The sequence below is a fragment of the Mustela nivalis genome, assembly GCF_964662115.1.
Source record: "Mustela nivalis genome assembly, chromosome: 5".
In the NCBI taxonomy this organism is placed as follows: Eukaryota; Metazoa; Chordata; class Mammalia; order Carnivora; family Mustelidae; genus Mustela; species Mustela nivalis.
In genome coordinates, this window is record NC_139024.1 from 104,618,242 (window position 1) to 104,690,330 (window position 72,089).

The 72,089-nt window shown below is 38.8% G+C and overlaps 1 long non-coding RNA gene across 2 annotated transcripts; it reads right to left on the reverse strand.

Annotated features, from left to right (window-relative positions):
- Positions 1-28,802: 28,802 nt before the first annotated feature.
- On the reverse strand, positions 28,803-46,040 carry LOC309864348. Of its 2 annotated transcripts, XR_014311471.1 has the most exons (7): positions 45,786-46,040; positions 44,913-45,129; positions 43,350-43,467; positions 42,370-42,512; positions 41,754-41,850; positions 31,268-31,346; positions 28,803-31,163 (listed from the first exon to the last, which is right to left on the reverse strand). It is a non-coding gene; the product is annotated as an uncharacterized lncRNA (long non-coding RNA). The 2 variants fall into 2 exon arrangements; XR_014311470.1 differs by lacking the exon at positions 43,350-43,467.
- Positions 46,041-72,089: the final 26,049 nt, after the last annotated feature.

Sequence of the window (72,089 nt, forward strand, 5' to 3'; positions counted from 1 at the left end):
TTCTTATTATCCATCTCTTTTTGGTAGAATATAAGTTCTGCAAGGTCAGGGATTTTGTTTCTTTTGTCCACTAATATTTTTCTCATAAGAATAGTACCTAGCACTTAGAGTATGCAACCAATAAAATGTTTGTTGGTTGTATGAATAAAATTGCCATTAATTATGATGTAAGGTGTAATCCATCCTATTTTCTATACCTGAGAGTTTTGATGTATTTCGAACATCACCACGAGCTTTTCAGGTAATAGAGGGTTTTAAATTAATGTAGGTTGGGGATTTTATTTGATGTAAGAAAATTTCAGTATAGGTGGCTCCTTCAGCTCAGGTCATGATCTCGGGGTCTGGGAATCGAGTCCCGCATTGGGCTCCTTGCTCAGCAGGGAGCCTGATTCTCCCTCATCCTGCATCTCTCGTCCTTGTGCTATCTCTCTCTACAAGTAAATAAAATCTTTTTAAAAAAAAAAATGAAAAAAGAAAATTTCAGTATAGCTGGAGAAAGAGAAGTCCAATAAGAATCACTTTTCTGTTTAATAGTAGTTAGCGATACAGATTTGTTTGTTCATCTTTGGAAATCTTTTTAAAATATTATAGACTCTGTTGTCATTGTGTCTACAGAGAGCAGCCTCTCCTTTTTCATAAATAGTTGTGGAATGGAATATCTGCTAAGTGAGAGGGCTGGCGTGTCTCTACCACAAATAAAGTGCTAACTTTTTTGACATCTGTTGGGACCACTCAGAAGCTTTTTATGTTTATAGGCAGGTTCTCAGCTCCAGGTTTGGTTTGGGGTTGCCAGAAGTCTGACTACTAAAGAAGCAGTGTCACTACAGAGTTTAAAGAGTAGTCTACAAAACAGATTATCTAGGGGCGCCTGGGTGGCACAGTCAGTTGAGCAACAACTCTCGGTTTTGGCTCAGGTCATGATCTCAGGGGCCTGGGATAGAGCCCCACATTGGATTCCACACTTGGAGTGGGGTCTGCTTGAGATTCTCTCTCTCTCTCTCTCTCTGCCTCTTCCACTCATGCTGTCTCTCTCTCTAAAATAGTCTTTTAAAAAAATAGAACATCTAGTTTTGCTACCTTAGTGTGGCTCTATATTCTTAAGATTCATTTGGGATATTAAGAATTTGAGACATATAGATGAACATTCTTGGTAAAACCTCAGGGTTACTATTACTTTGGAAACTAAAAATACTACAAAATAATACTTTTCCTTTCAAAACCCTTTATTTATGTCTCTGACCTTTGGGTGGTCTTAATGGAACACCTTTTTTTAGTTAGTTTGGAGATGCTGACTTCAAGTATTAAAATGCTATAAGGCATATTACCAATAACCAAGTGATGGATAATATTTATCCCTAACTCAAAGTAAGAAATCCAACTAAGTTCCCTAGTAGAATTTAGATGCCATCCTACAAAAAAAACTGAAAAAGCCTAATGAGCTATGCCCATTGAAAATTTTTGGAAGCAAAGGTCATCTGATTCTTATATTTTCCCCCAAAGGTATGTATTTTTCATTAAAATACTATTTTGTATAGCTGTACCTCATAATATTATAATATTTCATCACAGAATGAGGTGCTCTTAAATTGAGAACAAAACAATCTCTGCTTCAAGTTATAAAGTACTTGGCAAATTTTCAGGATAAAAGGCACTGTGCAAATGTAGAACATTACTATCTCACTATGCTATTTCACAATGTCCTAACTACTTTTTTGTTGTATTAAGAAAAAAAATAAATAAAATTTAGAAAAGAAACACAAGTATAAAGAGGAGATTTGGACACACTAAATTCCTTTATCAAAGAATCAGTAATTTGGATTTGTTTGAAAAACTAAAAACTAGCAAATACCTAAATCTCCCATGACTTCACTTTACATTCTGAGTGTTCTATGGAAGACTAAATATATTTATGCTTGAGTCAAAAAACAACTTCCTGAGGTATTTCAAGCTAAATCTGTGGAAAGTTAACAACTTTGCTTCAGTTACATACAGAACCCTTATTTCCATCTTCACCTTTGCCCCAAGTACCTATACAACAACAGTTACAAAATTTTAAGTGAATAAACCCACAGGGACAGCTGTAAACTGGATACCCAAAGTAAGACAAGTGGGAAGGGAGAAAATAGAAGGATAAAGAGAGAGAGAGATGGGGAAGAACCATCAGTATAACAGCAAATAGAAATCCCAAGACTAAAGTTGTTCGAATTTCCCAAAGAGCAACCAAGTCAAAATGGGATCAAGGAGACAAAAGAAAAGGTATCATCCAGGCAAAAAAGAATATATGATGTGTGAGCTACTCAGAAGAGATATACTTTTAAGTTCATAGCAAGAATTTGGGGTTGAATCCTAGTAAGCAACAGAAACAAAACACTAACTCGGAACAGTACCACCTCCAGGAAATACAAAAAGTTGAACAAGAGGTGTAAGCATAGTACACTATGTGGCTTAACCACAAATAATAGTAATATAATAATCTAAACACAGATTATTTATTGAGCTAAAAAAAAAGCAATACTACATTTTTGAGGGCTATGACACATGAAGAAACATGTATCTGAATGTGTGTGTGAAAGAGAGAACAAAATTCTCATCTTCTTTAGTAGAAACGCCATAGGTGATGTCTAAAAATAAAAAATAAAAACCTTAAGAAGCATGTTATCTGCAAACATGAAGGGAAATACAGAAATAAGCAGCTAAAGTATTTGAAAGTGATTGTTTCAGGAAAGCAAAAACCAAAAGTGAAAAAGAAAAAAAAAAAAAAGGGACAGAGGACTGCCTTTTCTGTATGAGTTTGGTAATACCGTTTGAAAAAGTATTCAGTGGGGCACCTGGACGGCTCAGTGGGTTAAAGCCTCTGCCTTCGGCTCAGGTCGTGATCTCAGGGTCCTGGGATCGAGCCCTGCATCAAGCCCCGCATCGAGCCCCTCACTGAGCCCCACATCAGGCGCTCTGCTCAGTGGGGAGCCTGCTTCCCTCTCTCTCTCTGTCTGCCCCTCTGCCTACTTATGATCCCTCCGTCAAATAAATTTTTTAAAAAGTATTCATTAATTGAAATAAATTGAAAATTTTTTTTAAAGAGCTAAGTGAAAAGCACAACATACAATGAAATACATATGCATGGATTTTATGCATGTACTGAAATGATGATATGATTTTTAGTACATTGATAACTTTTATTACATTGATTGATTTTCACATTTTAAGCTAAACTTGAATTCCTGGGATAAGCCCATTTGGTGATAATGTCTTATGTTTTAAATATCACTGAATTCAATTTCTAAGACTTTGTCAAGTATTTTTGTATTGCTTCTATGTTTGTGAGTGATAGTGTTTAGGTTTTTTTAAATGTCTTTATTAAAGTAATGCTGCATCATAAAATAAGTTGAAAACTCATCATAAATGAGTTTTATTTTCTGGAAGAGCTTGTGTAGAATTGGTATTGCTCCATCCTTAAATCAACTAATTAGTAGAATTCACCAGTGAAGCAGCCTGATCCTGGGGTTTCCTTCAGAGCAGTTTTCCACTGTAACTTCTATAGTTTGTAACAGATATAAAACTGGGGCACCTGGATGGCTCAGTGGGTTAAGCCTCTTCCTTTGGCTCAGGTCATGGTCTCAGGGTCCTGGGTTTGATCCCCACATTGGGCTCTCTGCTCAGCGGGGAGTCTGCTTCCCTCCCCCTCTGCCTGCCTCTCTGCCTACTTGTGATCTCTGTCCGTCAAATAAATAAATAAAATCTTTAAAAAAATAGATATAGAATGATTGTGTTTCCTATTTCTTCTTACATGAACTTTGGTAGTTTCTGATTTCAAGAGAATTGGCCTAGCTCATCTAACTTTCTAAATTTATTAGCATAAAATTAGTCATTATATTTCTTTATTAGTCCTTTTAAAGTATCCGTAATCTCTTATTTCATTCCTAATATTGGTACATAATCTTTTCTCTCTCTCCTTTGCTTTTTTCTCCCCCTCTGTCAGTCTGGCTGCCCATTTATCAGTTTTATTGACCTTTGTAAACAAGTGTTACATTCCATTGACTTTTCTTTGTATTTTTCTGCTTTCTATTACACTAATACCTTCATTTTATTATTTCCTTATGCTTACTTTGGGCTTAATTTGATTTCTTTCTTCTTCTTCTTTTTTTTTTTTTTTGAGTTTCTTAAGATTGAAGCTTCTATCAATTTGAGATCTGTCTCATTTATAACATAAGAATTTTATGCTGAAATTTTCTGACCAAGTACTGTTTAGATTGCACCCACAAATCCTGATGTGTAATAGTTTCGTTTAATTCAGTCTGAATTATTTTGTAAACTCAACTGTGATACTTATTTGACCCATGTTTTATTTAGAGTACGTTGTTTAATTCTCAAATATTTCAAGAATTTCCATATATTTCTGTTATTAATTTCCATTTTAATTTCTTTATAGCCAGAGAACATAATTTGTACTATTTTATCTCAATCCAGTTAAATTAATTAAGATCTGTGTTATGGCCTAGAATATCGTCTGTCTTGGTGAATGTTATACCTGTACTTCGAAAAAAGTATGTATTCTGCTGCTGATGCATGGCATTTTCCATAAATAATGAATAGGTCAAATTGGTTGACCATGTTGTTGAAGTCTTTTATATCTTACCTGATTTTCTGTCTATTTGTTCGATTAATACTAAGAGAGAAGGTTAAAATCTCCAATTAGGATTGTGAATTTATATATCTCTCATTTCTGTTCTATCAATGTTTTGTGTCAAGTATTTTAAAGCTCTGTTTTGTTTTTTTTTTTTAAGATTTTATTTCTTTATTTGCAGACAGAGATCACAATTAGGCAGAGAGGCAGGCAGAGAGAGAGAGGGAGGCAGACTCCCCGCCGAGCAGAGAGCCGGCTGTGGTCCATACCAGGACCCTGAGACCACGACCTGAGCCGAAGGCAGCGGCTCAACCCACTGAGCCACCCAGGCGCCCCTAAAGCTCTGTTTTTATTTAGGTGCATATACATTTAGAGTTGTTAGGTCTTCTTAATGATTTAACCCTTTTATCACATAATAGCTTTCTTTGTCCCTGGTAATATTCTTTATCGTAACATCTGGTTTACCTGTTCTTAAATAACCACCCCAGCGTTCTTTCTTTCTTTTTTTACTTTGTTTTGTTTTGTGTTTGCTTGTATACTGTTTTCGATCCTTTTATTTTTAATCAACATATGTCATTATATTGAATATCCAAAACAACTCTATGAACTAGGTACTATTGTCATTCTCATGTGAGAAAATTAAGATAGAGCATTCAACACTACCCTGCACCACCTCTCCTCCACTCAGCCTGTTTCCAAAGCACCTAGCTGTCTTCCCCCATGTGACTTCTCAGATATGTTTAGATCATAATAGTTTTGCTTACATTTTGATATAAATAAAATATGCGCATGTACTTTCTCTTACCATCATCATGGAACCCAGTAAGGTTATTACCATTTGCACAAGGAAAATAAAAACATGGTTTAAAACATTTTTATTTCCCTGAATTGGTTCTGAGCAAAAATAAATAAATAAATAATAAAAATGATAAGTTTTCCTTACTGCAACTAATTTCTATTTCACTTAACTAATAATTTGTTTATTGATAGATAATAAATTTAGGGCCCAGATCTAAACTAGAATTTTTTACAGTTATTTTATTTGAGGAACTAAACCAAAGCATCTGCACTATTAGCACCATGTGGATCTCAGTTATTAGTTTCAGTCTCAGAAGAGAGCAACACCACAGAATACTGTGAGTACGTGCCTCCCTCCCCACCAGCTCAGCGCAACCTTCTCATCCTGCAGCAACGCCTTGGAACTTGGCCTCCAGTGGGTCACCCCACATCCCCTCTGCTCCTAAGAAACTGAAAATATGACGATCAGCTGAAGAACAGGGTTTGGAAACTGAAACACAGAAGCTCATTTATCAAGCAGAGAAGGGAAGAAAAGGTTACTTTGCCCCGAGGTCAGGCTTTAGCGTATTGCTGTCCAGTCAGATTTAACTAACACCTTTATATGCAGACCCTATGCTAGGCACTAGGTTGGGAAACTTTACCTCATAGTAGTAAAATATCAAGCCGCCATTCTCACAATTCCTTCTACAGAGGCCATTACTTAATTTTATTAAGTGACCACCTATAATCGCATTGGAAATAAATGCCAGTGCCTACAATCTCTGAATTTCTTCACTTCAACTTCTACAACTATGACAGTGCTGTTATATTTCCACACCTTCTTTCAGAACAAAAGGTGAACAGCAATTCTCCTTAGTGTTTTAGGAAGAGCCCTGAGCTGGGAGCATGAAGATCTTGCTCCTAGAGCCACCTGAGGTTGGGTGGAGGACTCTGTGAAAGTCACTTCCACATTCTTGGTCTCATTTTTAACACCTGTGACATTAAAAAATTAGACTGGGTGTTCACCAGGGACCTAAGAGTCTAAATATCCTTCAGAAAAGAATGTACTTTGGAAACAACCAACCAGGTATATGTTTTTTTGTTTTTTGAAGTGTTAATGATTGATAGGTTGAGACACTGAAATCAGTAAAACACGAATCAAATATTTACACATACCTCCCATGCAGTGTATTTTCCATTATGGGAAAGTATTGGGCAATGGAAAATTTCTCAAATACTTTTACTGGAAGAGACTAATTAAGCTTGGGTTTTTGGTTACTATTACATAAAGTTCGTACTAGAGCAATAATGATATGGGAAGCCCTCTGTTTTTTCAGACTAAAATATCACATTGAGAATTATTTAGTAAGTTGCTCTCAGACTAAGAGGTTTATGATTTGCCTAAGAATAGAGTGCTTTAGTTATACAAGACAGCGATTTTTACCTTTAAAAAAAATCTCTTGTTAATATTGTTAATGATTGCAATTCAAAGTATCAACAATGTTCTGGTGAATTATAGGCACCATTTGCTAACTTGACCTAAAATGGAGGTCTGATATCAGGGTTTACATTTTTAACGCAGCCACTGCCTAATGAGACCATAAAATGTGGAATCACTTCAATTCTCTCAAAAGATGGAAAAAATACCATTCAACCAAGTACCCCAATTCCATCTGTGGACAGGTAGAGGCCATATTAATTATTCCCCATGAGTTAATGAAAGCTTTGAAAAACACCCAAGCTGCCCAAAAGTTTAGTTTGTTACAAATTGATGATCTTGCTCTTCCAAATTGGAAATTTGATATTTACGTTTTCAACCTGTTCAGGATGAATTCCATATGTATATTATGCATTTTTGAGGTAGATCTTCCTTTATTTGTCCTAAATTAACTTTTTTGAAGCTTTAATGATTACCTAATAATGCTGGGATTGAAGAATTTGATGACTGAGTCCACACTCTCCCCATCCACACCCTTTATTGTACAACTTTTATTCTATCACCTTCTGGGCCTTTTCCACACCAGTCTCCAGTCTTTTAAATCTGCTTCTATCTGGAAGTTTTCCATTCTCTAATTTTCATTACCTTTTACCACTGACCTTTATTTATTTATAGTTCTATTGTCTTCCTTGAATACGTTGCCTAAAACACACCGTGTTTTTTTGAGTAAAAGAAAACTATGCTTTCTTTTATCATGATAATAACTTTCCTAATAATATCCAATATTTCACTTGTATTAAAATAACACATTGAGTGATTAAATGAAAATATACCCTTGAATTTGAATTGACATCTTAGAATCCTTTACCTTGAAATCACACTTTCTATCTTTCTATTATTCGTTACTGGATGCTGACCATCACCTTTGCCTGTACTGAATATTATTTGTCACTTTCTTGTCCATTTCTATTATTAGGAGAAATTTCCTTAGTTCCTTCCCTTCCACTATTACTTAAGTGGAAACTCTGTTTCCCAGAACACACCAGCCCAAGGGGAAAAAATAATCACAATGGTAATCAGGCATCAAGATTTTTCTGGTTCTGTCCTAGCATGCTCTGTGGAAAACTGAGCCAACCACCCAAAAAATTAAGAATGTGTGCTTCTGAAAATACTATTTTCTGTACTCTTCCACTATAGCTTCCTGATGTGATGTCTCCTGTAGCCCTTGACATCCAGTGCAGTAGCCAGAATGTTTACTGAAGAGATCTCTATTGTTTCACACAAAACCATGCACACTGCTGCAGCCACTGAAGTCTACACCTGGGAATGAGGGGGCCACGTGTGCCCTGAGAGAGCTTTAACTTCCGTAGCAACCAGCACCACTGCCGTGGCCATCATGAACTGTAGATAGCTCTGCTCTTTTGATTTCCACTTTTTCTCCATTCGTACTCCCTTATCCTGAGATTTAGACCTGAATTCAAGGAGCCTAAACTTTCATTTTAACCTTTATGACCACCCCCTCAATAGGCGGTGTCACTAGTTTTACACATGAAAAAAACAAAGGCATCAAGAAATTAATTACCCCACATCACATACTTGACAAGAGATAGAACCTGGAATTAGGAGCGCCTGGATGGCTCAGTCGTTAATGGTCTGTCTTCGGCTCAGGTCTTGATCCAGGGTCCTGGGATTGAGCCCCATATAGGGCTACCTGTTCAGCAGGAAGCCTGCTTCTCCCTCTTCCACTCCCCCTGTTTGTGTGGCATTTCTTGTTGTGTCTCCCTCTGACAAATAAATAAATAAAATCTTTTAAAAAAACAAAAACACAATTAAATCTGATCTCCCGACCCAGAACCCTGAAGTGAATTTACAGACTTCTCTACTTTCTAGTTAGCTGTATTCCAAACATGCTCTTTCCTAAACATCATATTATACTGCTTCAATGTCAGGGGATCCTGGTGGCTTCACATCACTTCTTCCTAAGACGTGCCCTGACGTGATCAAATCCTGAAGCTAACACATTCTAGCTCCAACTCCAATTCTTACGTGTAAAAATCAAGGGAATTTGAGCTGTGGAGATAGAGGGAGTAAGCATGCCCACATATTCTGCACATACGGCATAGATTCCGCAGCATCCGTTTTTCTCCTCCATGCAATTGGCTAATAATTATTTCCCAGGATTGAAAAGAGCCTGGCACTGGTAGGCTTCTCCCTTCCTTCTCTTCTGCAAGCTTCAAAGTCTTTTTCTCTCAACCAGATTTTTTTCTAGAAGTCATAAATAAACTCCTTCCAATTCTCCAAGACAGAACACGAACACTCCTTACCATGTAAACTTACTGTCATTTGCAGATTTCTCTCAAATTCCATGTCACATTGCTTTAAAATATCAACAGATCTGTCTTGCCCAGTAGGCTTTGAGATACTTGAGAACAAGGATTGTTATACAGGGTGTATCCCGCATGTCAGGAAATAATAAGGACTCCTGAGAAACCCCATGACTAATCCCCACTGTTTACAGATATGTATCCCCAGATTTTGTTTTGTTTTCTAAGCCTCAGTCCCTAAGCAGTTGATTTCACACTTCTCACCTACGTGTCTCTGACATCAGGACAGTGTGTCCAGAAGGTTTAACTCTACACAACATACTTGCCATGAGTTCAAATTTTGACATCTTGATTATCTGTTTGTTTCAGTTTTGCTGCAATCTACTCCATAATCCAATGTGTCCACAATCATGATAGATGAGATCATCTGGAATGAAATACAGATAAATATGTGGTTGACCCTTGAACACACCGGTTTGAACTGTGTGGGCCCACTTATACGCAACTATTTTATAGTACTGAAAATATAACTTGTGACTTTCTCAATAACATTTTATTTTCTCTAGCTTATTTTATTGTAAGAATACAGTATATCATACATAGACCATACAAAATATGTGTTAACTTACTGGTTATGCTATCATAAGGCTTCTGGCCCACAGCAGCATATTAGTAAAGTTTTGCAGAAGTCCAAAGTGATATACAGATTTTCAGTTGCATGGAGGCTGGTGCCCCTAACCCTCGCCTCATTCAAGAGTCACCTGCGTTTCTTTTTATTTTAGTAAATACGAATTTATTTTCAAGTGTGTCTTAGAACAAAACATGAACCTCTGACCAATCTGTTGATTTCATGGATATTTTTTTATAAATAAGAATTATAAAGGGAGTAGTTGAAAACCTAGATGTTTGGAAGACATTGCTATATTGGTTCCTTTTTCTTTTCTTTTCTTTTCTTTTTTGTTTTGTTTGTTTGTTTACCCAAAGTTATTAATTTAGTAAACCACAGCATAGGACCTGTCACCCAAATCTTCTGACTTAAGTCCAATAATTGTTCTTTTAAACCACAGGATGTTACTACCACAAATACCCTAAACCTGGCATCAATCCAGAAAAATATGAAATGTTCCATGGATCTGAGAGTCATCTTTATGCAGAAGCCATATTAGTCTTCTTTGTATCACTCCAGTTTTTTGTGTATGTGCTGCCAACGCAAGCAGTCCTTATTCTTCTCACGGGACAGATAGCACAGTAACAGAAGCACAGACTCTTAAACCAGACACCTAGGTCAAAATCATGGCTTCCCCACGATGAACTGTGTGATACTGGCAAATTTCTTAACCTCTATGTCCCTCTGTTTGCCCATCTTCCAGATGCAGATAATAATTGCACCTACCTCACAGAGTTGTGAGGATTAAATGACTTGATACAAGTTAAGCATTTAGAACAGTGCCTGATACATATTAAAAACTATGTAAGTGTACACTGATATGATTGTTACTATTCTCCAAAAGAATGCTTTGTATTATTTATGATGGAGTACAACCGATGATCCACGAAAACACGTCACGGGGATCTTGTCCTCTCACCTTATTCCCTGCTCCACCCTTAGACAGTGTTACATACATCTAGAAATACTCAGACTCCTATTTGGGAAGCAAGTTGTAGTAGTCGTAATAGTTGTAAATATTTATGATGCTCATGGCGCCTGGGTGGCTCAGTCGGTGAAGCGTCTGCCTTTGGTCCTGATCCCAGGTTCCTGGAATGGAGTCCCACATCAGGCTCCCTGCTCAGCAGAGTCTGTTTCTCCCTCTCTCTATGACCTTCCTCCTTGCTGGTGCTCCTTCTCTCTCTCTCTCTCTGTCTCAAATCAAAAAAAAAAAAAAAAAAAAAAAACAAATTTTAAAAATTTATAACACTCAACAGCTCCTCTTTCCTACAATATAAAAGTAATACTTTATTGTTTTCTCTTAAGGCTTTACAGTCTTGCAAGGACTTATACATTTCATGTAACTGCTGACTCGCTATAAGAACTCTGGCATATTTATGAGGCATAATGTTATTTGGGAAAGCACGTTGCTGGGAAAAAACAGGTTATGCTTGTCTGTACTCAGCCAACCTGGGCTTTGATGTAAAGCCTTTAACTATGTCAACAGTACAATGTGGGTAATGACATATGAGTTGAAAACCCAACCTTTATATAATGTTTTGTAGTTTAACAAATTGTTTTGAATATACTGTTTTCATTAATAATCAAAAAAATCTGAGTATCCATTTTGAAGACAGGAAAAACTCATTTCAGAAAAATTAAATAACACCCACAAATACCAGGCCAAAAATGGATAATACCAAATTTCCAACCAGAATGTGGTTTAGTATTTATCTCTTAGAGATAAACATTAAAATACTAGTAGTATTAAACCACGGCTTCTTGGACTACTATTTTGATCACTAGTTGTTTGCTTTTTCCATACCAAGCTAATACCTATTTTGAACAAAATATAATATACGCATCCATTCTTTCAATAAATAGGCACCTAAAGCACGTACAAGACATATTCTACGCACTAGGGATACCGAGATGAAAAAATAAGCAAATTATCGGGGCACCTGGGTGGCTCAGTGGGTTAAAGCCTCTGCCTTCAGCTCAGGTGGTGATCTTAGGGTCCTGAGATCAGGCCCCACCTCGGGCTCCCTGATCAGAGGGGAGCCTGCTTCCTCCCTCTCTGACTGTCTCTTTGCCTACTTGTGATCTCTGTCTGTCAAATAAATAAGAAAGCTTAACAAAAAAAAAATAATAATAATAAGCAAATCACCTAGTTTTACTTCACCTAAATTCCAATTGCAAGAAAAAAAAAAGTGTGTGTGTGTGTTTGTGTGTCTTCAATGCTAGTGGAGAAAAATACAGCAGGATAAGGGGGGATGAAGAGTGACTAGAAGGGATAGCCATCTGATACAGGACAATAAGCAAAATGGCCAATGCTATACCAGACCCTACTCTTGCCGGCTCACAAAAACAAACAGATGGCCAGGAATTCTGTAAGCCCATTGAAAAACAGTCATCACTAAAAATTAAATTCTATCAACTTAAAATTAAATAAGCTTTATAAAAACAAAGGTAATAAGTGTTTAAAATGAATCACTTCCTAACTATTTTGCTACAATTGACTCTTTTCTACATTTTTGAGGTTATTCAAGTCTATCACATCTGTACAGTGGAAATGCTATGTAAGGGAGTGCTACTATGGCTTGTCTGTTCCCCACGCCGCCTTAAATAACAGAACTGTGGGAGCCTGAAACTGGCCATGGTGGGAATATTTAGACCACAAAATTTGATGAATGCACCAAATCAGGGCTTGGTTTATTATTTGTCGATGGTCCCCCTAAGCTTCAGAAAGTGATGAATAAAATGTCAACAATGCAGATGAAACTTTAAAAGTCACATTCTGATGTGAATACAAACATACATTTTTACTCAGAGCACACTACAGCGTAAGCTTCTTGAATAAAGTGATATTTTATTAATAAAGCGATAAAGAGACTTGAAGATGAGGGTGAAGCAGCAACAAGTGCAGGCCAGCAGGGCTATAACCGGGGGAGTCAGGGGAAAACACTTGATGTCCGAGGGGTAAGTAAAACTAGCCCTTTGGTCACCTTGTAGATCCTTTTAAGGACTGCCTTTTCATCCGGAAGAGATGGAAAACCATCTCTTTCCAGGGGGAAGTTTTTGAGCAGTGAAGTAACCTGATCTGACTTACATTTTAATAGGATGCTCTAGCTGCTGTGGAGAAAACCAGAGGGAAGCACAGAAGCAGAAAGATTGTCAGAAGGCAAGGTGTGGCGGCTTTTACTTTGGTAGCAAAGGAGGCATTAAAAATGGTCAACGTTTAGATGAGGTTTTGTTGGAAAGGCCAACAGGACTTGCTGTAAGATGGGAAACTGGAGATGAAAGAAAGGAAAGTCAAGGGGGACTCCAAGGTTTTAGGCCTAGGCAACTGAAAGTATGGAGTTGGTGCTTACTGAGGTGGAGAAGGCCAAGATGGTTTATCAACACCACCAGAAGGGGTGGGAAAAAATTGGAGTTCGGCTTGGCTTTGGACAAATTAAATATGAGATGCCTGGTAGATGTCCAAGTGAAGAAATTGGATATTTGTGTGAGGGGTTCAGGGGAAAAGTTTAAGCTAAATGTATATAATGCTGATGTTTCAAGGAATGAGACTGACCGAGATCCAGCAGGGAGCCAGTTTGTTCAGGACAAAGTTAAGTCTGAGCCCTGCAGCACTCCCACATTAAAGGGTCTAGAAAATGAATAGGGACCAGCACAACACACTGAGAAGGTAAGCCTGTGAAACAGGATGAAAACCTATAAACACAAAGAATTCATTTAAAATTGTTATTTATTTCTTTGTACCCTGGTTCTTTCCTACAAAGACTTTGAGGCGGGAAACAATGAAAACAAATAATAAGCTAATAAATTTTAAATAGAAAAAGTCTGTGTCACAAAAAAGAAAGACTCAAAACATGTGAACCATGAGAAATAACAGTATGGTTTCCATAAACTTCACATTTGGCTCTGAGTTTTTTAGAATTCATAGCAAAAATGGGAACACAATTCATGTGTGAGTTGGCCAGAGCTGCCTTAATAAAATACCACAACTTGAGTGCCTTCAACAAGAGGAATAAGTTTTCTCACAGTTCTGGAGGCTGGAAGTCCAAGATCAAGGTGTCAGCAGGTTTGATTTCTCCTGAGTCCTTCTGCTTCGGCTTGCAGAGTGCGGCCACCCTCTCTCCATGTCCTCAAATGCCTTCTCTGTGCCTGAGCAACCCTACTGCCTCTCCCCCTTCTTATAAGGACAGCACTCCCGTTGGATTAGGGCCCTACCCTTATGATCTCATGAACCCTTTACCTTTTTTAAGATGCCACTTTCAAATACAGTCACATCAGAGGTTAGGAATTCAACGCATGAATTTGAGGGTGGTGGAGGCGGGGGACTAGAGTTCAGTCCAAAAAGATCAGTGACACTATTGACAAAATTTTTTTAAAATCCTCAAGTAGGACTGTATCCTATAAATGTTATATTTATCTTCTTTACATCAGTGTTATTACAGAATGTTTGGTTGGCCCTAATATTAATTTTTAATGATTTTGTTGAATGTGCATGAGAGAAAATGTCCAGAAGGAATGTTCCTGAGCTGAGCGGAAGAGCCGGAAGAGCCAGGAACTTGGTATGCACCAGTGTGCTGTCTTCAGAAGTGCAAATGTCCTCTCCAAGAAATAAAGGCTGCCGCTATTCTGCTTTGATTGCATCTTTAGGCTTTGATACTGAGAAGAGGGGTAATCAGGAAGGAAAAAATTCTACATAATCCTCCCTAAAAGCCAAGCCAGATGCTGGGAGGTAATGCTGCAAGCATCACTGTGAAAATAAAAGTGAAAAATCAAAGACCCAGAAAAAGCCTGTGGAGCAGGACCACTACCATTTAAGATATTATGGGGAGTCACAAGATGTATTAAGAAAATTACCTGCTGAAAACACGACTGCTTTATTCTTTAGGATATGTATAAATACATATTTTTATTTTAACCAGAAAAAAAAAAATGTGTAAAGATGCTAGAAACTTGTGACTTCCCCGTGCTTTACCAGGGCATTTTTATTTCCATTTGTTTCCTTGCTCTGATAAGCAGTAAACCTTAAAAATGAAAAGGAGTTTGTCTGTTAATAATTTTCATTTGCATACTTATTGTTCTGAAAAGCACTTTAGTTAAAAAATTTTAAAGCCTTTAAATTTGTTTCAAGGGTCCAATCTACTTAACCAAGGAACACTTTTTTTCAATGAATAAAAAATACCACTTCTGAAGATGGCACTCAATAGTTGAAGTAGGCACGGACTGATGCAATGATGCAATGATTATACAGGCTATACCAAAAGTTTCCTTCTTTGTCCTTTAAAGTCACCCATGGGACCATGCACTTCCTGCCCACTGGAACAAGCCCAGACCACTCTTTGATGTTCTTCCCCATTGCTTCTCAGATTTTCTTGCCCAAGTGTCCTTTATAATAGCAAAGGAGAAAGATGTGCATAGCTGATGGCTTGAGCACACCTCAAAGCAGCCCGCACAAGGGTAAATTGTCTTTGAAGTCTTAGGATTTATCTTAAAAATTCATGCAAAACTTGCGTTTGACTCTGTAATGTAGGAAGTAAAGTCATGTAAATGATCAGTAAACACAACCGACTTTCCAAGAAAGTGTCCCAGAAAGGCTTTGCGGCAGATTTTTCCTGCGGTGCCCACTGACAGATTTTGTCACTCTCTTCTAAGCAATTGATCAGAATCACTCTTATTCTTCCACCTAATCACCCCTAACTGGATCCAGGATTACTTCTGTTTCTCCATTTGTAATCCTCAAATTCTAACTTCCTGTCACTGCAGCCACAGATTTAGCAATCTTCCTAATTTACCTCTTCTTCATGTTCTTTTATGGTTTTGGGTCTTATCAATTCTTGAGTCCAATAAGAAGCCATATTCTAGTTTCCTGTCCAAAGAAACCCATCCCAAACTCCAGCCCATTGATCCACACTTGACTCAATCAAGTTTGGCCCCTTCTTGGCTGAGAATTTATTCAAAAATAGAAATGGGAGATGGGGAGTGAGTAGAGAAATGAATCAAGTTTCCAAAGTCCCTCAGGACAAAATGACCTGGATTTCAGTGATGCCTGAACTACTTCAACATCGGGTGCTTAACAGAAGCACTCAAAACTAGCACTTTCATGTATCAACAGAGTCTCTTACCTCTGTCAGGTCCCCAGACAGTTTCAAGGATCAATGTACAGAATACTTATAGATACTCAAGCAAGACTACAGCCCACAATTTTGAGAGAAGCCTCTTAGTCTACCAAGCAGCAAAGGCAAAAAGGCAGCTGTCCTTGAAAATCATGTTCAATTCCAGGCTGTCCTGTCAAAGCGCTGGCATGTCTACCACTCAGGTTGTGGTCAAAGAGAGGATCTTCCACTTTGGCCAAGTCTACCAAATGGCTGTGCTCCAGAAAAGGAAATAAGACACACTGTCCTGGACCCAGTTCAAAGAAAGCCACATTAGACCTTCCATTAGAGGGTCTCTAGCTGATACACTCCCAGCTCCAGTTCATGCTTAAGTTCCGCCCCTGACCAGCATCTCAGCGGCACAAGCTCTTCTCCCCTGCCCCTTCCACACACATGCTACACACATCATTGTCTGGGGGAAATCGATCACAGCAGATTTTATATCAATTTTTAGTTCCTTATGGAACAGGTGAAAAGACCTTTGGCCAATGTGAATGAGAGGAGTCTCTGTGGTCTCCGAGCCTGGGGCCCAGGTCCTTCTCCTTTCGTTTATTCCTTTGCACATGCCACATGGATTTGTTTCACATGAGCCCTTGGGATGTCTTCCCTATTTGAGTCTCATTCTGTCTCTAGAAAATTGTCCTTGGTTATAACTGCTCAGTGTTAGCTGAAAATAACAATATGTATCATAATTATGCAGAAAATCCAGGAACTAAAATTCTATCTCATAACCTTCCAGATTCAGATATAAGTACATGCTCTAAACCAAGATCCTCGAGCCAGATATTGCCGGCACTGTGCTTTCTTTGACCCACACATTTGTTTATAAATTGACTTGGTAGCCCATACTTGGAAATCAGAAGATTTTTATTCAAATGTCCAACTCTTCATGAAAAATCAGAAGATCTGGCAAAGCTTGGCCCATCTTCTGACATTCCCACGTGACACATCTGGAGCAGAGTGGTAATGTGTCCTTTAGATGCTGCTTCGTTTCTCCGATTCAATCCACTAATCACCACTTTCTGTTTTCTCTCTAACACACAAACCAAGTGTGAACTGCCATTTATCATTTATCCTTGCACTGCTGATTTTCTTGGAACACAGAAATATATCTTTGCATTCATGCCTACATCAAAAGTGGAAAAATGAAATATAGACTTCCTCATAGATTTTCCCCCCAAAGTGAGAGAAGAGTATATTCTTTGGTGGAAGCAAAAAATTTCTTACAAGTTTAATATAAAGCCTAACTTAAGGTGAAGGCATTCAACTCACTATAAGAACTACAAGGAAAAACAAGTGTGATGTAATAAAAATAAATAACAATAAAAGGAACTGAGATGTCCGTGCTTGGGAATGTGATAATGCTGCTAGGAAAGGCAGTTACCAAGCTGGCTGCCTTCACACAAGTACCTCATCACACAACATCCTACACCTTAACCTCCCAAATTTATCCGCCTTCCTATCCCACTAACTTTTGAGTTTGCAAACTTCTGCTCTAAAAAAATAAATCTACTCAGCTGATTCCTATTAACTCCCATGAACCCAGCATACCTCCCGTCCAAGGATATCATAACAATATGGTATTTTTCTGGTTAATAATGATCGCAAATCAGAGAGAAATGATATGGGTATACTTTAAGATGCCTCCGAAAACCCAGTAACTTCAAAGTGAAACAAAATCTGAGGCTTTTATACAACTGGGTATTTCAAATAGATTAGTGGTGAATTTTATCTCCTGTCCTAGAACCAGTGTGGAGCTATATGGAAATAAAGATTGGAATATGCTCCAAGCTTGATATAGAGGATTTCAGACTTGATACAGAGTACAGACAAAGGCTGGTTGATGTGGCAGGAAGGTATTTCTAACATTTGGACTAATGATAGTTAAATAAATCCTGTAAGCACTGATGAGGCAATGCGGAGGAGGAGGAAGGGTCAGTGACAGCGTAGGCGGCCTGGAAGAAAGTCAGAAAACATTGTGAGTAGATCAGCCTGTAGTCACACACAGTGTTGTGATGCCAGCAGGTCATGCTCAGGACAGTCTGCCCTGGAATCAGCTAGGAGCAAGGGCTGCCCAAACCCTGGCAGGCCCAGGGAGAGCTGTAATCAAAGGCAGATCTTCCCAATAGAGGAAGAGAACAGGTGGTCTGGAGCAAAGTTCAAGTCCGTAGAGCACTTACTCTTTCCCTCTAACATCATTCAGATAAAGAACAGAATGAAGATAGAGGGCATTATTATGTAGGGGAGGGGGGTTCTTCTGGTGCCTTTTTTTTTTTTTTTTCCACTGTTAGGTATAATGAAGACCTAAGACATAACAGCTTAAGGAGATATTTCATCTAGCAATAAAACCGTTAAAATTCACTTTGGTGTTAGAGTACTATCTTGTAATCATATGACTTGTTTGTTGCAAGTTTTCAAACTGAGCTCTGCTATTCTTGGAAATCCAAGAACCTCCTGATGTAAATAAAGCCTGGTGTGACAGAAGTTGCTAGAGCAGTCTAACAAAACCAGGACAGTTCTGGTGAACTCTTGTGGCATAATAAATTACCTCCCAAATTTAGCAGCTCAAAACAACCACTTTTTGTTTTCTGTGTTAGGTGTCAGGAATTCCAGAAGGGCTCAGTTGAGTAGTTCTCCTTAGAGACCCTTAGACGGTTACAGTCTAGATACTGGCTGGACTGCAATAATTTGAAACCTACCCTGAATGGGATGCCCAAGACAGCCAGCAGTTCCTTGTGGCTATCAGCAGAGAACTCAGCTGGAGCTGTTAATTCAAGCACCTACATCCTGTCTCTCAGTGGGGAGACTTCTCACTGCCTAGCACTAGTTTTGAAGAGGCAGTATCTGAAGAGGAAGAGTCTGAAGAACGCAGAGAGCAAGCATTCCAAGAGACCATGGAAGAAGCTGCACGACTTCTGACTGAGGGGCGCCTGGGTGGCTTGGTGGGTTAAAGTCTCTGCCTTCGGCTCCAGTCATGATCCCAGGGTCCTGGGATTGAGCCCTGTGTCAGGCTCTCTGCTTGGTGGGTAGCCTGCTTCCCCCGCCCCTGCCTCTCTCTCTCTGCCTGCCTCTCCAACTACTTGTGATCTCTGTCAAATAAATAAATAAAAATAAAATCTTAAAAAAAAAAAAAAAAAAGACTTCTGACTTACCCTTGAAAGTCACACAGTTTCATTGGCACTGAACTCTATTGTTCAAGGAAACCATTAAGACTAGCTAGGATTCAATGTATCCCATCATTCTACAAAAGGAGTAGCAAAGAATTTGCCACCATCTTTAATCCACCATACATGCTTTTCCATCATTCTTCTGTATATCTTCCATAATTGTTTTTTCTACCTTTCTTATGTCACTCATTCCCATCTGAATTTGGCAGTTGATAACCTTTACTCTAAAGCTACGGCCTTTAAATGAAACCCTTCTTTGCAATTAAGCCTGCGGGTATGGAAAATACACTATGTTTTGTTTGTTTCTAACACTCAATTTACTGTTTTTACAACATTGAAACCTTTAGAAGCAACATTTCTCATCCCCAGTTTGTGACAGGAATGTTATTTTTGAGTTAGATTTGATGTATAGAATTTCAGCTAATCTCCCTTGAAGAAATAATGCAAAATAAAGTTTCCTAAGCTTGGGAATCAGGAAAGATAGGCGATAGACTTGTCTTTGTTACATGCTGTTCTAGTACAGTTCGTGTTATGTAGTCTGTTCCTAGTTAATCTCAAATTACCTTTATACAATAAAAGCTTATAATATCACTTTTAATCAAATTCTTTGTCTTTTGTTCTCATATAAAAAGATGTTTCTGATCTCTAAAACTCTGAAAAGAGTAAAAAGATGTTCTTATTTTTCCCCATAATGATGAAATTACTGTATCTTCTTTCCTCGTGGCTAATAAAGCACTTAAAATCCACACCCCAAATCAGATGCCTTATTGAAAGGAATTAGAGCTTACTGTGGAAATGGAGGTTTCCTTTCAAACATGCCTTGGGGCCCTTATTCCAGACTGGGAAACTTAAAAAATGTTTTTCATCATGTACTATCTGGTTCTCTTTTTTCATTCCTTTTTGTTTGCAGACTTCGGGTGGTGGGAAATTATTATTATTATTATATATATATATTTTTTAAGAATCAGTCAGTGGCTGTTTCTTCAATATATTTTCTTCTATGATACTGTCACAGTCCTCCTCCTTCACTTCCTCCTCTACTTCCTTCTCACATTTCTTTTCCTTTTTTTTTTTTTTTTTTTAGCATTCTGAACACTTGAATTGCATTTATATTGAAGAGAAATGAAGAAAATAAAAGAGGGAAAAACTTAAACATGACGTTTTGTATATCTTTCACTGTAAGGATTTGTGAGATCAAATCTATGCTTCTTCACTAACCTTCCCTAAATTAGAAGAGTTTCAGCTTCGTAGACAGTCATTTAAGTTAAACAAAAAAACGAGAGCAAAGGCAGAGGACTTTAAAAGGTTAGTAAGGTATTAAGCTAATAGAGATTTAAAATATATAGTAGTCGATAGGCAAACCCAGTGATGGAAAACAGATGAGTGGTTGCCAGGGACTGGGGGAGGGACAATGGGGAATGATTGTTAATAGGTCAGGATTTCTTCCTGTGAAGAAAATGTTCTGGTAATAAATACATATTGTTTTCCCTAGTACTCCTATGGACCCCAGGACTTGCTCGGGTCTGAAGAAATCCTATATTTCCAACATCAATCCTAAATAGCTTGTGTTACACCATCCTGGTGGGTTTGTGAGAGGTAAGCAGGAAGGAATTGTCTGAGGAACAAAGAGCCAAAAATAATCCCAAACTGGAAGTGCCACCTCACCACCCCCAGGTGTGTCTCGTTCCGATCACATGGATGGCCATAGTTCATTCGGCTCTAAAGTCAAGAATTCAAACGTATTCCCTCAAAAGGAATTGCAAAAATCTAACGCAATCTTGAGTAAACAATTAAAGTGTTTATTTGTTAAAGAGCCGGACTCCCTAATACAGACATCAGCAGAAAGAATACTATTAATGCTTTGAAAATCAGAACACATAGTCTGTGGTTTTGTTTAGTCATATAAAATTGAAACGGTGTCTGATTTTCATACAAACCTTTTCTCTATGTCCTATGTAAATAAAGAGAAGACAATTTTGGAATTATTTCCCTTGGTAAAAAAATTGGTTCTTTAACTATCTTCTCCTTGAGCTTGTTTCAAGACATAGTGCTTTATTTTGTCTTGGGTGCTGGGGGTAAGAGGTTGAGGGAGTCCTGCTTGTTTTCTACGGTTAGCATCTGCAATTGCAATACTGCAATCTGCAGTATTTTTGAAGCACTAAAAGATTGGTTAGTGTCCTAGGCTAAATAAAGCTATTTTCTCCCCCTCTGAAAACTCAAATAGGGAAATAGAAAAATAGAGATGTGTGAGATGCTTCTAATCAAAGAGGAGGAGAAGCGGTGGGGAGGAAGAAGAGAATGAGGAGGAGGAGGAGGAAGAAGTTTGTAAAAGGTTGGAATGGACACATGGGATTTGGGCTTGAGAATGGTCCAGTATATCCCTGAGATTGGGGAGAAACCTAATGATTTCTTGGTGGTGGAAACCACAGGCCTCAGAGCCTTAGAAGTCAAAGAATCCTGTTGGATTAACTTTTTTTTTTTTTAAGATTTTATTTATTTATTTCACAGAGAGAGATCACAAGTAGACAGAGAGGCAGGCAGAGAGAGAGGAGGAAGCAGGCTCCCCGCTGAGCAGAGAGCCCGATGCAGGACTTAATCCCAGGACCCTGAGATCATGACCTGAGCGGAAGGCAGCAGCTTAACCCAGTGAGCCACCCAGGCACCCCTGGATTAACATTTTAATTCAAAATCAAAGCCACCTCTATTTCTGTGTCTCCTTTTTACTTCCTCCTCCCCAGGAAGTTTTTGACTACCCTCTGAAAAGAAATTGCTACCTAATCCCTTCTTTGGCCATCTCTGTCCCATCTAGATCCTCCTGGGATGCTCTACAAAGCCAAATAAATTTGTTCTGTCACTTCCTTGTAAGCCATGTCATTACCATATGGGTAATAATGTGATGACCTTTGCACTTACTGTTGCTTCTGCAAGAAAATGTCTTCCTCAGATGACCACATGGATGCCTCCGCATCCCACTGGGTTCTCCAGGAAGCCCTCTCTGAAACAGACTTGGGCACATAGGATGTTTATGAGTGGATATTTTTGGACTCAACAGTGGAAAGGAGGGGAAGGAAGCTATATGGACTCAGCATCCTCCACTGCCCCAGGGGGAGACTCTGAAACTGAAATTGCCCATCAGGTAGATCTTGTTTGGGCTTTTATACCCCACCTTGATTAGTCATTAGATGTGGGCCATTCACAGGAAGGATGTGCCCTTGAGAAAGAGGCTTTTTGAAGCTGAAGCAAACCCGAGAAATTCTGACATTGAAGGCTGTCTGGTGACAGCTCACCAGTAACTGGGGCAGAAATCCTTCCTTGAAGGGAATCTGGGTGACACATCTCTGCATCTACACATCCCCCACTTCATGCAGACACTACATATGGTTTACAGAGAAGCTCTTCCACCATCCTTTGGAAACTATCCCCATTCCTAGCCCCCAAACACAATCCCAGCCTTCCTTCCCCCTTACCCTGCTTTATTTCCACTGAACATATTATATACTTAAGTGTACATTTTCTGCACATTACACACACAGAAACACATGTCACATGTTAAATGAAAGCCTGAACTTTAATTCAAATTGTCAGGTCCCCAGTACTTATACAACAATTCTTGGCACATTGTAGGCAGCCAAAAAACATCTATTGAATAAATAATCAAATCTCGCTGCTACCTAGATCCCTTATTTGAGGGAACTACCCCCTGAGACAATCTAATAATTCTGTGGTTTAAGGCTAGGATTCTTAGGTATTATCCAAAAAGACTTAGTGACTAGAGTAAAACAAGAATATTAACATAACGTGGGTATTAGCCAAGGTTTGACCTACTAAAGATGCCCTCTACCACTGGTAGAAGGAACCCAAGCAAACTTATTCTAATGTATGAGGGACCCACCCTGAGATCCCCTTAAAGAAAATATAATGTATTTAGTTGCTAGGGCTTTTGCAACAAAGCACCACATACTGGTGGCTAAAACAACACAAATGTATTTTCTCAACAGTTGGGAAGCCTAGAAGAAGGGTATACACAATGTGGATGTCTCCTGAGGCCTCTCCTTGGCTTGTAGATGCCTGTCTTCTCTCTGTCTTCACATGGTCTTCTGATACGTCTGTGCCCAAATTTCCTCTTATAAGGACACCAGTCATATTGGATGAGAGCCCATCCTAATGACCTCATTTTAACTTAATTACCTTTTGAAAGACTTTATCTCCAAATACAGTCACATTCTGAGGTACTGGGGGTTGGGGCTTCAACATGAACTTGGAAGGAGTGCAGGAAACAATGCAGTCCATAAGACACAACCAACCGGGTTTCTACAAACCAAGTAAGATTAACAACACAACAGATTCTAAAATTAATTCATGCCTCATACACCTACCCTGAAATAAATGAGCATCAGTCCACATGGAAAATCCCATAAGACTGCTCAGATATGAAAGCTGATGGACAGCATATAAATAAAGGAACTAGAGAGCCTCACAGGAGTGCTTTCAGTTTTCTGGCAAGTGGACAGGCTTAGTTTAGCTTCAAATTGGCACCTTAAACCTGCATTCTATACCAACGCCCATATTAAAAGATGATTTACTATCTAAGACATTGTATTATAGAATGACTTGGACCCAGGTGAGAAACCTCTGGACCCGTTGTATCAGTAATACATGCTATTATTGTTGGAAACAAACAGTGGGCTCTTTACAAAGGAAACACTGAAGTGGTTCAGTATGTTCAAACTGAAGTAGGGGTGAAGGGCTGAGTTATAATGCACCAGCTTATGAGCGCCCTGTTTCTCCCTATCTGCCTTGCCAAACTTTTGGAATTTGAAGGAAGTTGTGGGTTTCATCCACTTTTTCTTTTTATTTATAAAAGAGTATTATTGATATTTTAAAATCTTGTTTCTTTCTAAGATTTCATTTATTTATTGACAGAGAGAAAGAGAGCACAAGCAGTGGGAGCAGCAGGTAGACGGAGAGGGAGAAGCAGGGAGTCCAACATCATGGGACTTCTTCGCGGGACCCTGGGATTATGACCTGAGCCAAAGGCAGATGTTTACCCGACTGAGCCAACCAGGTGCCCCTAAAATGCTGTTTCTTAAAATGTAACCCTTTTCAGCAAGATCAGAATCATCTGAGGTCTTATTATTAGCAAGCATTGTGGTTCTCCCAGACCCACAGAAGGTGGTTCCCTGGGGATGGGACCCAGTCAGTCATCTGCTTTTGTAACAAGTTCTTCAGATGATTCTTATCTGTAATAAAACCAGAAGAGCTTTGGGGCACCTGGGTGGCTCAGTGAGCTCAGCATCTGACTCTTGATCTCAGCGCAGGTTTTGATCTCAGGATTGTGAGTTCAAGCCCCATGCTGGGCTCCACATTAGGCATGGAGCCTTCCTAAAAAAACAAACAAACAAAAACACTTGAGGATTATTGTTTTTAGGAGTTGATCAAGATCTCTTACTGAAAATATTTACTTTGGTGGCTAGAAGGTGGTAGGGGGGCTCCTTGGGATAGCAGGGAAAGAAACATTAACAACAATAGTTTTGTTTTGAACATGGTTGTACCTAGGGCACACATTAGCCCAAATGTCATTCTGAATACTCTTGCTGGTCTATCCCACGACAAGGGCTCTCTTAGAAACAAAAAATCATGGGTCTGAGTGAGAATTTATCTTCCAGGTCAAGAGTCTAAAAAAAAAAAAAAGAAGAAAAAAAAAAGGCAAAGGACCTACCTGTTAAGCAGCCTAGCGGATCGGGGACAGCAGCCGCCACTGCAACTGCTAGGTCCGTTTGCCAAACTTGTGGATTCGGCAGCAAGGAGGCCAGGACCCTACCTGGATTTGTACTGTGTGTTACACCTGGCACAGAGGACAGCGTGAGTGCCGTGCTCACGTTGGTTGCTCTTGCACCCCAAATTCCACGGCTGCCAAGCAGAGGGAGGCTCAGCGAGTGTGTGTCACAGTGAGGACCCCTGGGCTTAGAAAAACCCCAGTCTACGAAAGGAGCTCCATCCACCCGCACTGAGAGAGATGTTATCTTTATTATCCTGATCGGGAAACAAATCTGCTTACTGACTCAGGGAGAGATAGTATCCTTATCACCTGGGACAGTCTGCATGAAGGGTGGGAAACCAGCTTCACGATCCTGCAGAATAAGCAAATCTGCCTTCTGCCTGGAGCAACTTTGCAAATAGGTTTGAACCAAGTTGTCAATGCTCTTTGCTCAGAAACCATCCAGATATGCCGGAATTATCTCTCAACACCACCTCTTGATGGGTTTTGCTTTGATGACTCAAATTTAGCCCGAGTGCTAGAAGAACACAAGCCTATGTTTTCTTTCATTGACTTCAAAAGATAAATCCTGCTGTTTAATACTTTGTATCATCACGAACTCCGGCTTCAAACTTTCTTAGGGGTTGTATCCTAATCTCAGGCAGAATCTTGCATACAGCCTCAATATATAAAACAGATCAAAGCAGAACTGCTCTCTCAGAGGAGACTTGAGCTGATGCTCTCTTGAGCTGGGACTTCTCGGCCCCCTTGCCTTCACCTTCCCTGCATTTGATTCTGGCCCCATTTGGTCTCTGAGCATCCTCAAAACCCTGTACTCCATAAAACAGAAGTGAAAACCATCACTGTACTGAAATGGTGATTGATGTTTTATAATTACTACACCCCCTCAGTAGGTTAGTAGGTTATCAGGCAATGAAAGCAGGAGTCATGCGAGAATGAATAAATAAAAAGCAGTTCTTACTGATATCAGTGGAGACAAGGGAAAGCTGGTAGTTTTAATTAGTCACTAAGGTGTGGAGGCAAATAGTTTCTGGTAACAGCAAACATGTAATAGCCTTAGAGAATCGTACTCACCACCTGCCTCAAATTACCTAATTACTCACTCATTTATTTTATTTAGCAAGAATATTAATATTGATAATCTATTAAATACCAGGTGATATTGTTAGTACACAAAAGTGAATAAAACATGATCTCAAAGGAGGGATAAGTAGAAGCAAGTATTACTTAAGGAAAAATTACATAATTTACACACATGTGCTCTAAGAGGGTGTGATGTGTTTCTATGATGTTTTCTGCTAACTGACTATTTCTGCCTAAGACAGTTGCCAAGAATATGCACAGCAATTCTTTGTGCTGAAGAAATAGAAAGGCTTAAGGGACACATTTTTTTTTTAATCTACTGACTTTGAAGGCACTGAATCTTATAAACTCTAAATACTCTTTCTTGTTGTTATTGTTTTTTTTTTAAGATTTATTTATTTGACAGACAGAGATCTCAAGTAGGCAGAGAGAGAGAGAGAGGAGGAAGCAGTCTCCCAGCTGAGCAGAGAGCTCGATGCAGGGCTGGATCCCAGGACCCCCTGGGATCATGACCTGAGCCAAAGGCAGAGTCTTTAACCCACTGAGCCACCCAGGCACCCCAACTCTAAATACTCTTATCATCCTTAAACTTTCCAATCAGCTAACCCAACTATGCATCAGGAAGGCTTATCCATATTAATAACCTCCGGCTGCTTTTCTAACAAAATAAACTGATAATCATAAATAACCTAAGCAAAAAAATAATTTCCACTTACAGAAGGGTCTAAAAGCTTGCTTTTGATAATATTCACCTTTTATCAAAATTTATAAGATCTACTAGGTGCTCTAGAAATAGTATACCATTTAGCTTAAATTTCATAACTACTTGATGAGTTCAGTACTATCCTCCTGTGGCAAGTAAGAAAACGGAGGTTCAGGGCCGCTGGCTAATTGCCCAACATGCTACAGGAAGTAGGAAGCAGAGTTGAGGTCTGTCCACTTCCATTCCTGGGCTCCTCAAAACTTTGTTCCATGCTTATGGCCATGGTCGCCAAACTGTGGAAAGAACCAAAAATATCCGCCCTTCAACGGACGAATGGATAAGGAAGATATGGTCCACATACACTATGGAATATTATGCCTCCATCAGAAAGGATGAATACCCAACTTTTGTATCAACATGGACAGGACTGGAAGAGATTATGCTGAGTGAAATAAATCAAGCAGAGAGAGTCAATTATCATATGGTTTCACTTATTTGTGGAGCATAACTAATAACATGGAGGACAGGGAAGATGGAGAGGAGAAGGGAGTTGAGGGAAATTGGAGGGGGAGGTGAACCATGAGAGACTACGGACTCTGAAAAACAACCTGAGGGTCCTGAAGGGACGGCGGGTAGGAGGTTGGGGGAACAAGGTGGTGGGTATTAGGGAGGGCACGTATTGCATGGAGCACTGGGTGTGGTGCAAAAAACAATGAATACTGTTAAGCTGAAAAGAAATTAAAAAAAAAAAAAGACTGAGGAAAAAAAACTTTGTTCCATGCTTAATGAGCAAGAGGCCAATTCCAGCATCTCCTTACTCAATCATCCTTTTGGCTTTCACTGTAAAGGGAAATTCATCTCTTTCCAGCTTCTCCAAATAATATGTTCCTTGCATCTTTCTTTTCTCAATAATATCTGAAGAAACATGGGAATATATGTGACAAGGCATGAATTTTCCTTTTTTTTATTCAAAAAATTCTTCTGCAATAAAGAAAGAAAATAAATTGGTAGAAATTCAGAGTATTAAATCTTGACAAAACTTTGAACAGATGAAATAATTTTTATTTTTATGTTAATGACAAAAACTTGTAAAGAAGTCACTTGAAGAGGAATTCTCTTTCGGTTTTGAACTGAAAGAAGATGGCAAATAAATGTTAACAGACAACAGAGTAGGTAAAATTACATTTAAATTTTTGCTAAGAGTCATTAAAATAATGTTAATATACTATGAAACCGAAATGCATGTCTTTGAATCACTTTGAAAATACAGGTTTCCCCAGTATTTTAAAGTAGAGCTTGCCTATGAAAACTTTTGAAAGCTGAAATAACATAAAGTGAAGAAGCAATTGCCATTAATTTATACAGATATTTTTTCCACATGTTTCTAGACATGAAAATAATCCCTTGGGCTTTTCTGATACCTTGGGATACCATCTTGCTAGAGGATGCACACAATAAATGGAGATAAAACACAGATGCTCACAAACACAGTTCAGAGATATGGCAGCTTAATGCTAAGATGCTGGGTATAGTTCTGAGAAAGAAGCTTAGTGGGGCCACTCTCACTGTTAGGGTTCAGGCTGCTTCTATAACCCCTCATTGAAAACAAATGCTAAATGCAATTTTCGCTTTGCACACTTCTTTGTAAAAGTGAAACCCCTCTTGAGATTTCTTTCAGCTAGCAAAAACAGGTACTAATAGAGATCTTTAATGAAAGTGAAGTGGTGTAAGGCAAACTTTTTTAAAAGGCAGGGGGAATACCTGAATAACAAAGTTAGAAAGGAAAATGGATTATAAAATCAATTCATAGGATAGTTTAACATCAATGAATATTCTTGCTCTACAAAATTAATTTTTCATGGAATGCTGTCAATAATTACATTCTGCTAAAAGACATAAGAGCTTTGGAGCACCAGGCTGGCTCAGACAGTGGAGTATGCGATGCTTGATCTCAGGGTTGTGAGTCCGAGACCCACTTTGGATGCAGATTCCTTAAAACTTTAAAAAAAAAAAAAAAAAAGAAAAAAAAAACTTAAAAAAAAGACTTATAATAAGAGCTTTATTTGTCATATTTATACAATTTAAGATTCTGCTATAAGTATGTCTAACTAGCCAGGAATAAGGCTTCTCTTTAATTCAAAAACAAAGTTTATATTTTATTTTTAAAAATATAAAAATTATCAAGAAAACGCCATCTGTTCCTTTTGTTGTTGGACTGACCACTGGGTTTTACTTCAGGGGAAAACCATGGGGAAGCCCTGGGGGCTCAGTAGTTTGAGCATCTGGCACTTGATTTCAGTTCAGGTCATGAACCAAACTGGGATCGCAGGATCAAGCCCTTCCTCAGGCTCCATGCTCAGCGGGGAGGCTGCTTGAGCATTCTCTCTCCCTCTCCCTCTGTTCCTCAACCCACTCACGCATGTTCTCTCTCTCTCTCTCTCTCTCTCTGTCAAATATAAGTCTTTTAAAAAAATGATATGACACTTTCTTGCATACAATCCGTTATATAAGAAAATACTCCGACACGTGCAGAAGTTTTAATCAAAAGTAAAATACTTGGTCTCACTCACGGTTAGACAACAGCTGTACCTTTTTCCCATCTGTTTTCACTAGTCATCTGTAGAAGGCTGAGAGTGGGCGGGCAATTGGAGGAAGGTGGAGGAGGACAGTATCTGAATAAGAATGGATGATACCTACCTCCACCAAAAAACAGACCATTTCCAGTCAAGAAAAGACAAAGGGAAAGAAAATTCTTCCATCCAGTTGTTAAGCCTAACCTTTACCCATACCCCAACCAGAGTTAGGAACTTTGTCACACAGAAGGGTCCTTCTTCTGACCTTAACACAGGTGGAGTGCTCCTGGCTGGAAGCTGAGAGGCGAGTTCTAGCCTGGGGGCATTTCAGGGCTGGGGGACAATGAAGTGAGCCCTCCAGTTCCAGCAATTCTTACTGAAACTGGGAGACATTAGATTTTTTCCCCAAAACACACCGAAGCTGAACTCCAAAAGAGGTCCTAAAGTGATCAGTAAATTCCTTCAGAACCCCCTCCAGCCCTCCACTGAAAAAATGGGAAAACCTTTTCCTCTACTTCAACCGAATCTAAGCCAATTGTCATTAAATCTGAATGAGCAGAAGACATAAAAGAGGAGTTAAAATGGTTTGGTAAATAATGAAGAACTTCCTGAGCATTGTACAAGGATTTCCAATTGCAGTAGACATGTTGGTGATAAATTGCCTTTAAACTGAATTTCTGCAAGGGTCATGCACAAGAGTGGACTCCCCGTGTAATTTATATATGCTCAGTTGCCATCCCATTTCAACTCCAAATTCGTGTCTAAGACTTTGGCATCATCTTCCCTACATTTTCCTCCTTCTACCTTCTACCTCACCTTCTCTCCCCTTAACCAAGTATGCTCAGAATTCTTAAAATACTTATTCAGTGAAGGTGGGCCTGTGGATAGCTTCCCTGCAGCGAGACACACCCGTCTGCATTGAGTATAGAGGCTAATGGGTTCAAAGTAATCTCAATAAATGCATCGCCCTCCAGCCCCTCCTTTCAAACAGCTGTTATATGAGCTTATGCTACACTTAATTTATTAGCCTAAGACAATTTAATTGCATCATTTCTACAAAATAGAACATGTTGTTCGTAGTAACTACATGCTAATTCCTTTGAAAACCTCAGTAATTATACAGTGACTTTGCAGCTCCCAACAATGGTGCGATTAACTGGGGTTCCATGTTTGAAGCTGGGAGCAAGCTCAGCACCAAGGCAGACAGAGTTCTGACAGAGCTTGTGCGTAAAAGGACATTTTACTATCCGAACTTTGTTCCCCCAGAACTTTGCTTCTTTATGAATGCTAGAGGGTTTGCACACAGCCCCGCTGAGGTAGGAGGGGCTGTTGCAGCAGCAGCCTTGACATTTAAGACACCCGCACAGAGGCAGCAAACCTTTCCCAGGCACAGAACAGAGTGTACTCCCCAAAGACAATATCAATGGTTGCCCAGTAAATACACATCTATAAAAAGTTCAGTCAACACACAGGTTTAATGACTTGAGTTTTATGTCTAAATACAACTTTTAAATCACACTTCAGAGCGACTGCTTTGTGAGAAATGATTGCACTTTTAAAGATGTTTGAAGGTATGTGGCCTTGAGGATTCTGTCTCATAAAGCCAGGAAAGAAGTGTCATTTTTGCCTGAAGCTCTGATGTGGCTTTGAACGTCACGTTTTACAGAATATTCTGCTTTAGGTTATGTTTATGAAGTGCTCTTAATTAACATTTCTCCAGTGTCTTACGGGCTTTGCTTTCTTCTCCCCAAACTCCTTTTCAACTTCTCCAGCTTTGATGAGGAAATTGGTATGTTTTATTGTCACATTTTCCCCCAAAAATATCTGCTTTGGTTGGTTCCTTCAACAGAAATGAGTCTTAGGAAAGTGAGGTCACAAGGACTTCCTGTGAGTTTAAAATAAAAAGTGTTTTCATTATAAAACCAAGGGGAAGTAAAGGAAATACAAAATTGTAGAATACAATGATTTTCCAGAATGTAGATTTCTCACCTAGGTTTAATAAACTGCAATCGGCCGTCTGATTCTTCTACAAAGCCTTTCCTCTTCCCCCACCTGTTTTCCCCAACTCCTCAAATTGGATAAGAGAAATATTCATTAGATTTCAATCCTGAGAGTTTGGGGTTGGCACCTCTATAGGACCCTCTTCTGTTTTCAGTCTAATAACTTGGTTTCTGGTATTTAATCCAAGTGTGGAAACGTTCAGACCATCCCCTGTGACACTAAATCATTCTGTACATCCGATCTCAGGTCTCTTTTGAGGAAGGCAACTACCCCCTCTCCTGAGGAGGAGACTCCCCCCTTGCCTCTATGATAACATGGACCCCCCACCCACCCCCAGCCATCTCCTCCTGCCCTCATTTCTTGTAAAGCCAAATCGTGAGCCTGGTGGCCGGGTATGTCTGAGCCCCATGAATGATCATTCCTTCTGATTCAGATATCAGTTCTTTGATGACTCATTTCCAAGTGGCCCCTGGGAATGGTTTCTAAAGTTCTATAAGCCATGGTTTTATAAAACCAAAATTGCCTTTCAGAGGCAGATTGAATTTCCAACAATGGAAAAGGTGAGTCACTGTATTTCGGTCTCCCTTGGAGTAGGGAGAGTGAACGAATCATCACCACGTTTCCTTGGATCCCTGTATTTATCCAAAAGCAGCAGTCTACAGCAATTTATCATTATGTATTCACTAAGTCTCAATGCAAAATAGGAAGAGTAAGCAGAATAGATACACAGAACCAAGAGAGGAGCAAAAGAATCATAGAAATAAAGAGAAATAGTAAAACGTATCAAGAGCATATGTTTCTTGGTTCAAAATTCTGATTTTAATTGTAGATCCATATTTGAAGTTATTGGAGAATTGGCATTCCACCAATTACTGAAAGGCCCATCATCTAATTTCTGAAGAGAAATAGTGTTAGAGAATTTTTGAATCTTCTACTCTACTTCTAAAGAAAAGGTATGTTATAGGCAAAAACTTTAACCTTGCTTTATCCTTTGAAATTCTATGAAGTCTGGTAAGCTGGTTTAGTATTTCATACAGAGTCTACTAACCACCTGACATTCCATTGTATTTGTTAATATCAGTAGAGGAATGCTCTGAGGCAAGATACATGCGGGAAGAACATTAGCTACTGGTTTCAATATTAATAATTCCTATGTTTAGAAGTTTGTCTTATTTTAGTAAATGTTAAAATATGCATTTTAAGCTTCTGAAGGTCAAAGTAGAGAGTCTTCATAGTTGATAACCTTTTTTTTTTTAAGATTTTATTTATTTATTTGACAGAGATCACAAGTAAGCAGAGAGGCAGGCAGAGAGAGAGAGGTGGAAGCAGGCTCCCTGCAGAGCACAGAGCCCGACGTGGGGCTCGATCCCAGGACCCTGGGATCACGACCTGAGCCGAAGGCAGAGGCTTTAACCCACTGAGCCACTCAGGTGCCCCAGTTGATAACCTTTTTAATAACAAAGTTATTTCATTGTCTACTATTTACAAAGCACTGTACTAGACACCTTGAGAAATATATTGAATTTTCACTTATCACAAGTTCTATAAAAACCAATTATGATGATGGCTTGTGTTTATTGAGCACATACAAATGCCAGGATTTGCATTAAGAATTCACAGGGATTATATCATTCAATTTTCACATTAACCCAAAAAAGCACTAATTTATCCCCATTTTGTAGAGAGGCGATGACATTCAAGAAGCTGGGCAACTTTCCGAACATCTCAAGTTAGCAAGTAGCAGAGCAGAGATTTTTCTGCTCCCCAGAGCCCATGCACTGACGACACTGTTATAGATGCGCTCCCTCTTGTCAAAGGTACTTCAGTCTACTGAGAGGATTAGTATAAGGATCAAAGGGAAAATCTAATAAATACTGCACACACCTGAAAAATACGATACAAATTATTAAATCAGTAAAGGATTGCATGTATGTGTGCAAAGTGGGAAACTCACAGGTAATGTCATGTGACTGCTTTTGTACTAATTTTATAGTTATTTAACCCATATTGTTGTTTGGCATGTTACGTGCAGATGAATCCTTCAGCTAGTTTCTAACCTTACCAGGGAAGGACTGTGTTTTCTATTTTAGGAATCCGCCATAACACTTAGTACAATGACATGCACATAGTAGGTCCTTTACAAATATTTGTGGAATGAAGGAGGGTCGGAATTATAGGCAAGAAAGATAATTTTGCATCTGGCTGTGTGGAGTGACAATACGCAAGGGTTAACAGTTGCTTAAGTGAGATGGCAAATGCCTGGAGCAGAAACATGAGAAAGAATGGGTAGAGTCAGGAAGTGGGTTATAAAATAAGCAACATTAATGGAGCACTTGTGTTTGAAGTGCTTTAGAGGTATTAAGCCATTTACTCTTTAAAATCATCCTGTAAGGTAGGTACTTACGCTTATTCCCACTTTATAGATGAAACACATAGAGATAACTAACTTAACATCACCCAGGCAGGAAGTGGTTGCCTCAAGAACTCATGTCATTTTGTCCTGTCCTTGCCCCCAAATAGAGGATCTGAGAACATTGGAGCATCCACATGGGTGCTAAGACTAAAGGTGATCAATGACGCCAAGGTTACAGCAGAGACTTTTGACTGGAATGTCAGAAAGTTCTACCACTAGCTAACAGAGAGAAAGTTGGAATGGAAAAAGCAAAGAGGGAAAATGAGCAGTTGTGCTATTTTCCCACAGTCACCTTAGGCAGTCTTCAGAATGTTCCCAGAAAGGCATCTTGGGAAAGGAGCCTGACCTGGAGGAAGGGGGGTGAGTGGGGAGTCTAATAACGATAAAAAGAATTACTACAACAGACCTTTGTATAGGCCTTCATATTTTGTGGGAATTGTGTTTAGTGAGGTAATTGACATACATTCTAAATTCAGTGACTGAATAGGGTCTCTACCCATATACCAAGTTATCTGATAAATTGTTTCACTATTCTTCACAGTTTTATAAAAGCTGTTATGTTCCTTGTTTTGGAGAGGAAAAAACTGAGACTCAGAGTTTTAGGGACTTGCCAGTGGTTTCTTCCCTAAAGAGATGTCCAAGCTGGGGCACGTGGGTGGCTCAGTGGGTTAAGCCTCTGCCTTCGGCTCATGGAGGTCATGATCTCAAGGTCCTGAGATTGAGCCCTGCATTGGGAGCTCTGCTCAGTGCAGCTTCCCCGCCATTTCCCCATCCAAGCCTGCCTCTCTGCCTACTTATGATCTCTGTCTGTCAAATAAGTAAAATCTTCGGGAAAAAAAAAAGAGAGAGAGAGAGAGATGTCCAGCAGAGGCAAAGCCTGGTCTGGCTCATCATGTAGATTTCAGTTTAAAGGAAACCCAGTGAGAGCAGCCTTCCCTACCTGGCAAAACAAACCTAAGTCACCCGCACTCCAACCTCATCACTCTTCATCTCATCTTTTATTGTCTTTGACAACAGAATGTTCACCCCTCTTATGGCTTATCTCTACATTGTGTCTATTTTCTATTTGCTCCCCCTGGAATATAAGCTCTATGACATTAGGTCTGGAGTCAGTCTCCGTCTCTAATCATTACCTATATGATGTCTGGCAAGCAGTAGACATTCACTTGGGGGTTCGTCACGGAAATGAACGAAATCCAAATCCCCAAAGCCTGTAGTCTCATCACTGACAGAGGACATGTTGGTTGAAAAAGCGCAGGACAGTGGAGCAATGCATTCCTGTGGTTCCTCCCCCTCCCACTGTTCTGGCTCTGAGATAACTGCTAATTTACAAGAGTTAATGTGGGCAGGGAATGAAAGAAAACGGGAATTAATTGGGGGACTTTATGGGAAACTCTTCCCAACAGTGAAAAGTGGTTTTGGATTGAGTAATGCCGGGAACATTGTAGGGTAACTGAGATGTAGACAGCAAATGGGATAGCAGCAGTATACCAAAAGGTCATTTGGTGCTTATCTGAGTTTACACTGAGTTTCCATTAATAAGTTAAATAAACTATTATCAGCTCCTACCTAAAACAAGTGCTTTATCAAAAAATTCCCATTAAATATAACATCCTTAGAGTTTTTGCCCACATCCTCTCTATTCTTTTAGGATTTTTTTTTAAATGTTTAAAAGTCAAGTGACTCTACTTGGTGCACATATTGTTTCTGGAATTTTTCCTACCACATCCAAAGATAAATCAGTTCTGGTTTGCTGGCTAAGTTAATGATCTCTCCATGTCTTGTATATATCCACAATGCATGGAATTTTCCTTTAAACATTTAAATCATAATAATTTTCACATGCATAATTTTTCTCTCATTGGAAAAGAACATTGGGAACTTACATAAAAGCCAAAAAGAAGGCAAGAAAAAAATAGAACATGGTCAGTGGGTTCTGTACCAGTTCTCCTAGTTCTAGCACTTAGCAGCTGTGTTATGTCAGACAAGAAATCCTATACAGGAGTCTATAAAATGGAGAGAAGAGTAATCCCTAATTTACAGAATTGTGAGAATTAAATAAACCATGTCTAGCAAATAGTAATAGCTCAAAATTTAGCTACCTTATCACGTAACATAAGATCCCTAAAATGCTATCCAGCTGCTATGAATAGAGTTTAAGGGCCTTTCAAGCCCTCCTATCCCTTTAAGTAGAGTCTTTGGATTATAGAGAAGCAGCCCTCTCTTTTCATGGCATTGGAACAAAAGAGATTTCTCTACTGCTTCAAGTACATCAAAAATCTCCATCACTGCTGCTAAAATGTCCAGTTCAGCATTTCCTCCAGATACTGGCTCTCTCTGTACCGCCTGTGAGACATTTAGTCATGTCTTTTATGTAGTTTAAAGCCTTCCACCACTGGGGCACCGAGGTGGCTCAGTCCATTAAGCATCTGCCTTTGGCTCAGGTCATGATCTCAGGGTCCTGGGATCGAGGTGCACATTAGGCTCCCTACAAAACAGGGACTCTGCTTCTCCGTCTCTCAGCTCATGCTCTAACTCTCTCAAATAAATAAATAAAGTCTTTAAAAGTAAAAAAATTAAGCCTCCCACTACTAAGACACCTTCAGGCTCTGTGCAACCTGACCAGTCCAACCCACCTCATCATGGTGGCCAAGAGGTAGACAGAGTAGAAAGGAGGATTATATTTGGATCTAGCAGCAAGAAGAAATTTGGTTATCTTCATATGTCTAATTTATGTTGAGTCTGGGAACTAGAAACCATATGTCAGAGACTCACGCAACCAGATGTCCAAGTTCTTGGTCTTCTGAGTAGATACTTACAAACCTAGGTAATGATAATTTAAGCTTCCATATAATTCTACACTTTTGCAAGGGTACATCCCTTCTTTAAATTCTTGGGGATCCAGGAATTGGATCCCTCAGAGCTGAGGAGCCATCTCTGAAGAAGACATATTCCTCAAATCCACTCTTCTGGTTTTCCCTCATTGCTTCAGACAACCATTCCGCTCCCCAACACTGCAGGTCACTTTCATAAGCCAGTGTGACCCAAATTTTCCTGTTATTTGTTAACAGAGGCCTGCAAAGCACAGCTAAAATCAAGCAGTAGCATTCAATGAAACTTACTGAAGATTTGAAGATATAAAGGGAAATTTTAATAAAAAAAAAAGAGAGAATATGATCTACAAAGCAACCATTTCTGATCCAAAGGAGGCAGTGGCTGAGAGATATTGTTGAAAGCATGGGCTCAAGAAATAGCCTGGGCTAAGGAATGAGCCGTGAGAACTTATTTAAAATCTAGGTGTCTCCGAGGGCAACCACCACACAAAAATACCTTGAAAACTGAGTCATTCTTAGTATTACTTAGACTTCTTCCTGATGTTTAGTAGACACTCGATAAGTGTTTACTATTATTATTGCTGTTGTTATTATCATTACTGTTTGTGACTCTCTAGTGCTCAGCCTGTCAACATACTCTAAGGACTAACCTACTTCCTGTGATACCCCAATGTCACTTCTCTTCCCCAAATCCAAATCTCCGATGTTGTCTGAGATTCAAAGATTGAAGAAAAATCATTTTTTCCCCTCAATCTGTCCTATGCCCAGAAGAAAGGCAACTGTATTATTACATAGATCAGTCAAGATCTGTATTAGGTCCTCCAGTAATGGCATAAGATTTATTTTCTTTTATTTATGTAATTATTTATTTATTTTTGCAAGAGAGAACCATACACACACTGGAGAGGGTGGGGATGGGGAGAGAGAGATTCAAGCAGACTTCCTGCTGAGCATGAAGCCTGACCTGGGGCTCGATCTCACAACCCTGAGATCATGACCTGAGCCAAAACCAGAAGTAGGATAACTAACTTGACTCTGTCACCCAGGCACCCATGGAATAGGATATATTTTGTCCTGCAAACCATGGTTCCATTAAAGTGCTTTCTCACCAAAGGGGTATCATCCCTGGTGTAACTGGAGTCAATAAAATTTTAAAATTACAATAAAATTTAAAAATGCATAATTACTAATTAAGAGGAATGCTCTGGGCAAAAATAGTCAAGGGACCTACTTCAGATTATTGGTTTAGGAAAGGGCTTTTTGAAGAGAGGCATTTAGAGAGACCTAAAGAGTGAGAAGGAACCAGATGGGCAAAGGGTGGAAAGTATATCATTGCCTGCAGAACAACATTCACCCTTTCTTCTTTCCAATTTTGTGTTTTGATAATCATCACACATACCTTTAGGGAATGTTGATTGCCCCGGAGTCACTTTCCTTCTACTGATGACCTGAGTAAGAGTTGGTTTTAACCAATCATGGTAATGCTATGCTCCTTCACCAGTGATCGGTTTTAGGGTGGATGTGAGACTATGTTCTGGCAAATGAATATGATAGAGGGCTTCTGTAAGAGCACTACTTCTTTTTAGAAGGAGAAGACTAGAGAGGAGAACTCACTGTCACCACCCCTTCACTCTTCCTGCCTTCAATGTAGAAGTGATGCACGGAGCTTTGGCAGCTATTTTAAGAATACGAAGCAACAAGCAAATATGCTATGTGTGCTGAGTAAAAAAGTACAAGCAAGATGTATCCTTGATGAACTTATTGAGTCATTGGACAGCCCTGAAGTCTGCTCCCAGACTTTTCTAATATGAGAAAAGTAGAGGGCTCTTCTTTTAAGTAGTTGTTATATTTTTCTATTACTTGCCCTGATAGAGTAAAGCAGTGGCACGATCAAATTTCAAAGAAGATCATTCTTAAGGAAGATCCTGCTCTTTGAGGGACCTTTTATTTTATTTTTTTTTAAGATTTTATTTATTTATTTGACAGACAGAGATCACAAGCAGGCAGAGAGGCAGGCAGAGAGAGAGAGGAGGAAGCAGGCTCCCTGCCGAGCAGAGAGCCCGATGCGGGACTCGATCCCAGGACCCCGAGATCATGACCTGAGCCGAAGGCAGCGGCTTAACCCACTGAGCCACCCAGGCGCCCCTTTGAGGGACCTTTTAAGAAGATTTTAGCGCTATATGGAAAATTAGACCACTAACTAAACATTGCTACGAGGCATGCCTGGGTGGTACAGTTGGTTAAAGCGCCTGACCCTTGGTTTCAGCTCGGGTTGTGATCTCAGGGTGGTGAGCTCAAGCCCGGCATCCCTCTCCACTCTACACACCAGGTCTGCTTAAATCTCCTTCTTCACACTGCCTGTCCGTGCACCCCGCCCCCCACGCTCCTGAGCTCGCTTGCTCTCTCTCTCTCTCACACACACACATAAATAAATAAATAAATACACATTACTGTAAATATTCTATGCTGAGTACAGTTTATGTCACAAATTCATAATGACACAGACTTATCAGATAAAGGGAGACTTACCACCTTAAAATGAGAGCAAATTTTCTCCTTCAATAGAGGTATTTTTGCACCAGTGTTAGCTTTTCTAGGAGAAAGCTGAGGGAAGTCTTGGTGAAATTGTCCCATTAGACTCCATTCAATCTTTTCTTTATGCTAACTGGTTACCTATTAGGGCAATAATTCTCAAAGTCCATTTGTAATAAAAAGATTAAGATATTTGATATTCTATGGCTCAGTCTATTTTACATAATTTCTGTGAGAACGAAATTCAGACATAGGATACAAATAAGCTTTCATTTCCATTGCCAAATAAAAAAGCACATGGAAAACAAAGAAAGGTAATAAAATACAGTAAGTCTGTTGATAAAGAGGATTATACCTGATGGCCCTTAATAATAATGATACAGATGGAATGTGACAAGCAATCAGGCCTGCACTTTTTTTTTAAATTTGATATAGCAAGACATTCTTCCCACACAAGTCATGAGTGTTGCTGAGCCTTCAAAGAGAAAAATAAATAAATCCTGAACTTTGGATCCTATTAAGTCCCATCTGACTAAACTCACTATTCAATTCTCACTTCTAGGAGGATTTGAGTCAAATCAAGTTCCATATCCCTGAAATTTTATGCCTCTATTCCTAATAATACAGCCCTAGCAAGAAAATGTCTGTGGGATTTAAATAATGAGGAAAAGTGGAGCCTGGGTGGCTCAGTGGGTTAAGCCTCTGCCTTTGGCTCAGGTCATGATCTCGGGGTCCTGGAATGGAGCCCCACATTGGGCTCTCTGCTCAGCAGGGAGGCTGCTTCCTCCTCTCTCTCTGTGTGCCTCTCTGCCTACTTGTGATCTCTGTCTGTCAAATAAATAAATAAAATCTTAAAAAAAAAAAATACTGAGGAAAAAGTGGTAATCAGGAAATACCTCCAGCTAGAATAAGACATTCAGTCTTATCTGTCAATGGCAATCAATGAATCAATCAATGTCAGACATTTTTAAAAACATGTTGTCATCTATTTCATATTTTTACCATGAGGTAATTATCAAAAATATATTTCCTAGTGGTTTTTTTTTGTTCAACATTGCATATTTTTTCCAGTCTGTTTTTTTTCTCTATAAAATCATTGTATTTATCGTTAATAAATATTTTCTAAAGGCTTTTTAAAAAAATTTTGTTTAAATAATTAAGTATGGCATTACTTTGGCTATGGTCCCATACCACTTATCTTAGAGCAATAAATTCAACTTTTCTTTAACCTGCCTGATTGCTAAGGTACACTTTCTGAATGAGTCAGAGTTCTATAGATGCAAACAACAGAAATAGCCTCCAGTTAATTTATACAAAGAAAACTGATTGAAAGAGATCAGGCCTCATTATCCTTAGTAAGGCTAAAGAACCATACTAGGAAATGTGCAGAGCCAAGCTATCCCCACCGGTGCAGGATCTGGGGATGACAGGAATAGTGTCTTGGTGGCAGAAATCTAGCTCCTTCCTCCTGCATTAGATGAATTCCTACCATTTTCTCTGCCTTTAATCTCCTAACCAGGATTTAAATTCCAGGGGGTAAGTGTTTGATTGACCTAATTTTAATCATGTATTCAAATTTGGTTAAGAAAGGTATAGCATTCTGGAGTACAATACCACCATACTAAGGTAATAATAATAGTATAATAATAATACAATTATTAGACATGTGGTGTTAAGAAGGGGAAATGAAGCCGGCCAATCACAAATTTAAAGGGTGCTTGGGTGGCTCAGTTGTTAAGCGTCTGCCTTCGGCTCAGGTCATGATCCCAGGGTCCTGGGTTCAAGCTCCACATGGGGCTCTCTGCTTGGCAGAAAGCCTGCTTCTCCCTCTCCCACTCCTTCTGCTTGTGTTCCCTCTGTTGCTGTATCTCTCTCTGTCAAATAAATAAAATCTTTAAAAACAAACAAACAAATTTAAGATGCCTAATATACCATCCTTTACCATTTTCTCTAAATTGTCTTACCTACTTTCAACTGGTTAAATAAAAATAATTCTTTGCAGCCATTCTGAAAACCCAGGACATTCCTTATCATATGCTTGATAACCTCAGTCACTGAAGTAAAAGAGGAGCTAAGTTGATTTTATTCAAGGTAGAGTTACAAGCCATGGAGAGTTCTAAGGTTCATGATACAGTCAGTTCACTAATGGAGTTTTCTCCCCATTGTTGAGTGGCGACACAATCAGCTGATTTGATGAGGAAGTGGCTTGTTGCACATCATATTCAGTGTGAAAAATATAAAAGATGTCACCCAAATGAATATGATCAACTGTGCTTCGTTTTTCTTTCAAATCGCCACCTAGTCAGTCATTACCACAGACATGGCCTTCTTTCTCTTCTTTGCTGTCCTATGTTATCCAGAACGCCCACCCTATCCCACATTTCAACTCTCTCTGTTGCTTCCTTGCTCCTGCTGGTAACTTGTTTTCTGCACTTTATGAATATCTGTCCCCCACCCAAGCATGATAAAGTGAGCTCAAGAAACGATGTTACTATGTTTTTCCCTAACTTCTTCTGCTTCTTTTTTTTTTTTTTAAGTAGGTTCCATGCCCAATGTGGAGCTTGAACTCACAACCCTGAGATCAAGAGTCACATGTTCTACTGACTGAGCCAGTTAGGTGCCCCACTTCTCTATCTTTTTCGTAAACAAATCTTAAGGAACATGGTTGCCAGTTGTTTAACAGTTTCAGACTTACCAAGGATCAGAGTGGGAGAAATACTTTAAAAGGTAATTACTTTCTTTGCTGAGGTTTTTGGCAGAGTTGACAGTATTGAGAAATAGTCAGATTCAATCTGTGAAGTAATTTTGAGAAAAAAAAAATAGAAATTTTGATTACATATTGATTTTTCTTAGGATAAGGAGAATGAGATAGCTTCTTGTTTTGTTGATGAGATAATTTTCTTTTTCAGTCTGTTCATAGCCAGGTTTCTATCTCTGATTGCTAGTCCAATTATCTCATAAATGGTTGAGTTTAGAGAGATTTTCAGAGAAGTATACTTGAAAGTTATCAGAAATAATTTGGACAAGCTTCTCTTCATTTTCATTCTCAGACGATAGAAATTATCCTAAGAATACTTTGAGCCATCACTAGATGTATATCATTGCTTGGGCAGAACGTGTATAATTTGGTTTGGGAGTCTGAATTGCCCAGAAATATTTCACTGAACTTTTCAAAAGTCTCTTTCCCCTCAAACCTGAGACCAAAGTTTATGTCATACTACCTTTATTAGTATCCGTACAATCCCAGAGAAAGGGGAGCAACAGAACAGTAAGGAAAGTAAGTTGAGACAGCCAATACAAGGATGACTTACCAGGACAATCTTCCAGTTTTGCTTCTTCCAAGATCCCGACAAGCCATTCCTGTCTGCCCCAGAATCTGGATGTATCTACAGCTACATACATTTTTCTCTCTCCACACGAAGTTAACAGCCATTCATCCTACTGATAACACTGCCTATAGGGAGAAATTTCCTTTCAAGACTGTCCTTCCATTCCCTGTAGGGTTGTGACATGGTAGGAATCCATTTTCTGCTAGCACTATTGTGTAGTGAGAATTCATATGTAAACTGGGCCTAAATTGTCTCCTCTTCCCTCACTTGGTCATAGGGGATCACCTATTCCTCTTCTGCCCCATGAGGCCCCAGCATGAGTTGAGGGAGGTCCATTAGTGCAGCAGTGGCAGGTGAGGCAAGAGTTTAAAAATACATGTATGTGTTTTACTCATGCCTTCCGAACATGTTCTGGATGGATCCCAGTGTTTCATTTCTATCATAAGTCTGCTGATATATTTATCTAAACTTACCACTCATTGTATCTGATAATATCATGATGGACAGTTCTGGTCGTGTAGTCAGTCCCCTGATGTCCCATGATCACACAGTTTCTACTAGAATCTAATAAAATATCCAAAATCAATTTAATACCACTTGAGACCACTGTTGTCATCCCCAATTCCTGGACCTCCTCAGCTGAATTGCCTTTGTCCATTTCAAAGCCTCGTTCTCCAGCCTTTCTGCCAAACAGTGAGTACCTGAATCCTTCCAGCAAATTCTCCTTATTTAAGTTAAGCAGCCTGCTTTTGTTTCTTGCAACCAAAAAACCCTAATGCATAAAAATTGTGTTCTGGTCAGGCAGGTTAGGTAGTTATGTAGTAGTTAGTGCTTCATTCTGAATTATGTGTTTTTGCATTAGCATAACTAGCATGATGACATTATTTATTGATCTCCTAGAGCAAAACAGAAGAAACTGAGTTTCCCATTGTGCCAAAGGGACAAAGTCGCTTGGCTCTCACCTCTACAAGAAAGCAAAGTAAAACACCACAACAGTCTTTACATCTATTTTGATCCTAGACTTCCTTCTGTGGTCATTTCACTTCCAATTCACACAACATTCAATGTTATGCATTTAACCTAAGAGTGAAACCACATAGAAGCTCTGTTAATTTCGTATGAGAGAATCAATTACAGGGATTTTTCATGCTTTAGTGAGAGTTCTATTTTTCATGTCTACTTACATTAGTTTTGTATGTTAAAACCAAAAAATATATATATCAATATCATTCTTAGGCTCCTTTATCCTTAAAAACAAGTTTCTAGCAACTAGTCATCGAGAGAGCCAGGTTGCTAGAGGACAGAAGTGAGAGGAGCTCTCTTCATTGCATTCCTTTAGGCCTTTAAAACTTTTGCATTATGTGAACAGATATCAATTCAAAAAATACAAACGAAACAATCAGCTGTCAGAAAAGGAAGAAAATGATCCAATAAGCTGTATGTACATGTATTGATCTATCTTTATATGATGGAATAATGAATAGGCACTAAAAATCTTATTTTTAGGCAACACTAAATGATACCATTTAAAGATGTACCCTGGGTGGTAAAAATATAAATACAAATAAGGAAATTATTACCATACAAGTCATTAGGGCAATGAATTTCAGCAAGGAGGGAGAGGGTTCTGTTAGAAGAGTGTTTCTGCAGTGACTGAGAAAGGCAATGGCTAAGACAGTGCTTACCTTACAACAATTCATTTATACAGTTTTCTGTATCTGTGTTATATGTAACAATATAAAATTTTTTTAAGAAAACTATTTTTTAAAGAATTTTTTAACGGGATGGGAAACTGCTCACAATATAAAATTCTGTGGGGAAAAAAGGCAGGCACACAATTCTGTGTACAGAAGGATTCCAGTTATGCATACACACATCAGATCGTCATAGAAATAGACATTAGAAGAAACAAATGCGAATTGTATTTAGTTTTCTTATTATTTTATATAGCTGCCATATTTGCTTAAATGTACAATATAAGAATTTGTAAGATGGTATTACGAAAGATGAGGCGATCAACCTAAGGTGTAGGGTAAGTATTCTGTTAACGCTCAACCCTCTTCAGTCCTTAGGAAGGTAGGCACTTAATGTGTAATAATCATAAAATTTTAGAGTTAGAAAAAAATCATGAGATCATCTTCTCACAGAGGCATCTTTCACAGATGCAGACAAGGCTAACTGACTTGGCCAAGCACCGGGACTGGTCTTGGACCTGGGACAGGGCCCAGTTCAGTGCATTCAGTGCAAAGTCCTCCCCCCTCTCTTACGCTGAGACATGCCTTCCATGGAAGGTGAACACAAAGCCTTGCTCTTTAAGGAATGTTTTCTTGACCTTTCAAAACAGGAGTAATGTGAGAATTATCACTGAGCAATATCCCCAGTGAGATATAAATTTGTAATACAATGACAGTCTCATACAGCAAACGCTAAAGAGTACCAATGGAGAAATTTTATTTTTGAATGTTTTAAAGAAAGAACAACAACTCGCCCTTAGACTTCTAGAAGACCTGCTTGAATTCACTCACCTGACATAGTAATGGTAGCTTGTGACTGCAATATAAAGTCCATCATTACTGCTTTTATTGCTATAAAAAATGACACACTCTCCAGGGCAGCTGCTTTAAATCATGCTTGTTCTGACAGGCTGTTCCTGAGTGTTCCACCTCATTCGCACTTTAGCCCCACTCCGGTGCCCTGTAGACCCAAGCGATTTGCACAAACACCATGTGACCTCCACCGCACCTCCCAGAGAGAAAGAAAAAAAAATTAAAAAATAAAAGAAGAGATAAGTTACTCCTCCGAAGTTCTAGTTGCACCCTAACCTGTTTCTGTCATTCATTCGCTTTTCATTTTTTTAAGTTGGTTTTCTAAACACTCCACGTTTGAACTCCTTCATGTGCACTGTTCGAATTTCCTCCCCACGTTTTGCTTTCTGAAAGATCATCTCTAACCTCCAACCTTCACTGAGTACCTGCTAGGTGCCAGACACCATCCTCAGGGCTAGGAATCCAGAAATAAATAAAAGTCTCTTCCCTCAAGAAGCTCTTTATCTAGTGAAGCATCCGGACAAATAATCTGATGATGACGTAAGGTGGTTCTACATGAAAACCAGTGAATGCTCTGCTCATGGCACTTTTTGTGCCAGGAATAACTGTCCGCTAATACTTATCACAAGTGTCTGGTTCTATATTTCTATCCCTCTCTGTAACATCTTAGATCCACTAGATGAAGCCAAGGGAGGCCCCACAGATGGCAACCCCCAGTTTTTGTCAAGCTTATATAGAGAATAAATAGCTCGTCTATCTGAATGTGCCAGACAAACACTATACTAAGCAAAAAACACTATGTAAATTCCTCAGATATAATTTCAAAGACTAAAGTTAAAAAAAAATACTCACGTTTTACTCCACCTTATCTTTCCGCAAAGTGGCCAGAGAACTAACTCTATGAAGAAGGAGACTATGGAAGGCACTGTAATAGACTAACTATCATTCATGTCTGTCCTTATAAACAGAATCTCAATTTCATTGGGGACAATGATGGACATAGCCCACAGCACCTTGTGAGAGAATTACTATTCCAGACTCCTTTGCTGTTGAGCATACCAGGGCAGCAGGGTTCTGCCATTGAGAGTTCATGGAAATCTGCTAGGAGACTTCTGAGGGTTTTTCAGTGCTTGTAAAAACGACAATAAGAAAAGAACTCCCTTTACCAGTTCTTTCTGACTTGAAGTCAGATGAGATACTTGGAGCTATGGCAACCATGGAACAGTGAGGTGATAAGAACAAAGACAAAAGCCAGCATGTTGAGGACACAGAGAAGAAAGAACCTGTATCCTTGGAAACATTTTAGGAGGGTTGGACTATGTCCGGAGTGCCTGTCCTTGATTTCTTTTATGTAAACATTACGTGTCTCTGTGGTTTAAGCCTCTGAACTGTTATGTTACTTGCTGCTGGAAGCATTCCTAATACAGATAAATGTCTAACTTGTTCATCTCTCTAACCTTAGTACCAACAAGAGTGGCTGTCATATAGCAGGTGATCAAAGTATACTTGTCGAAAGAAAAAGAATGAATGGACTGTAGATCAGATACTAAGCGTCTTACCTATATTTGTGGGTGGTAAAGATTTTGTACTTATTTTATATTGAATTTTTATTTTGAGTATAATTTCTCTAAAAATGAAATGTGCAAGGCAAATTTTGCTGGTTTTCCATTGTTTTTGCTTTGTTAACAAAATCCCAGATTTTTTTTTTTATCCTTCACATTATCCAAGGGAGAACAGACCCCTCTTCAGTCCCAGGAAAATCAGTCTTGTTTGAGTGACTTATGCTTGGGCACAAGAAACAATTGGGGCCAATGGGGTAATTCTGCTGGGGATTTTGGAGGGAGGCAAGTGGACCACAAAAGGAAATAATCCTCTTCTCAATTCTTTATGTGATGTCAGAATCTGCAGGAGCCATTTTGCCAAAATGAAGGAGAGAGCTTGAGGACTAAGCCACCACATCAGGACTGGGAGCATGGAGAAATGAAAAGAGCTTTGGTCCTTAATGATATAGTTGAACCCTTCCAGAAGCCAAGCTGTCTCCAGACTCCTTGCCATATGATGAAGGTACTGCTAAAGAAAAAGGAAAAAAAAAAAAAAAAACACCTTTGGAAAATGAAGGTTTTGCCTTATTCAAATGGAACTTTTATTTTTTTTAATTTTATTTATTTATTGGACAGATCACAAGTAGCAGAGAGGCAGGCAGAGAGAGAGGGAAGCAGGCTCCCTGCTGAGCAGAGAGCCCTATGTGGGGCCCAATCCCAGGACCCCGAGACCACAACCCGAGCTGAAGGCAGAGGCCCAACCCACTGAGCCACCCAGGAGCCTCTCAAATGGAACTTTTAAAATTTGTAATAATATGCATTAATGTGTTACTTATTTAAAGTTAATAATAAGGGATTAGAAAAAATAGTAATATAAGATTAGTGGAAAATCTATTAAATACTAATAGTCTGTGTTCCTCCGTCCACATCATCTAGAAACTGGTCCTCTTCTTGCTTAAAGTTTGCAAAGAACCAGTCCAGAGATACCCAGCAAACAAGTAGAAACTTCAGCTGAGTTCTGTCTTTTGTTTTGCCTTTTATTTCTTATCATATCATCTTATTATCTTTCTTCATTTCTTTTTAGCTTTTATTATTGAGATAGAGTTGACATACAATATTATATTAGTTTTAGGAGCACAACATCGTGATTTGACAATTCTATACATTATTCAGTGCTCACCACAAGTATAGTCGCTATCTGTCACCATACAACATTATTACAAAAATATTGACTGAATTGCCTATGCTGTATTTTTCATCTCAGTGACTGGCTTATTTATTTATTTACTTACTTACTTACTTACTTGTTTTTAAAGATTGTCTTTTTTTTTTTAAGTAAACTCTACACCCAGTGTAAGGCTCAAAGCTCACAACCTCAAGATCAACAGCCTCATGCCCTACTGACTGCGTTGGCCAGGCACCCCTCAGTGACTTACTTATTTCATAACTGGGAGTTTGTACCTATTAATCCCCTTCACCTATTTTGCTCATCCCTCCACACCCCTCCTCTCTGGCAATCACCAGTTTCTTCTGTGTAATAATGGGTCCATTTTCCGATGTTTTGTTTGTTTTGTTTTTTAAATTCCACATATAAGTAAAATCATATGGTATTTGTCTCACTCTGCCTTATTTCATTTAGCATAATAAACTCTAGGTCCATCCCTGTCGTTGCAAATGGCAAGATCTCGTTCTTTTTTATGACTAATATTCCATTGTATATTATACCACATTATAGTGAAAATTTTACTTCTTCCTTTCCAATATGGATACCTTTCATTTCTTTTTCTTATCTTATTGTGCAGCTAGGACTCCACAATGAAAATGGTGAGAGTGGACACTCTTGTCTTTTCTGCTCTTAAAGGTAAAGCTTTCAGTTTTTCACCATGGAGTATGATGTTAGCTGTTGGTTTGTCTATATGGCCTTATTATGCTGAGGTATATTCTCTTTAACCTACTTTGTTGAGAGTTTTTATTATGAACGAACGTTGAATTTTGTCAAAACTTTGCAGATTTGAACCATCCTTACATCCCTGGAATAAATCCACTTGACCATGTTGAATGGTCCCTTTAATATATTGTTTGATTTGGCTTGCTAATATGTTGAGGATTTTTGCATCTATGTTCATGAGAGATTTTGACCTGTAGTTTACATTTTTGTAGTGTCTTTGTTTGGTTAGGGTATCCAGATAATGCTGGCCTCACAGAATGAATTTGGAAGCTTTGTTTATATTTTTTGGAATAGTATGTATTAACTCTTCTTTAAATGTGTGGTAGCATTCACCTGTGAAGCTATCTGGTCCTGAACTTTTGTTTGTTGGGAGTTTTTTGATTACCAATGCAGTTTTGTTAGTAGTCTATTCAGATTTTCTATTTCTTCCTGATTCAGTTTGGGAAGATTGTTTCTAGTAATTTATCCAATTATTTTAGGTTGTCCAATTTGCTGGCACATATTTTTGTAGTAATCTCTTATAATCTTTTGTATTTCTGCGTGTGAGCCATTACTTCTATCATTTATGATTTTATTTAGTCCTTAGTTTTTATTAGTGCAGCTAAAGACTGATTAATTTTATCTTTTCAATCAATATCTTGATTTTACTGATCTTTTCTAACTTTGGGCATTCTTTCTTCCTCTTTCTCTAGTTCCTTTAGGCGTACAGTTAGATTATTTATTTCAGATTTTCCTTTTTTTTAAAAAAAGAGAGAATGTGCACTAGCAGAGAGGGGAGGAGCAAAAGGAGAGGAAGAGAGCCTGATGTGGGACTCGATCTCACAACCGCAAAACCAGGAGTCGGATGTTGAACTGACTGCACCACCCAGGTGCTTCACATTTAAAGTAATTATCGATAGATATGTATTTATTGCCATATTGTTAACTGTTTTCTGATAGCTTTTACAGTTCTTCTCTTGTTCTCTTGTTCTCTTTCCCTGTGATTAAGAAATTCCTTTAGTGTTAGTTTTGGGTATCAGTCTCTATTTTTTTGTGGGTCTATGATAGGTTTTTGGTTTGTGGTTACCACAAGTTTATATGTATACCACAAGTTTATATATAACATCCTAAATATATAGCAGTCTATATGAAGCTGATGGTCACTTAAGTTGAAACACATTCTCAAGGTACTACATTTTTACTCCTCCTCCACATTTTTTAAAGATTTATTTATTTATGGTGGGGGAGTTAGGAGGGATGGAGGGGGACGTAAAGAGTCTTAAGCTAACTCCATGAGTGGAACAGATCCTGATGCAGGGCTCGATCTCACAACCCTGAGATCACAATCTGAGCCGAAACCAAGAGTCAAACACTTAAGGGACTACACCACCCAGGCACCTCTGCCCCTCATCATACTTTACATCTTTTTATTTTGTGAGTCCCTTAACTAATTTTTAGATATAATTGATTTTACTACTTTTGTTTTTTAATCTTCATTACTTTCTAAGTGACTGATCTACTACCTTTTTTGTGTGTTTGCTTTTACTTGTGAAATTTTTTCCTTTCATATTGTTCTTACTTAAAATTATGACCTTTGCTTTTCCACTTAAAGAAATCCCTTTAGCATTTCTTGTAAGATTGGTTTAGTGGTTAAAAAAAAAAAAAAAAAAAAAACCCTTGAACTTCTTTTGTCTAAGAAACTATCTCTCAATTTCAATTCTGAATGATCACGTTGCTGGATATAGTGTTCTTGGTTGTAGGTTTTTCTTGTCAGTGCTTTGAATACATCACACCACTCCCCTCTGGCCTGCAATGTTTGTACTGAAAAATCAGCTGACAGTCATATGGGGTTTCTCTTGTGCCTAACCATTGATTTTCTCTTGCTGCTCTTCAGATACTGTCTTTATTTTGAAATTTTTACTTTTTTTTTTAACTTTTACATTTTAATTATTATGTGTCTTGGTCTGGATCTCCTTAGGTTTCTTTTGTTTGTTTGTTTGGGCTCTATGCACTACCTGGACCCAGATTCTACTTACTTCCCTGGGTTAGGGAACTTTTTAGCTATTATTTCTTCAAATAACTTCTTCTCCCTTGTCTCTCTCTTTTCCTTCTGGAATCCCTTTACTGAGAATGTTAGTGCACTTGATTTTGTCCTGGATATCCTTTAATCTGTCCTTGTATTCTTAATTCTTTTTTCTTTTTGCTGTTCAGTTTGGTTGCTCTCCAGTACCCTATCTTTCAGAGCACAGATCTATTCTGCTGTTGATTCCCTCCAGTGTATTTTTTCATTTCAGTTACTGTATTGTTCAGCTTCCTCATTGGTTCTTGATATTTTCTATCTTGTTGAACTTTTCACTGAATTCATGTACCTTCTGTCAAGTTCAGTGAGTATCTTTATGACCATTGTTTAGAACTCTTTCTCAGGTAGAGTGCTTATCTTCATTTTGTTTAGTTCTTTTTCTGGAGTTTTGTCTTGTTCTTTCATTTGGGGAATATTCCTCTGTCTCCTCATTTTGATTGACTTTGTTTGTTTCTATGAATTAAATGGAAAAGCACTTCCTCCAGTCTCAAAGGAATGGCTTTGTGTAGGAATGTCCCTGAGTAGACTGCATGTGCCTGGTGGCTTTGGCTGGCTGGCCTGAGCTATGGCAGCCACAGGCTGGGGGCAAGGGAGTGGGGTGGGGGTGGGGATTAGGGGAGGGGTCCACAGGGCATTCCATACAGAGAGGCCAGACAACTGAAGCCAAAGCAGGTGCAGGTTGGGGCAGATGTGGGGTGAGGAGGCATTCTTAGGGTGTCCCAAGCAGAGGCCCGGCAGGGTGGCTGGAGCTGAAATAGGTGCAGACTGTGTGTTCCAAAGAGGGAGCACCCTAGCAAGACAGCTGGAGCTGAGGTGAGCATGGGCCAGATCTCAGAATGTTCCACATGATGGGGAGGGACACAGCAGGATAGCTGGAGCTGGAGTGGGTAGATGTTAGGAGGTCCCAGGGCACTCTGTGCAGAGAGTGCCTTGATGAGTCATTTGGAACTGAAGCAGATATAAGCCAGGTGTGTCTCAGGGTGCTTGGCACCTGTGTTGCCTTGGCCAGACAGCTGCAGTTCCAGGGGTACTGTCCCGGGGGTGTTCTGGTGTGTGCAGTGCTAGGGCCACCTTAGTGGTATGGCTGGAGCTTGGACAGGTGTGAGGGGACTACCCTGGGTTCCAGCTGGGGCCAGTATGGGCTAGGAGCCCAGGACTCACTAAAGTGGCAGGCTGGCTAGGGTACCCAAACCCTGCTTCTGTCTATGCTTTCAAAATGGAGGGGGACCATAAACAATGGTGCTCACCATTTCTTTGTCCCCCACCATTTGGTAGATCCACAAGGGCTGGTGAGAACTTTAAATTCTAGGTAACCTTTTAAACCATGTTTTGTTTTTGTTTTTGTTTTTGTTTTTCTGTGCCCCAAAGAAGATAAATCTGCTCCTGGTTCCTCAGTACTATCCATTCTCATTGTACTTAACATCATCTGGGGTGGGATTCCTATGGTTACCACATCTCTGTCTCTTAAAATCTGTCATTGTCTATTTGGTCTCGCTATCCATTGTTGTGCAGAAGCTGTTCAGTCAGCTCTCACTTCTTCAGGAAGAATCACTCTCTATATAGGTGTTGATCTGGTGTGCCCATGGAGGAGGTGAGTTCAGGGTTTTTCCTACATTACCATCTTGAACTCAAATTTTGTTTCTTCATATTGAAATGCCTTGTCTGCAAACTGTCACAGCAGTGAAAATGTCTCTTTATTTGTAGGCAAACCATTGAATCCTTAGTCTTGTCATTAGTCACTCAGCCTCCCTAGTGTTGTTATGACTAGTTAAGTAAAAGACTTCTGGAGAATAACTAATATATATTACTTATTTTAATAGCATTCTTGAAAAGTATGAATAAATTCACAGAAACTCTATAAAATGTTGAAGGGTTTAAGCAACAAAGCAACATTTAAGTTGTGACATTTATAAAACATGGTATTTACTTGTTTCTTGATTTATTCATCCACATTCACATGTTCTCTCTTGGTGCTAGAAAAGCCGAGAGATAGAAGACATAAAAAAGATTAAAAACCCTCACAAACTGGAGCTAAAAAAAAGAAGGCTCTGTGGAATGGAAGAAAGGAAGAAGAGAGGAAGAGAGCCCTCATTCATAATATGTTATATGATTTAGATTTTTATCACAGGTTAACCACCTGAGTGTAATAATTTTCAAATAACTTAGAAGTATGATCTGATTTATTCTAAAATGTGCTATCATTAACTTCAAATTTTATCTTTGGAGAATAAGTCATAAAATTACTGTGATTTTTTTCCCAACAGTAAATATTTTTTTCCATTTATTCTTACTGATCCTATTGGAAATCTTGGTTTTTATTACCTTGTTTAAAATCTAAACCATATAATAAGATAGCAAAGCATATTTTAATGGCATTTAAACCGGTGGCAACCCTGAACAAGTAGAACACTGGCAATGAGACTTTAATCTGTCAGCTAGGCAATTTTCTAAACCTGTTACTAAATTCTCCGAATCCACCTATCCAAAAGGTCAGCAGAAGTAAAGGCTTCATTGCACAAGTTGATACCAGTACTATGTCATTTGCCAAGAACACTTGGTAAAATAAAGAATTCCATTGTTTCAACAGGTTGACCTAGTGACTTAGTCAGAAAGGTTTTCTTTGTACTAATTTAGATGAAGAGACAGAATAAAGTCAAATAACTGTTTTAAGGTAGAGACACTTCAAAGTAGTGCTTAAGGGCTCTAACATCTGATAGATCTGCGTTTGAGTCTTGGCTCTGCCAGCTATGAGATCTTAGTTTAGCTTCTCTATGACTCAATTTCTCCTTTTGTAACCTGGGGATAATAACTCAAATGCAGCAGAGACTGCCGGCAATCTCTCAATACCCATTCTCCCCTTCTTCCTTAGCAATAGAACCTTAATTTTCAGCAAGACACATAAATATCTGGGGGAAAAAATCTCTTACAACTAGGTGTGGTCATTCGTCTAAGTTCTGGGATATATGTGGAAACAGTATATGCCACTTCTGGAAAGTGCCTTTAAAGAAAAAGGGTGTGACCTCCTCACCCTTCCTTCTTCCTACAGCTGGCATATGGACATGATGGCAGGGGCTCCAACAGCCTGCTTTGTCCATAAGGTAACCTTATGGATGGAAGCTATATATGCCAGAGGTATAAAACAGAGATTGAATCCCTGCCTCTATGTCATATCGGCTCTGGTCTAACTATTTCTGGAATACATGAGCAGAAAAGAGAAATAAACCATCTACTAAAGTTATTGTTTCAAGTGATATAATTCCATCTCCATCAACCTTAATCCTAGTTGATATACTACCCTAAAGAAAGGTTTTAAGAATTAGGGGCACCTAGGTGGCTCAGTCTGTTAAGCATCTGCCTTCATCTCAGGCCATGATCTCAGGGTGCTAGGATCCAGCCCTGCATTGGGCTCCCTGCTTGGCGGGGAGTCTGCTTCTCCCTCTGCCCCTCCCCCCCCAAACTTGTATGCTCTCTTTCTCTTTCTCACTCTCAAATAAATATTTTTAAAAAGAAAGGCTTTAAGAATTAAATAAGCTACATAGTAAGTGCACAATGAGTGATACCTATTATTATCATTATCATTATTATTATTATCAAATATAATATTATGGGCTAAATATTCAGGAGAACAAAATATATCTGTAAAAGCTTATCTTTCAGACCAGTGACATTAAGGAATTATAAACACACCTATCAAAGGATAAACTCTATCTGGGGAAGAACTTTTGATGTTATTAGAATAAATTACCTGCGATAAAGAAAGAGGTCAAATGGGCCTGAAATAACTCCTAATCTCCATGGTAACCATATGTTTTCTTATACCAACTCTTGTAGAATGTTCCCAGTCTGAAAGACCTTGAATTTTAATGAGAAACTTAAAATGGAAAATAAAGATATGTACATGTAGTATTCTGTAAAACCAAAACCTCTGACTGGTGACGATCTCCTAATGATAACCTCCATTGTCAACAATAGCACTACGCGAAAAAGAAACAATTTTGAAAAGAGAAATAAACTCTAAAAGCTCAAAACAAGGACCATTACTAGGAAATATATATATATATAAAATAAGTAATATAAATATACTGCATCAGAATTTGTCAAGAATCCTTTGAAATTACACAATATGTATCAGAGATACCGATGGAGAATTTGGAGATTCCAGAGCTGCCTCCCTCCACCCCTAATCAGAGACTATGTCCAAAATAATGTCATAAAAAGGTTTCTATTTATGCAACACGATAGTTTTTCAAAGCATCCGTTGTTTTACCTCTTTCCCATGATTCTACTGCTGCCAGAGCACACCTTAGATGGTTATTTTACTTTCCCTAATAATTGCAATACCAGTTCTGTTGATTTTATTCACCTTTTTGGTTACTTGTACCTAAACTCACAGCCAAGGTATTTTGAGGACCTGGCAGAAAAGGCAAAAATAAATTTTATAATTGCTGTGTATACAATTAGCATTTTAGGCATCTCCATTGCAAAGAACTAGCAATGGCATCTAACAGTGGTAAAAGATAACGACCATTCTCCACCTCAGCAAGATTCATACTTTTTTGAGATTGAGACAAAATAAGAAGATGGGAGGTGATATAGGTATCAGCATCAAAATTTTACAAGTAAACAAATGTGATGTTCAGAGATGCTGATTAACTTGATCAAGGTCACACAGCTTGTTTGTGAGCAACCAAACCAAGATTTGATTTTAGATACTTTTTAAGCATTTTATTTATTTATTTGACAGAGAGTGAGAGATAGAGAACACAAGCAGGGGAAACGGCAGGCAGAGGGAGAAGCAGGCTCCTTGCAAAGCAAGGTGCCTGATGCGGGATTTGATCCCAGGTCCCGGAGATCATGACCTGAGACGAAGGCAGATGCTTAACCAACTGCACCACCAGGCACCCCCATGATTTTAGATATTTTTAATTCTATTTTTAACTCTAGGACTGTTTTCAGCAAGCCATTTAGCCTCCACCGTGTACTAACAACAGCGAGGATAAAAGCAGGATTTTGCCTTTAATACTTGGAATATTAGCGCAATAATCATGAAGATACTTGGGAAGTTGCAGAAAAGTTTTTTTTTTTTTTAAAGTGGCTCAACATTGAGAAATACTAAGATTTCAGATCAAAGAAAAGGTACTCTTTTTTTTTTAACAGACTCTCTTTTTTTTTTTTTAAGATTTTTATTTATTTATTTGACAGAGAGAGATCACAAGTAGGCAGAGAGGCAGGCAGAGAGAGAGGAAGGGAAGCAGGCTCCCTGCTGAGCAGAGAGCCCGATGCAGGGCTCCATCCCAGGACCCTGAGATCATGACCTGAGCCGAAGGCAGAGGCTTAACCCACTGAGTCACCCAGGCGCCCCAAAGAAAAGTTACTCTTGAGGCCCAATATGTTTTCAAATTCAGTATCTTTCAAATTTTGGGAAGGAAAAAGAGTATTTATACCATATATTATAACACATTTCTAGTAGGAGCTAGATACCACCTCATTATCAAACACATTAATATTTCTGTGGCAAAGCATATGAATATTCACACTAAGTGAGATAATAAAAGCTATAAAATTCACATGTCAGTTCAGAAGTTTTCATTGCTCAATGAGTTCAGTTCAGGTCAGGTTTTGAGTTCCTAAAATACTTCCTCTTTTCATAACTTTTTGGATTTCCTAATTACAGGTAAGGGACATGGACTTATACTATGTCCTATCTCACCAGGGGAGGGAAATACTCATGATAAACTGATTATCAGAACTGACTTTCCAGTAGCAGAGTGAAGACACCACATTTACCAAGTTTGTCCCATAGAGTTGGCACAAGCTTGTTTCCTGTTTGTGACTCAATTACAGTCCATTATATGACTCAATTGAATTTAAAAGTAGGCCATGAAAATGAAACACAGGTCAGTCTACTAAAATCCAGGTAAGCTATTAAGTAATTCATGTGTGACTGTTCTAATTCAATGCTAAAGCTATACTTCCAAGTTCTACACTTAACTTGAAAATAAATAATGGAGAAAATTAAGAAATACTATTACTAGATTATTAGTCCCTAAAATTCAATCATTAATGTACCATTAAGGTCCATCCTGTTTAAAGACATTTGTTACCATCCTTTACTTTGACAAATGGATTTGAAATAGACATTCAGCACATTACAGTTCAGCAAACAAGGTGCCTGGCTGGCGCAGTGGGTAGCACCTGCTATTCTTGATCTGGGGATTGTAAATTGGGTATAAGGTTACTTACAAATAAAAATTAAAAATAAAAAGTGTTTATTAGGGGTGCCTGGGTGGCTCAGTGGGTTAAGCCTCTGCCTTCGGCTCAGGTCATGGTCTCAAGGTCCTGGGTTCGAGCCCCACATTGGGCTCTCTGCTCAGCAGGAGGCCTGCTTCCCACTCCTCCTCTGTCTGCTTCTCTGCCTACTTGTGATCTCTCTCTCTCTGTCAAATAAATAAAATCTTCTTTTATAAAGTGTTGATTAAAAAAACTAAATAAATACAAATAAAATAAAATTCAGCAGTCATTTCTATCCTGTAACTGTGCAAACCTATGGAGTGATTTAATTTGTTATTTGTCTTTTGTTGAGGGGCCTCTATATCTGGATCTAGTATATTCTAAAACTATGGATAAACTCGCAACTAAGCATACAGTCCCCCAAAACATTAACCACTAACTATCTTACATCGTTATACTCTGGTATTGCATTGATATTTTTCTCTCTTGTTCTGTGTCTCTTTTCATCTTCAGTCTTCCTTGATTCCCCAACTGAGACTATTTTTCTATTAGATGTTTGTATAATTCCTATTCTCAAATGTTGAAATATGTTGGCCTTGATCTTCAGGAAATTTATCAGGAGATTTATCATAATATGGCAAAGAACTAGGAAAATTAGTAAAACACTGAAAATGGACATAGACATCTAAAAATGATTTTGGCATAATTGTTTCCCTTAATAAATTTTGGCCTTGTGCGTATGGCATCATTGTGACAATGGCTACTACGCTTTTCGATTTTTTGCCTTGTAAACAGATAGTAAAGAGACCACATAATTAGACCATGTGCTGTAGGGAATATGCTGCATGGACAATCTGTTTTAAAACTGAATAAGAGGGGCGCCTGGGTCGCTCAGTCAGTTAGGCATCTGCCTTCCCCTCAGGTCACAATTCCGGGGTCCTGGGATGGAGTCCACAGGCGGGCTCCTTGCTCAGCGGGAAACCTGCTTCTCCCTCTGCCTGCTGTTCCCCCCAGCTTGCTCTCTCTCTCTGAAAAATAAATAAAATCTTTTAAAAAATAATAATAACATCTATTTCTTAGAGTTTAAAAAAACTGAATAAGAATAAATAAATAAATAAATAAATAAGCAAGCAAGAACAGGAAAAAAAACAAAACAGAAAGTAATTTTTCAATTACTGCCTAGAAGGTAATCTCTGGCTTGTCATATCCTAACATAAAATAAATCATTTTTTTTAATCATCCCTCAATTCAATTTTTTCCCCCAATTTAATGAGCAGAAACTCACGTGGCATCAGGAAGAGGCAGCTACCCTCCTGTGTAGAAATGCACAAAAGTAGCTAATTACATCAAAAACAGAAAGGACATAAACACTCCCCCCCATAAAAAGGGCAAATGACAGATGGCTAAATGCGATGACTAAGTTCTACAAACATTGCCATTAATCACATTAACCACCAAAATCATTTCTTTCCTAAGGGAACATCGTTTGGAATCAAATAGTACATATTTTAGAAAGAGCTCCTTGACCTGTATAAATTGAAAAATAAGCCGACATGCCTGCCCTTTCACTGCCTCCCCTGCAGTAACTCATTAACAATTTCAATTATGTTCATTCACTTTCTGGCTCCACCAAGCCCTTTCTTGCTTTTTCCAGTATCCATACACTGAACAAATTCCAAGTAACCTTAACCAAATATGAAACTCTAAAATTTAAGTGAGGAGTACTTAGAGAAAGCCAACCAGAATCTCATAATAAAATGTATTAATCCAATTCTCTGATTATTTAGAGAATAAGAGTACGGATTTGTCAAGGACACACACTCCATGAGTCGCAGAGCCCAGACTAGAACTCAAGTCCCTCCAATGCTTCTCCAGGGCTCTTTTCCACAGATTCCTGCTGATCCTGTTTCCTATTGAATTACAACATGTGGGTAGAACCTTTTGTTAAAGAGACTATGGACTCTGAAAAACAACTGAGGGGTTTGAAGTGGCGGGGGAGCCGGGGGGGGTTGGTGGTGGGAGGTTGGGGTAACAGGTGGTGGGTATTATAGAGGGCACAGATTGCATGGAGCACTGGGTGTGGTAAAAAAATAATGAATACTGTTTTTCTGAAAATAAATAAATTAATTTAATTAAAAAAAAAAAAAAAAAAGAGGCAGCTCGGGGGGCACTTGGGTAGCTCAGTGGGTTAAAGCCTCTGCCTTCGGCTCAGGTCACGATCCCGGAGGCCTAGCTGGGATCGAGCCCCATATGGGCTCTCTGCTCAGCAGGGAGCCTGCTTCCTCCTCTCTGTCTGCCTGCCTCTCTGCTTACTTGTGATCTCTGTCTGTCAAATAAATAAATAAAATCTTTTTAAAAAGAGAGAGAGAGAGAGGCAGCTCTGTCTTTGTCTTCCACACAGGGCTCTTCAGTTTCTTCATCACAATTCTACTTTTATGTTTTCTTTTTATTTTATGGGGCTTTAAAATTTTTATTTATTTATTTATTTATTTGACAGAGAGAGATCACAAGTAGGCAGAGAGGCAGGCAGAGAGAGAGGAGGAAGCAGGCTCCCTGCTGAGCAAAGAGCCTGATGCGGGACTCAATTCCAGAACCCTGAGATCATGACCTGAGCCAAAGGCAGAGGCTTAACCCACTGAGCCACCCAGGCACCCGTTTTATGGGGTTTTATATCTCATTTTCTCCAAAGCATTTCAAGAGCTATACTATAACCTACTTATACTCTCTCTCTCTCTCTCTCTCTTTCTCTCTGACAAATAAATAAATAAATAATCTTTTTTAAAAAGAAAGAAATTATACAAATTCATGTGAAAAGATATATTTGTCTTCTCCTGGTATTGAATCAGAGGAAGAATTATATATAAATGCCAAAATAACAGATGTTGAATATTATGATGGACAAAATTCTCCATTGCCGTTGTTACAGGTACCATAGAAGCACTTTTCATATTAGCATTTCTTAAAGTGGGAAAAAATCAAGAGAGCAAAATTCATTTGTGAATGTAAGCATCTCAGAGAAACTAAATTAGTGGAATTCAGCATTTCACAATCGCTTGTCCTAACTTGATTCAAGGACTTGGCTTGGAAAAACTAGAGCAGCATTTCTGATAGTATGATCTGAAGATCCTCTGAATCAGACTATTCAAGGTTCTTTTTCAAACAGGCAGATTTCTGGCCCACATGCTAACATTACAGAATCTCTGATTCTGGAATTCAGGAATCTCAATTGTAAGTAAGTTTTATTTGGGAATTGTAGTGTTTCCTCAGGGTCAAACCCCACTCTTCTCCTTGTGGCTTTGTGATGCTCCAACTAACTCTTTGTAACCAAATTTCTTCTTTGCCACCTGGCTAGCTTTTAGGTTCTGCAGATAGGGGACACTAGAGGGAGAATGGAAACTGGGTGGAGGAGATGGACCGCACTCCTAGTTTGTTTACTGTTCCAGCCAGGGTTACCTGGCTGCAGCCTCCTCCCCCAATAGTTCTCATTGTTTCCAGAAGCAGTTGGTTCCATTTTCCACTTCATTTCCAACTCACGGAACCAGGCCGGTGGTGCTCTTTGTGAGAACCAGCTATCTTCTGAAGTCTGGGTTCCAGCTCCGCTGTGCTCGCAGCTCTGAATTCCTGAGGCACCAGCACCATCCAGGCATCTTCCTCACCTCAGAAGTCTGGATTTCTCCTCCAAGCTGCTAAGTCCTAGCAACCCAACCTTTTCCCCTTGCTCCCCTAGGCCTAGTGGGGGCAACTGCTTCCTGCAATTACTGTGTTACGTTTGTTCCTTTTCAAACTTTCAGTCCTCCAATATCTATATAACCAATTCCTTACACAAATTCTCTAAACAACCGGTAGGCTTTGTTTTTCCTGAGTTGGACCCTGACTGATACAAATATTAAAATTGGAGTTCTACCCTAGACCCAGCAATTGCACTACTTAGGTATTTATCCAAAGATTACAAAGATACTGATATGAAAGGACACACGCACCTCAGTGTTTACAGCAGCAGCATCAACAATAGTCAAATTATGGAAAGGGTCCAAATGACCATCAATTCATGACTGGAGAAAGAAAATATGGTGTGTGTGTGTGTGTGTGTGTATGTGTGCGTGCGCGCACGCGCGCGCATGCGTGCTTGCACACGCATGTGTATTTATACAGTAGAATATTACTTGGCCATCAAAAAGAATGAAATCTTGCCATTTACAATGATGTGGGTGGAGCTAAAGTATATCATGCAAGCAAAATAAAGAAATACCATACAATTTCACTGATTTGTGGAATTTAAAAAACAAAATAGATGAACATAGAGGAAAAGGGAAAAAAAGAGGGAGGCAAATCATAAGAGACTCTTAAGGATAGAGAACAAACTGACAGTTGTTGGAGAGGTGGGCAGGAGATGGGCTGGACAGGTGATGGGCATTAAGAAGGGTACCTGTTGGGATGAGCACTAGGTGTTGTATGTAAGTGATGAATCACTAAATCCTACTCCTAAAACCAATGTTACACTATATGTTAATTAACTCAAATTTAAATAAAAACTTGAAACCCCCCCCCCAAAAAATTGAGTTCTAGTCACTTGAAGGATTAAGGAGGTAATAACATATCTCTTAGCCAAGAGATCTCCCACTTAACAATTGTTTAAACTCCTATTTTGGTAGCAATAAATAAAAGACTGGTACCGAGAGCCACAACTAACATATTATTGCTTTAAGAAATCTCCAGAAGCTTTGGGTTCCAGATGAGCACATAAGTTGAAACTCTGTTATAAAAAATGAAAATGTCTCACATAATCTCTCCCAGATTCAGAGCTAATTCAGTTTTATATAGGAGTAGCACACTTATGAGCCTGGGAGCAGAACAAAAATTTTTATCAAAAAAAGGCTTTTATTCTTCCTAAGGGCTTTCATAGGAAGCATTACTTGCATCATCTGCAAAACAGACACCAAACCTTGGCCTTATACGTAAAGCCACCCATGAAGTTATGCCTACAAAATTCTTCAACCTCATTTCAATCATCTTTATTAGAGTGCTGCTTCCTCCTGAGCTAGTTGTTCCCTGACACACCTTATGTATGGATTTCTGCCTCCCTACGTTGGCTCAGGCAGTTTTCTCTGCCTGGGAGTCCTCCCTGAATGTATAAATATCTAGAGCAGTGTACATAATGGGAACTCAACCCACTTTGGAAATGGCTTTCATTGCCTTCTTTCCACATTCCAACTTCCTCAGGATTATTCTGTTTAGAATTGCCATGGCTGTTACATTTCATACACAACAAAGATTATCTTTTGAGTTGCTTGTAAACATGTATCATCTACGCACTCTTCAAGAACAAGCCATATGTCATATACCATGTATCCTTACGATGCGTCAAAGAAATGGCATCGAATAGTGACTGATAACATTTGTTGGTGAATAAATGACCTGTGAAGAGTTATTTACATTTTTTTTAGAAGTCAACCATTCCTCCTGTACTATATTTGAGGTATCTCAAATTCTTTTAGAAATGTAGAAGATATAAACAATATCCAATATGCCTTGTACTATGTCCACAGTGCTATGAAAACAAAGTAATTGTTTTCATTTATCTAAATCTGCATAACACTTTCCACACATTAACTGTTTACATTTGGGTGCCAGTTCTGTGGAACTATTGTTTTAAAACAAGGAAACTAAGACTCTGAGAACATAAGCGACCTTGTGCAAGGTCACGTAATGAGACAGTGATATTCTTGGAATTTGACAAGGGCTCTTCTCACGCACATTACCCGGTCTCCTGGGAAGCTGGTGCTTAGACAGTGATGATGACAGTGATGAGCTCACCTGAAAGATTGCTCCTCTTCTTCTGCAGAGACTCGCTTCAACACCAGGAACAACTTGAAAGGAATGACTCACAGTTCCCAGCAGCAATGCCAGTTCATGTGCTAGGATTCTGACCACAAGTGTAATGATCAGGCCAGGGAGTCAGATTTCTGCTGGACTTAGAAAAGCATCTATGTTTATGAAAGGAACACAATGGGCTGGTGACAAGTACTATGGCTCTTGGAGGATCCCCATCCACCTCTTCACCCCAGCCACGAGCGTGGCTCTGGAAGGACATAGGCGGTCAGCAGAGAGGTAAGTGTGGCTTCCCATGTCCTCCCCCTTCCCATTTTCAACTAGAGTGGTTACTGGGTAACCCAAGCCTCTGCACTGTTTCACAAAGTCTAGAGAGCCACTACAATTCTTACTGGTCCACAAAATTTCAAACACACTAGCAACATAAAGGGACACAGTACAGACAGTACACACGGAGTATGTTTTCCTCTCTTGTTGAGCTCTCTGAAAAATAAGGTTAACATACACATTTGGTGGCACTCTTAACAGAGTAAAGAACGTGGGTTTTTTTTTAAGATTTTATTTATTTGTTTGACAGACAGAGATCACAAGTAGACAGAGAGGCAGACAGAGAGAGGAGGAAGCGGGCTCCCTGCTGAGCAGAGAGCCTGATGTGGGACTCGATCCCAGGACCCTGAGATCATGACCTGAGCCAAAGGCAGAGGCTTTAACCCACTGAGCCACCTAGGCACCCCAACATGTTTTGTTTTGTTTTGTTTTTTAAAGGTGTTAATAACATTACAGAGCTTTCAGATAATTTCTTCTGGTTTCCTGGAGTCTCAAAGAAATATTATCATCAGTATCTACTTTTCTTCTATAGAATATTTGATAGATAAGATGGTCTTACTGCAAGACAAAGATTAGATTAGAGCAAATATCAAACTGGGTAAAACTTAATTCCAACGTCATCATCAGTTCAGGTAGGCGATGTCTGTCAAACTGGTCATTGTCAGTTCTCACCCCTGCCCCTCCTGCCTCTTTTCCCAACCTCCCGGTCTTCCCCTTCTTCCTTCCTCCCTTCTAATTCCCCCCTACTTCTTTCATTTTTCTGGAGTAGAGACTTCACCTTGAAGAAATCGCTTTGTTTGGTCCACTCTCAATCAAGGCTGATCTAACTAAGCAACCTGTCCTGTTTGCAGAAAATAAGAGTTAGAAAACTAAGTTTTGTGACCCAAGAGTGGAGGATCGAGTTTTGAATGCTACTGTGTGGCCCATTTGCCCTGGGATCATGCCATCAGCAGAGAACTAGGTCCGATTTTTCTGACTACTCTTTCATCGACATCCACATTTTACCATACCGTATACTGGTAAAATACGTGCTTCAGGGAAGTTGGCAGGAGCTATCAGCGGGCTCAAAATTATAAATTAAGTGTAAAAATATGTTTACAGTCACCAACAAGTTAGTATTTCCATTCTAGAGAAATATTATATTTTGCCATTATAAATAATTATGTGCTTTGGCTTTTCACCATTATTTAGATGCTTTTATGGGATTATGAGCAATATTTCATTTTCTGACAAAGAGAAAATTAGAATCATGAAGATTAACGGTTGCTGGAGATTGGGCAAAGATAATAACAGTGTAATTCCTGAAAATGAGCAGATAGAAAATCAATCCAAACAAACTGGCGGAAGGAAGTCAAATTGGAACCATGCAAAATGATGTTAACGAGGAAGAGCAATCATTAAGATAGCCATGAGGTTAATTTACTTAACACTCTTTTTCACCCACCGGAGTCAGCAGATTATCCCAAGGTGAAGAAAAGATATAGGTGTAACCTTGTAAGAGGAGAGCCGTGGGACACAGCTACAGACAAAGCCAGCCTGAGAAAAAGGGCACAAAGGCTAAATATTGAATTTATATGGTGGTACTGGAAGGCAGCCAGGAAAGGTTTGCCCTGCCTTTTATTACCAAGTCTATAGTCTAAATAGGATCAAGAAGATCCTACAGGTTACCCTGAAGACCTAAGGCACCCAAACACAAGATTGCTTCATGGGGGCACTCTGGCTGGTCACTGCACAACTCCAGGAGGCACCATTCACATAGACTACAGTGTGAAAGGAGACCCCTGAATCTGTGAGATGCGGAGTTCCTTCTGTGATAACCTGTTGGAGTCATATAGAAAAAGAGAAAAAAGTAGGATATAAAATCATACATAAAATATGATTACAGGGGCACCTGGTGGGCTCAGTTGATGGAGAGTGTGACTCTTGATGTCAGGGCTGTGAGTTCAAGCCCCATACTGAGTGTAGATATTACTTAAAAATAAAGTATGATACTGATCTTCTTTTTTCAAATAAAACATATACATAGAAAAATGACCAGAAGCTATATCAAAATAAAATTTCTGGAAGTATGCATGTATTCATTTTCTCTTATTCTTAATTCTCTATATTTTTTTATTGACTAAATTAGCAGTTTTTTATTTTTTTTTTATTTTTTAAAAGATTTTATTTATTTATTTGATGGAGAGAGAGAGAGTATAAGCAGGGGGAGTGGCAGGCAGAGGGAGAAGCAGATTCTCTGCCCGGGACTCTATCCCAGGCAGATGACCTGAGCCGAGGCAGAAACTTAACTGACTGAGCCAACCACGTGCCCCAATTAGCAGCTTTTTAATCAATTAACAACACTTAATTAATTAGGAGTTTAAAACATCCAAATTGATAATATTTATAGCTTCAGTGTTAGAAAGTGTCAGAGATGTAAGGATTAGACGTCCACACAGATGTAAAATCCTGTAGAAAAACTGGACACTATTTTTCTACATGTGTTTACATTTTAACTAGTTTTGCATTTGACACTATTCAATAAAATTTAAGGATTAGCTTTGCTTTTGAAAGCTTTGATTTTATTGCAAATACTAAAGAGCTGGAATGCTGTACATCCAAAAATGAAAGGTTTCAAATACAGTTTCCTCAGTTCCAGTGTTCTCCCAATGCTGCTTACCTCTTGAGTTGGCTTCAGTTCAGACTTCAGACCTCCCCCAGCTACGGGGACCACATGATTCCTGATTCACGGCCAATGAAAAGAAAGATTGTCAGTCCCTAAACCAAGGAGGGAGGGACTGGCTCCGATTAATCAGGATTTACCCTAGACCAGGGACAGTTAATATTACTGTTACACAGAGGGGAATGGGTAGAATCAAGGACAAATACAAGTTTTGTGAGGGTTGGAATCTATACACTCTTGGAGTTCTCTTTTAGTAAAACAATTTAAAAATACAAATTCATTATGAAAATGAACATTTATTTAGAATTAAAAAATGAATTGTAAATTTTTTAAACACAAGATCCGTGGACATCACCAAATCTAAAAACAAGAACATAATTTTTTCATTAACTTCCAGACACATTTCCATTACATGTTTTCTACAATTTTTTCACCACAAATTGTTTGTCTCTTCCTATGACAAGTATATAATAGTTCATAAAGAAATAATAAAGATAGAATTCAATCTTTCCTCTAGCATATATAATTTGAAATTCTTTTCATTTGATAATTTCAGTAACTTTCTTTTAGCATCACAATTCGTTATCTGTGATGTTCTACAAATTTTCAGGAATGTTATCAAATTTGGGTAGGCTCCTATCAAATTATTTTTTTCATATATGGCAATAAAATTTGGAGGAATCTTTCACAGTCCAGCTTCTGGATCTGACCTCTCAAATTTTAAATATCCTCCATTACCCACACACTACCAGCACCAGGCACTATAAGATCTCCTTATGGTTCCATACATACATCCTATGCCTTGGTTGGTACAGCACAATGGGTGATTTCTGGAAACCATTTTACACCAAGGCAGCTATCTGTTCATGGGAGTAATTGAAAACCAGGTAAATATGTGTGCCATTAAACCCCCCCAAAATATTCTATACTCACCATTCACTAAATACCCTCGATTGAATCTCAGAAATTCAGTCCTAACCAATGAGAGTTAATGTGACCATGTTAAATCAGTATTCAGGTCCAATAACAATGCAATCTGTCTGAGAAGTGATCAAAAATTTTTCCTAGAAAAAAATAGTGCACAATTTTTTTTATTATAACAATTAACTTACATGTGTTTCTTAGTTAACTAGTTAATAATTGGTTAATGTATCCCATTCCTGATGTGGTTCCACATCCAGTGGCATGATGGAGGGGGAGATAGACATAGAAATATGTCACCAGACCTTGACTTTGAAGAACTAGTGACCGGATAGGGGCATCAAAATTTATAGGGCATTCATTTTCTGCTTTAAAATACTTGGTAGATTAAAAATAAACAATAAATTAAATATATATTGGCATTATGAACATTGTAGTTTTATATTGTACACATTACTTACATGAAAAAAATAAAGGCTACTATACAACTATTTGAAAATGAGTTTGGTTGGAGATTCACACTGACGCTGTGGAAGGAACAGTGTCTACCCAGCTTTAGTGTGCATTGTTTCATCTGGGATTCAAAGCTATTTAACATTTTCATCACTTGTGTGGTTGATGGACTAGAGCGCATGATGATTAAATTTACAGATAATAGTAAATTGGAATAAGTGGTTATTGCTTTGGAGGACAAGATTAGAATTCTAAATGACCTTGCAAAGCTGGAAAGCAGAGTCATATAAATAGACTGATGAGCAATTGTGTTGAGAAATGTGTGAAGAAGTACACTTGGGATTTTTTTTTTAACTACACAAACAAAATGTACCAATTTCTTGAACAAACATTTTTTAATGCAGAAACCACTATCCATCACAAATTGAATACACACCAGTAAGTATAGCAATTACGTTTCTAAAATGTTTCATTTTAAAGGTGATTTTAACAACAGTGTAAATGGAAAGAAAGAGAAAATAATATATTTTCCCACTATGTCTGGTACCAGGCAATCTCTCATGGGTCAAGGTTTACTTTAATTCAGGAGATAATGATTTTCTAAGGGTATTTGGCTACAGAGTTTCTGCATCTGTTAGATTTCTCCATTGGGTGGAAAGAATGTTGGAATAGTGTCAAGAGGGCCTAAAATTGGAGTCTGTTCAATCAGTACTCATAAAACATTTATACATAACATTGTACCAAATACTATAGGCAATAAGATACATAGGGCATGATGTCTCTGGGCAAAGGAGGATTTGAAAGGATTAAAAACACAGTAACAATATGCATTCTCTTCCTTAATTATGTAGCAAAAAAAATTTTCACTTATTCCATAATTAAAATTGGTGGCATTTGTCAATTATATCTATCATTACAATTTTTCCAAGGTTCATGTTATGAGATAAATTGAATATTAATACAAATAAATATAGAAGTATTTATGAAAACATGGGGTACCTGGGTGGCTCAGTGGGTTAAAGCCTCTGCCTTTAGGCTCAGGTCATGATCCCAAGGTCCTGGGATCGAGCCCCACATTGGGCTCTCTGCTCAACAGGGAACCTGCTTCCCTCTCTCTCCGTCTCTGCCTGCCTCTCTGCCTACTTAAGACCTCTGTCTGTCAAATAAATAAATAAATAAATCTTAAAAAAAAAAAAAAGGAAATATTTATGAAAATAAGTCTGATACTCAGAGCAACATCACAAACCCACTTAGAATAGCTTTGATGAGTTAGTCACAAGCATTGTGCCCCACACGTATCAAAGGAGCAGAAAGCTGACAGGCTCCAAAACATTATGGTGAGTTAAAAATCAATACATGTTTATTTTTGGCACAAGTTATTTTATTACTCTGTTTTGCTGGTATTTGAAAGCCAGGCACAAAAGTTTAAGGAAGTCTTATTAACTTTGCTGAGAGAGCAAAATACATTTTAAAAAATTGGTTTAAAACAGTGGAATTAGAAAATATCTGAACCCAGGAACCCCGTAGGAAATAAATCACTGTTTATATTTTATCCACATCATTCTATCCAGTTTTAAGCTATGAATGATTTATAGTATTCCCCACTGTAACATTTATGCTTGCTATATTTTAACCTCAAAGATTAAAAAATGTTCTAAAGAAATTTTCTACTTTCTACAAAATAAGCATCAAGAAAAAAACAACAGATGGGTCGCCTGGGTCGCTCAGTGGGTTAAAGATTCTGCCTTCAGCTTGGGTCATGATCCCAGAGTCCTGGGATCAAGCCCCGCATCGGGCTCTCTGCTCATCAGGGAGCCTGCTTCCCTTCCTCTCTCTTTCTGCCTGCCTCTCTGCCTACTACTCTCTGCCTACTACTTGTGATCTCTGTCTGTCAAATAAACAAATAAAATCTTCCCAAAAAAAAGAAAGAAAAAAATAACTGCAAGAAAAAGAAACTGTAATTTTTATTATATTATTTATGTACCTTTTTTAAAGTCATCATAGTAAATTTAGTTTGGGATGTACAGTTCTCAACAGTCTTAGCTCTCTGTACAGGGCTCTTTTGTAATTTGAAGTTCCTCCCCAAGCACTCCAGATTTTAAATTCTCCTCTGAGCAAACTCTGTGACTGTAACGCTCAGGATTAATGTTTCTATTTCAAATGGCATTTTTAAAGATTGTATTTCTAGGGGCGCCTGGGTGTCTCAGTGGGTTAAAGACTCTGCCTTCAGCTCAGGTCATGATCTCAGGGTCCTGGGATCGAGCCCCGAATCTGCTCTCTGCTCAGCGGGGAGCCTGCTTCCTCCTCTCTCTCTGCTTGCCTCTCTGCCTGCTTGTGATCTCTCTCTGTCAGATAAATAAAAGCTTAAAAAAAAAAGTTTAAATATTGTTTCTATATTATTACAAAAGGTTGCATATCAATGAGTTAGAAGAAGTACCTTTGGTGAAGGAGGAAGGAATGAGAGTAAAAATTACAAATTAAGGTAAAAAATTTAAAAACTAAAATAAGAGGAAGTTTCATGGACTGATGATGAAAAAGTAGAAGGAAGTATGGGTATGGAGAATAATGTTCTTTTTTTTTAAGGTTCTATTTATTTATTTGACAGAGAGAGATCACAAGTAGGTAAGGAGGCGGGGGGCGGGGGAGGCAGGGAAAGGAGGTGGCAGGAGCAGACTCCCTGCTGAGCAGAGAGCCCAGTGTGATGTGGGGCTCAATCCCAGGACCCTGAGATCATGACCTGAGCTGAAAGCAGAGGCTTAACCCACTGAGCCACCCAGGCATCCCAAGAATAATGTTCTTAATCATTCTAAAGTTTAAAAATAATTTTTTAAACATTTTATTTATTTATTTGAGAGAGAGTGACAGATCACAATCAGGGGGAGGGGCAGAGGAAGAAACAAACTCCCCACCGTCCAGGAAGCCCAACTCAGGACCCATCCCAGGACCGTGGGACCATGACCTGAGATGCTTAACCACCGACTTTGCCACCCAGGCACCCCTAAAAATGATTTTTTAAAGGGAGAGTGGCAGTAATTCATGGGGGAGACAAACGTTATCTACTAGCGGTTTTCAAGTTTTCACTAGGGAAGTGGTTCTCAGAATGTGGTCCCTGGACCAGCAGAATCAGCATCCCCCAGAAACTTGTTAGAATTGCAAATTATCAGGCCCTATCCCAGACCTACTGGGCCAGCAGCTAAGGGGTGGGGCCCAGTAATCAACTTTTGACAATGCTCTGGAGGTCATTCTATGCATGATAAAGGTGGAGAATCATATTAGTAACCCCCGAGAGCTTTTAAAACTACCAATACCCAGGCCCCTTCCCAGACCAACAATATCAGAATCTTTAAGGATGGGGCCTGGGCATCAGTATGGTTTTCAACACTCCCTGTCTGCTTTCGGTGTTGGGTAGATTTGGGTAAAGAAGCTGCCTTAGAGAGAGCCCTTCTTCAACCCCAGAGAAAGGAGCCAACTGGCTGAACTCCCAAACTAACCCCTCTTCCACAAGATTAGTCAAATCTCAAACCCATTTACTTCTTTTTCAATGACAGATGTTCTTAAAAGAAATTTAAAAACCACAGGTTGAATGCAGTCAGGATTGATTGATTCTATTTAAATCCATTAACACCTTTGTCAGTAGATCCTAAAGCCAAGGCAATAAGGACACTACAGTTTCATTTGATAAGAGTAAGAGGGAAGATGACCACCCTGACCATGGGGTGCATGGGGTATGTGTTGAGAACACACCAAGAGACAAGAATCTGGAGGAAGGGCCACAGCCCTCGTGGAGGGGAAGGTAGGAGAGAGTCCTACCATAGGAGGCCGAGCAGGCCCAGACAGGGATTTAAAAGAATAAAAAGCAGATATGCTGTCACAGACAAATCTCATTGGCGTCAATCAGAGTTTACCTGAGGCTAACCTTGTACAGCCAAATGGAGGTTAGTCGGATAAAGAGATAAATTATCCCTGAAATTATTGAGCAAATAGTGGGGAAACTTTTTAAAATTTCCTGACATTAGATGTACATGCAAATTCCAGGCCCTCTCTCAGCAGAACTGCGCTCAATCATCTCCATGAAAGCTTCCTCAGAAAAGGAGCTGGATGTTCACTAACAAAATGATGGGTTTTTCAAGAGATGCCATTTGTGGGATGCCTGCCTGGCTCCGTCAGTTAAGCATCTGCCTGTGGCTCAGGTCATGGTCCCCAAGTCCTGGGATTGAACCTCACGTCAAGCTCCGCACTCAGTGTGGAGTCTGCTGTTCCTTCTCCCTCTGCCCTCCTACACTCCCGCAACACTTGTGCTTGCTCTCTCTCTCTCAAGTAAATGGAGAAAATCTTTTAAAAAAGAGAGAGAGATGGTGTTTCCTGGGTTTCCAGTTGGAAGCTGGTATTAAGGGAAAGACACAGAAACTCCCAGAACTGTTCTATTAGTTTTCTCTGGCACCAAGATTTAAAAAATTATACTGAAAGTTTAGCAAACTTGGTTAGAGTGATCTCCATTCTTCATAAAAAAGAATAGACATACAAAAACTGAGACAATAACTTATTGATTAAATTATAAAAGATGAATGTTGAATATTCTGAGTTAAAGGAAATTAGACAGAAATTAGATTGGTTTAACTTTCAGTTGAAGACACTTAGTGATGAAGTTACATGTCCCAGTACTTAAGCTGTGGAATTAGAGAAGCAATACATAGCTTAAAAATTTATGAAATATGGTCCAGGCATATAAAATACCTCAAATACCAAGTAATGGCATTCAAAAAATAAAAATAGAAAAAGCAAATAGCTGAGGGTCTCAAGAGTAAAATTTCTAATTTTTAAGATAGCATAAAATGTGTTTTGGTTTTTCCCTACAACAATAGCTCAAAAACTTTAACTGTCCCAGAATCATCTGGGAGCCTTGATAAATCAGATTTCTGGGCCTTCCTTCCCTCCAGAGTTTCTGAGCTCAGAGTTCTGGAGTGCAAAATTTAAGTTCTCTGGTGATGCTAGGCTACTACTCTGAGAACCACAGTTTGAGAAGCACTGATTTAGAATACTGATTAAATTCTAGCATGTGCGATATGTTTAAAATTACATAACATGTAAGATTGATAAAGAGATAAAGAATAAGTCAATAAATATACTTTGCCTACCACCCAATCTAAGAAATTAAACACTACAGTTGAATTCCCCTATTTATTTT